Genomic DNA, 72,089 nt, shown 5'->3' with positions numbered 1-72,089 from the left:
TATATGAGATTTGAGATTGAGAATTTGAGATCTTGTTATACATTGATGCAAGACGTAATCAATATCTATGTATATGAATAGATATATATATATATATATATATATATATATATATATATATATATATATATATAATTAAAATTAATAAATAATACTAACAAACTTGATTTACACATATAATCAAACTTTACAAATAACATATTAAAATTTATAATCATAACACACATATACAAATGTACACTTGCTATTATAGTTGTAAAAATCGAACCGGACCGGTCGGTTCGACTAAAAAATCGGTAAACCAGACTCTAATTCGATTCGATTTACTTCTTAGACCGTTTAAGAAAGAAAACCGATATGAACTGGTAGGAATCGAATCAAACCGGAAAGAACCGGTGCAAACTGGTCTGCGTGAAAAAACTTTTAAAATGTGTCTGCCAGGTCTCGAACCAAGAACCTTGGAGCAAAAATAACCCCCACTTGCCACTGAACCATTTGTTACAAATTACTATATTTAACAAATACTAGTTATATAGTATACAAAATATCTAATTTAATTTAATTTTTATTTTTTTTATTTTTCAAATTAATTATATTTTAATTATATACCATTATTAATATAAATATAAATTTCACTAAAATTCTATCACTAGCTTTTAGTTTTCAAGATTATTGCTGAATTTGTCTTAAATCTCTAAAAAATTTAGGATTTATTTGATTTGTGTTTTTATTTTTAATATTTTTTGTATTTTGAATTTCGTAAAAAAAAAAGTAAAAATAATAAAATTTTATTTTCTACTTTTACCTGCTATTTTTATTTTTTCTTTGCAAAATCTAAAAAATAAAAATACTAAAAATAAAAATAAAAAATAAAAACCCAAATCAAATGTATCATTAGCAGTAGAAAATAAAAGGCCAATAGTATTACCTGTATGAGGGCACTCCACCCCTCTCTTTTCCTCTGAAAATTCAAATTGGAGAACCCTAGTGCCAAACCTCCTTTGAACGCAGTCGTAGCAGCCCACCATTCCTCTTCAGTCATCGTCGAACTCTTCTCCTCCAGGGACAAACCGTGGGTGCAACATCGCGCGTGGAAGCTTTGTTCGGCGGTTCAGCCCTATTCAATTTGTTCCTCCTGTTGTTGCTGTCGTCGAAAGCTCTCCTCTCCTCTCATTTGAGCTCTCTCTCTTTCTCTCTCTCTCTCTTTCGCCGGCAGTACCCATTGTAACATCTCGCATTTTTTAAAAATCTAAATATAAATAGATTGGGATTTTATTTTATTAAATTTAAACTTTATAATTTTAGAAATTATTTTATTAGAAATAATTAAATAGATTCGGAGATAACTTCATTTTTAAATCAAATAAGATTCTTAAGTAATTTTATCATAATGGAACATTTTCATAATTTTAGTGATTGAAAAATAAGTAAGAATTGTATAATTTAATTTAAGTGATTTCTATTATGAATAAGCTATGACTTATTATTAATTTGAACTCCTTATTTTGTAAACTAATCTATTAAGAATAATCAAATTAGTTTTATTAATATTTGGAGTTAAGATAATTAATATTCTTGTGCAAATTTTTATAATTGGTTATTTGAAATTAAAACTCAGCAATAAAAGTATTATATAATTTAATTTAAGAAATTTGTATTATGATTAAATTACGATTAATTTTATTAAATTGAACTCTTAGAGATTAATTTATTAGAAATGATTAAATTAATTTTTATAAATACTTTGAGTTTAAGTTAGTTAACGTGTATGTACAATTTTTATTATAATTAGTTATTTTATACAAATTGAAATTAAAATCTTGGTAATAGAGAGATTATGAAAGATTATGACATATAATTTGAATAATTGATTTTCTCACATTTAAACTGTATTTTATAAAATGTAATTAGTATATTTACTTTATGATTTAAATTAAAGATAATCATTTGAGTTCATTGATATATTAATAAATAAAATTTTACGTATTTAAAAATAATCTTTACAGTATTATATTTAATTTTTGAATTGTTATTTTATTTCAAATACCTTTATAAAATTATTATATTATTAATACATATTTTATCCTAACCTAAAAGTTCCAAATAAAACCCTAATTCCATTAATCCCTAAATCAAAACAAGCAAAACATACACACAGAAGGGGAAGAAAAGAAACGGGGGAAACAGAGAGGGGGAAACGGGAATAAGAGGAAGGAGAAGAGAGGGACGGGATGGAAGGGAAGGCGCCGGGAAGACCGTCGTCGCCGTCGCCGTCAGGTGAAGGTGGAGGAGTGCTGAGAGAGAGTCGGACGTGAGGAAGGAGAAGAGAGATTGAGAGAGGGAGACGGAGAGCTCGAGAGCAAGGAAGGGGAGGAAGGTTGCTCCCGTCATCACCGCCGATTCCGCCTAGACCGCCGCCGTCGCCATTGAGGGAGTCACTGCCTCGGAATCCTAACCGTCGCTGCTGTCAGAAGAACGAACCTGGAAGGAAAAGGACGAGGTCTGTTCTCGCACTGTCCTACTCCGCCGCCGCCGCTGCCGTCGATTGGGGTCACACCATTGCTGTTGCGCCTTGTTTTCTTTGATTGAGCCACTGTTGAGAGTCTGCCGTCAGAGAAGCATCGTCGGCATTGCTGCTGTGAACTATTTCAGCTACTGCGCTGGTATTGCTCGGTCACCACCGCCTCCTTCGTCCTTGTCTCTGAATTCTGTACCATTCACGACCTATTTTGATTATTGTTATTCTTGCTTGCCGCTTCTGCCTCTGTCGATCGAACAGAATGTGAGAAGGGAGAGGAGTTGTGTTCTTTTGCTGTCGTCGTCGTTGCCGAAACCAGGACAAATTTACCGGTAACCCTGTTGTTTCCATTCTTGAATTTGCGCTACTTCCATTTTGTTCCTTAGTCTTTTTCTGTTCTGGTAAAGAAAACCCATGTCTCCGTTTAACACTCCTGCTCTGCCTTCTTTGTTTGCTGATAGAACTATCATAGGAGATAGTGTTGATGATAATAAAGAACTGTTAGAGTTGCTGCTGCTGCTGCTAGTTTGGTTCGAGTCTGTTGCTGCTACAAACTAAAACAAAAGAGGGGTTTGCTGCGCTTAATTATCGAATTTCGGCTAATCGAGGTAGGGGGTTAATTTAAGAATGCCGACAAAGTTTATTGGATAACTGCAAATAGGTATAATAGTTGTGAGTGATTGATTGATTATATGAATGTTGAATTGTGGCTGAGATTGTGATTGGAATGATTGAGATTTTGGTTGGAACTTTGATTGAATTCGTTGATTTTGTGAAATTGATCATGCTTGGTTTATGAATTGTTTGATGAGAGATTGTTGTGAATTCTGTATTTTGATGGATTAAATTGAAATTTTTGTTAATTGTTATTAAACTGGTTATATGATTATTGTAATGTACTTAGTTGGTGATTGATTGGAGTTGGGTTTAGAGGATATTTGGAGGAATGAATCTTGAAATGTTGAATTGATTGCTGAGAATCTGAGTTTTGAAATTAAATGGAAACTTTGGAAGTAAATCAGATATTCAACAGTAATCAAAATGATAAGAGAGTAAAAGCTAAGTAAACTAGGATGAAATTCGTTGTTGGAATTTAATTTTGAGAAGTTTGAATTAGCTGGAGAATTAGTTGTGATTTTCAAAGTTAAACTGAAAAATCTGATTTCCTGCATTATCTTTACATGAAATCGGTAACTTTGAAAAGCTATAACTAATTCTATGATGATCGGAATTGCGTGAGACCAAGTCTAGACTAAGCTTGGAAATATAAGGAGCTGGATTGGGGAATTTAAGACCTTTTTGTTAAGTATATGATTTATGGTGAATTTTTGAGTTATGGTTGTGGAATCTGATTTTTACTGCAGAATTTTTAGAACAGCAGTAACTTGTTGGCTTTGCTGTGTGTGTTTCGAATTGAATTTTGAAATGGAACCAATTTTAAATGAAACTTTAGTCCTATTATTTTAATGCCGTAAAATTTCAGAACGGTTGGACTTGTAGTTTTGAAGATATGAATTTTTGAAAGATGATGCATTATGCAGTAAAAGTCAGATTCTGTTTTCTTAAATCAGTAACTTTGAGAGTTTATAACTTTGGATTCTGGATAGTTATTGAGATGGAACTAATTGAAGGTGAAATTTAAGTATGTTTAGCATATTTAATTTAAATTTCAGGGCTGTCAATGTTTTAATGGGTAAGTTATGGGATTTGGAAGAGGATATGTTCATTAACTTTTAAAACAGAATTCTGCAGAAAATTACTCAACTTCTAAGTTATATAACTCCTTCATTAAAAACGATATTGATCTGGAGCCAATTGGAAAAGAAACTTGGATGAGTGAAGTTGAATCACATTAATTTTCAAGGTCATTGGATTTAACTTGGATTTTATATTGAATTTTGAATATCACATGCTGCTGCTGTTTTCTGATTTTAAGATGCTACAGAGCAGTTACGGTTTTGCTTCTATTCCCAAAGCTAGAGTAAGCAAAAAATTATGATTTTTCGTTTAATAGAAAGCTTAATTCGAGACGATCATATGGATATAAAGTTTGTGCAATTTTGAATTCATTTGATATTTTAAAAACAAAATTGAAATTAGGCTGCCAATGTTGTTTTGGTAACTACCCTGGGTATAGGGTTTAAAAATTGATTTTTACACTATTATCAAGTATTTTGAGAATATATTGTTGTGGTACTTGCTGATAAAAGGTTGGTGAAATGTTGAGAAAGAGGGAATCCGTATGGGTGGCTAAGTTCTATATTTTTAGAGGAGGTTATGTTCGAATTTTTATAAAAGTATAAGGTTGTAATTAAAACGAATATTTAAGACTTGTTTAAAGACGATAACTTTGCTGATTCTTTTGAGAAAAGATTATTTGGTTTATGAAGTTGTTGGCAAGGGCATGGAAAGATGGTTAATATCCTCTACTGATTTAGTTGGTTGAACTTGCACAAATTGCTACTGTAGAGTGATGTTATTGAACCTGTTTTCTGATGCAATCTCTTTTAATGGGAATCAATTGTTTGATTTTTGGTCAGTGTTAAATAGTCAATTATTGTACTCTTTTTTTTCAACGTCTCTTATCAATTATTCAGCTATTTACTGGCTCATGCTATTTTCGACTCACCCTGTTCTCTTTTGTTGAGAGAAGCTGAAAATGAATCCTATTTGTGTTTCTTGGTAAAGTTTTTACTTTAATTTCTCATCTTGCTTTCTTCTATTTGATTCTGTTGTTTATCTTGATTAATTTCTTTTGCGTGCAAACAAGAATCACATGATGTTGTGTAGTGTAGTGCAGTGCCTTTGATTTTGACTGTTGTTGGATTCTTTATAATTATGAAAGTTCTTTTCTTTTTTTTTTTGTTGAATTTCTTGCTACTTCTTTGGTGATCATCTTCTATGAATCCATTTATGGAATTTCATCATGTGTTAGTTTGGCTTATAGTTCTATGACCTCGTGTATGGACACAAAATTTTCCATTTTTCTATTGATTCGTGTTGCTTTTCTGTAATCTGCAGAACTGATGAGGTAATCAACACTCAATTGATGGTTTCTCGGTAAATTCTCCAAAAATGGATCAAGCATTTTTCTCCATATTTCAGCTGGAAACAAAGAGGTTGTTATGGCTTATTGGCATTACATTTGCAGTATGTAAATTAAATTATTAGCGTTATTATAGAATTGTAATTTTTTTAATTATAATTATAGCATGTAAATAATTTATGTAAATCAATAAAAAAATCAATTCTTTTTATACTTTCTTATTTTCTCCCTTCAAAAGTGTGGCTGTCTCCTATTGGCACGCTTTCGAAGCGTAGCTAACACTAACTCAATCGGCACGTTTATAAAAAAGCGTGGTGAAAAAATATCGCTGCACTTTTTGCATATTTGGAATGCTTTAAAAGCGTAGCAAAAGCCAGATTTTCTTGTAGTGTGAGATACTTATCGATTTGTTACTAGTTTAAAAGGAATTTGCGATGACATTTTGCGATAGTATTACAACTAATTGACTACAGATTATTTCCTAGCAAATTTGCGATTATTTCATAACTCTACTTTCTCACTTCGAATAGCTTTGGTTTAGCGACAAAATTTCTACAAATTTGATTAATGATTTTTTAAAGATTAGCTATAGATTTGCTACAAAATGTGACAGATTTGCGATCATATTAGCAGACAACTTGCGACGAGTTAGTTTCAGAAAAATTCCTCTCGAATTAGCGTCAACTAATCATTCCATTTTGTCTTCGAAGTTAGCTTGCATTTAGCGATGAGTCTACTGCAGTAAAGTTTTATGCTAATTAGCGACTACTGTTTTGTCTATTTCTTTTATGGAATTAGCTTTTACTTTAGTGATGGATTTGCGACTATCTATTCAGTAGCTAAAAAACTTTTCGATGAATTAGCGATTGTTGTGTTTGCCTCATTGATTTGTGACTTGTAATCAGCGAGGAAAGCATTAGTTGCTAGGTAGTAGCTTATCCGTCACAAATTATATTTTGCGTCGGATTAGGGACGATTTTACGATTCTTTTTGTGGTAGCTAATCGGCCATATTCTTGTAGTGTCATCAAGTTGAAGAATGGTAGAGCTTTAGCAGCCGACGCCCCGAGGAAGCGAGACAATGCGGTGAGCCTTCCTGTCAACCTCTGAACGTTTTTGATGCACCCTGCGCTCTTCATTTGGAGTATTGCTTCATACTTTTCTGGGTTAGCCTCCACCTCTCTTTGGGTCATCATAAACCCCAAGAATTTTCCTGCTTCCATGCCGAAGGTGCACTTGAGCGGATTGAGTCTCATGCCGTGTTGTCAGAGGGAGGCGAATACATTTTCTAGATCGCTTATGAGGTCCTCTGGTCGAGTGGTCTTCACGAGGACATCGTCTACGTATACTTCCACTGTTTTGCCTATAAGGTTGCAGAATATCTTGTTCATCAACCTTTGGTATGTGGCCCCTATGTTCTTGGTGCACGAAATTGTGATCACTACTTTTCACAACTCGAATAATCCCTAGTAATGGCTCCAAAGACTTGGTGCTCAATACCATGGTATAAACACAACTTCGCACAACTAACCAGCAAGTGCACTGGGTCGTCCAAGTAATAAACCTTACGCGAGTAAGGGTCGATCCCACGGAGATTGTTGGTATGAAGCAAGCTATGGTCACCTTGTAAATCTTAGTCAGGCAGACTCAGATGGTTATAGATGAAATATGAATAAAAGATAAAGATAGGGATACTTATGCAATTCATTGGTAAGAACTTCAGATAAGCGAATGGAGATGCTTTGTCCCTTCCGTCTTTCTGCCTTCCTACTGTCTTCATCCAATCCTTCTTACTCCTTTCCATGGCAAGCTTATGCAAGGGTTTCACCGTTGTCAGTGGCTACCTCCCATCCTCTCAGTGAAAATGTTCAACGCACCCTGTCACGGCACGGCTATCCAGCTGTCGGTTCTCGATCATGTCGGAATAGAATCCAGTGATTCTTTTGCGTCTGTCACTAACGCCCCACAATCGCGAGTTTGAAGCACGTCACAGTCATTCAATCATTGAATCCTACTCAGAATACCACAGACAAGGTTAGACCTTCCGGATTCTCTTGAATGCCGCCATCAGTTCTGGCCTATACCACGAAGACTCTGATCTCACGGAATGGCTGGCTCGTTTGTCAGGCGATCAACCATGCATCGTGTATCAGGAATCCAAGAGATATTCACCCAATCTAAGGTAGAACGGAGGTGGTTTTCAGTCACACGTTCATAGGTGAGAATGATGATGAGTGTCACGGATCATCACATTCATCAAGTTGAAGAACAAGTGATATCTTGGAACAAGAACAAGCGGAATTGAATAGAAGAACAATAGTAATTGCATTAATACTCGAGGTACAGCAGAGCTCCACACCTTAATCTATGGTGTGTAGAAACTCTACCGTTGAAAATACATAAGAACAAGAGTGATCATTGGTTTCGGCCCCAGAGAGGGAACCAGAAGAACCAAGATGAAAATACAATAGTAGAAGGTCCTATTTATAGGGAACTAGTAGCTTAAGAATTACAAAGATGAGTAAATGACATAAAAATCCACTTCCGGGCCCACTTGGTGTGTGCTTGGGCTGAGCATTGAAGCATTTTCGTGTAGAGACTCTTCTTGGAGTTAAACGCCAGCTTTTGTGCCAGTTTGGGCTTTAACTCCCACTTTGGTGCCAGTTCCAGCGTTTAACGCTGGGAATTCTGAAGGTGACTTTGAACGCTGGTTTGGGCCATCAAATCTTGGGCAAAGTATGGACTATCATATATTGCTGGAAAGCCCAGGATGTCTACTTTTCAACGCCGTTGAGAGCACGCCAATTGGGCTTCTGTAGCTCCAGAAAATCCACTTCGAGTGCAGGGAGGTCAGAATCCAACAGCATCTGCAGTCCTTTTCAGTCTCTGAATCAGATTTTTGCTCAGGTCCCTCAATTTCAGCCAGAAAATACCTGAAATCACAGAAAAACACACAAACTCATAGTAAAGTCCATAAAAGTGAATTTTAACTAAAAACTAATAAAAATATACTAAAAACAAACTAAAACATACTAAAAACATACTAAAAACAATGCCAAAAAGCGTACAAATTATCCGCTCATCACAACACCAAACTTAAATTGTTGCTTGTCCTCAAGCAACTGAAAATCAAATAAGATAAAAAGAAGAGAATATGCAATGAATTACAAAAACATCTATGAAGATCAGTATTAATTAGATGAGCGGGGCTTTTAGCTTTTTGCCTGTGAACAGTTTTGGCATCTCACTTTATCCTTTGAAATTCAGAATGATTGGCTTCTTTAGGAACTCAGAATCCGGATAGTGTTATTGATTCTCCTAGTTAAGTATGATGATTCTTGAACACAACTACTTTATGAGTCTTGGCCGTGGCCCAAAGCACTCTGTCTTCCAATATTACCACCGGATACATACATGCCACAGACACATAATTGGGTGAACCTTTTCAGATTGTGACTCAGCTTTGCTAGAGTCCCCAATTAGAGGTGTCCAGGGTTCTTAAGCACACTTTTTTTGTCTTGGATCACAACTTTATTTCTTTCTTTTTCTTTCTTTTTCTCCCTTTTTTTTCGTTTTTTTCTCTTTTTTTTTGTTTTTTGTTTGTATTCACTGCTTTTTCTTGCTTCAAGAATCATTTTTATGATTTTTCAGATCATCAGTAACATGTCTCCTTTTTCATCATTCTTTCAAGAGCCAACAACTTTAACATTCATGAACCACAAATTCAAAAGACATATGCACTGTTCAAGCATACATTCAGAAAACAAAAGTATTGCCACCACATCAAAATAATTAATCTGTTTATAAAATTCAAAATTCATGCAATTCTTCTCTTTTTCAATTAAGAACATTGTTTATTTAAGAAAGGTGATGGATTCATAGGACATTCATAACTTTAAGGCATAGACACTAAGACACTAATGATCATAAGACACAAACATGGATAAACATAAGCATGAAAATTCGAAAAACAAGAAAATAAAGAACAAGGAGATTAAAGAACGGGTCCACCTTAGTGATGGCGGCTTGTTCTTCCTCTTGAAGATCTTATGGAGTGCTTGAGCTCCTCAATGTCTCTTCTTTGTCTTTGTTGTTCCTCTCTCATGATTCTTTGATCTTCTCTAATTTCATGGAGGAGGATGGAATGTTCTTGGTGCTCCACCCTTAGTTGTCCCATGTTGGAACTCAATTCTCCTAGGGAGGTGTTAATTTGCTCCCAATAGTCTTGTGGAGGAAAGTGCATCCCTTGAGGCATCTCAGGGATCTCATGATGAGAGGGGTCTCTTGTTTGTTCCATTCTTTTCTTAGTAATGGGCTTGTCCTCATCAATGAGGATGTCTCCTTCTATGTCAACTCCAACTGAATAACAGAGGTGACAAATGAGATGAGGAAAGGCTAACCTTGCTAAGGTAGAGGACTTGTCCGCCACCTTATAGAGTTCTTGGGCTATAACCTCATGAACTTCCACTTCTTCTCCAATCATGATGCTATGGATCATGATGGCCCGGTCTAGAGTAACTTCAGACCGGTTGCTAGTGGGAATGATTGAGCATTGGATAAACTCCAACCATCCCCTAGCCACGGGCTTGAGGTCATGCCTTCTTAATTGAACCGGCTTTCCTCTTGAATCTCTCTTCCATTGGGCGCCCTCTTCACAAATGTCAGTGAGGACTTGGTCCAACCTTTGATCAAAGTTGACCCTTCTTGTGTAAGGATGTTCATCTCCTTGCATCATGGGCAATTGAATGCCAACCTTACATTTTCTGGACTAAAATCTAAGTATTTCCCCCGAACCATTGTAAGCCAATTCTTTGGGTTCGGGTTCACACTTTGATCATGGTTCTTGGTGATCCATGCATTGGCATAGAACTCTTGAACCATTAAGATTTCGACTTGTTGAATGGGGTTGGTAAGAACTTCCCAACCTCTTCTTCGAATCTCATGTCGGATCTCTAGATATTCACTCTTTTTGAGTTTGAAAGGGACCTCGGGGATCACCTTCTTCAAGGCCACAACTTCATAGAAGTGGTCTTGATGCACCCTTGAGATGAATCTCTCCATCTCCCATGACTCGGAGGTGGAAGCTTTTGCCTTCCCTTTCCTCTTCCTAGAGGTTTCTCCGGCCTTGGATGCCATAAATGGTTATGGAAAAACAAAAAGCAACGCTTTTACCACACCAAACTTAAAAGGTTTGCTCGTCCTCGAGCAAAAGAAGAAAGAAGAGAGTAGAAGGAGAAGAAATGGAGGAGAGGGAGATGGCTTTGTGGTTCAGCCAAAAGGGGAAGAAGTAGTGTTTAGTGTGTGTGAAAATGAAGGAGTGAGGATGGGTTTATATAGGGGTGGGGGGAGGGGTAGGGTTCGGCCATTATGGGTGGGTTTGGGAGGGAAAGTGGTTTGAATTTTGAATGGTGAGGTAGGTGGGGTTTTATGAAGGATGGATGTGAGTGGTGAAGAGAAAGATGGGATTTGATAGGTGAAGGTCTTTTGGGGAAGAGGTATTGAGGTGATTGGTGAATGGGTGAAGAAGAAAGAGGGTGGTGGGGTTGGTGGGGATCCTGTGCGGTCCACAGATCCTGAGGTGTCAAGGAAAAGTCATCCCTGCACCAAATGGCATGCAAAAATGCGTTTTGAGCCAATTCTGGCGTTAAACGCCGGGCTGGTGCCCATTTCTGGCGTTTAACGCCAAGTGCTTGCCCATATCTGGCGTTTAACGCCAGTCTGGTGCCCCTTTCTGGCGTTAAACGCCCAGAATGGTGCCAGACTGGGCGTTAAACGCCCATCTGCTAGCCTTACTGGCGTTTAAACGCCAGTAGGTTCTTCCTCCAGGGTGTGCTGTTTTTCTTCCTGTTTTTCATTCTATTTTTGCTTTTTCAATTGATTTTGTGACTTCTCATGATCATCAACCTACAGAAAACATAAAATAACAAAGAAAAATAGATAAAATATAACATTGGGTTGCCTCCCAACAAGCGCTTCTTTAATGTCAGTAGCTTGACAGTGGGCTCTCATGGAGCCTCACAAATACTCAGAGCAATGTTGGAACCTCCCAACACCAAACTTAGAGTTTGAATGTGGGGGTTCAACACCAAACTTAGAGTTTGGTTGTGGCTTCCCAACACCAAACTTAGAGTTTGACTGTGGGGGCTCTGTTTGACTCTGTTTTGAGAGAAGCTTTTCATGCTTCCTCTCCATGGTGACAGAGGGATATCCTTGAGCCTTAAACACAAAGGATTCTTCATTCACTTGAATGATCAATTCTCCTCTGTCCACATCAATCACAGCCTTTGCTGTGGCTAAGAAGGGTCTGCCAAGGATGATGGATTCATCCATGCACTTCCCAGTCTCTAGGACTATGAAATCAGCAGGGATGTAATGGTCTTCAATCTTCACCAAAACATCCTCTACAAGTCCATAAGCTTGTTTTCTTGAGTTGTCTGCCATCTCTAGTGAGATTCTTGCAGCTTGTACCTCAAAGATCCCTAGCTTCTCTATTACAGAGAGAGGCATGAGGTTTACACTTGACCCTAAGTCACACAGAGCCTTCTTGAAGGTCATGGTGCCTATGGTACAAGGTATTGAAAACTTCCCAGGATCCTGTCTCTTTTGAGGTAATTTCTGCCTAGACAAGTCATCCAGTTCTTTGGTGAGCAGAGGGGGTTCATCCTCCCAAGTCTCATTTCCAAATAATTTGTCATTTAGCTTCATGATTGCTCCAAGGTATTTAGCAACTTGCTCTTCAGTGACATACTCATCCTCTTCAGAGGAAGAATACTCATCAGAGCTCATGAATGGCAGAAGTAAGTCCCATGGAATCTCTATGGTCTCATTTTGAGCCTCAGATTCCCATGGTTCCTCATTGGGGAACTCAATGGAGGCCAGTGCACGCCCATTGAGGTCTTCCTCAGTGGCGTTCACGGCCTCTTCATCCTCTTCAAATTCGGCCATGTTGATGGCTTTGCACTCTCCTTTTGGATTTTCTTCTGTATTGCTTGGAAGAGTACTAGGAGGGAGTTCAGTAATTTTCTTGCTCAGCTGACCCACTTGTGCCTCCAAATTTCTAATGGAGGACCTTGTTTCAGTCATGAAACTTTGAGTGGTTTTGATTAGATCAGATACCATGGTTGCTAAGTCAGAGGTGTTCTGCTTAGAACTCTCTGTCTGTTGTTGAGAAGATGATGGAAAAGGCTTGCCATTGCTAAACCTGTTTCTTCCACCATTATTATTGTTGAAACCTTGTTGAGGTCTCTGTTGATCCTTCCATGAATGATTTGGATGATTTCTCCATGAAGGATTGTAGGTGTTTCCATAGGGTTCTCCCATGTAATTCACCTCTTCCATTGAAGGGTTCTCAGGATCATAAGCTTCTTCTTCAGATGAAGCTCCCTTAGTACTGCTTGGTGCATTTTGCATTCCAGACAGACTTTGAGAAATCATATTGACTTGTTGAGTCAATATTTTGTTCTGAGCCAATATGGCATTCAGAGTGTCAATCTCAAGAACTCCTTTCTTCTGATTAGTCCCATTATTCACAGGATTCCTTTCAGAAGTGTACATGAATTGGTTATTTGCAACCATTTCAATCAGCTCTTGAGCTTCTGTAGGCGTCTTCTTCAGATGAAGAGATCCTCCAGCAGAGCTATCCAAAGACATCTTGGATAGTTCAGAGAGACCATCATAGAAAATACCTATGATGCTCCATTCAGAAAGCATGTCAGAGGGACACTTTCTGATTAATTGTTTGTATCTTTCCCAAGCTTCATAGAGGGATTCTCCTTCCTTCTGTCTGAAGGTTTGGACTTCCACTCTAAGCTTACTCAATTTTTGAGGTGGAAAGAACTTTGCCAAGAAGGCATTGACTAGCTTTTTCCAAGAGTTCAGGCTTTCTTTAGGTTGTGAGTCCAACCATATTCTAGCTCTGTCTCTTACAGCAAAAGGGAATAGCATAAGTCTGTAGACCTCAGGGTCAACCCCATTAGTCTTGACAGTGTCACAGATTTGCAAGAACTCAGCTAAAAACTGATGAGGATCTTCCAATGGAAGTCCATGGAACTTACAATTCTGTTGCATTAGAGAAACTAATTGAGGCTTAAGCTCAAAGTTGTTTGCTCCAATGGCAGGGATATAGATGCTTCTCCCATAGAAGTCGGGAGTAGGTACAGTAAAGTCACCCAGCACCTTCCTTGCATTGTTGGCATTGTTGTTGTTTTCGGCTGCCATGGTTTCTTCTTCTTTGAAGATTTCTGTTAGGTCCTCTACAGAGAGTTGTGCCTTAGCTTCTCTTAGCTTTCGCTTCAAGGTCCTTTCAGGTTCAGGATCAGCCTCAACAAGAATGCTTTTGTCTTTGTTCCTGCTCATATGAAAGAGAAGAGAACAAGAAAATATGGAATCCTCTATGTCACAGTATAGAGATTCCTTGAGGTGTCAGAGGAACAGAAAAATAGAAGAAAGAGGTAGAAGAATTCGAACTTAGTGAGATAGAGTTCGAATTGTGCATTGAGGAGGAGTGTTACTCCATAAATAGAAGGATATGAGAAGAGGGGAAGAAATTTTCGAAAATTAATTAAAAAAAAAACATTTTTTAAAAACATTTTGAAAAATTGATTGATAATTTTCGAAAACTAAAAGTGGGAAAGAAATCAAGTGATTTTTGAAAAAGATTTTGAAATTAGAAATCAAAAAGGTATGATTAAAAACTATTTTGAAAAAGATATGATTAAAAAGATATGATTGAAAAGTCATGGTTTTAAAAAGATGTGATTGAAAAGATATGATTTGAAAAATAATTTAAAAAGATTTGATTTTAAAAAATAATGACTTGACTAACAAGAAAAGATATGATTCAGACATTAAACCTTTCTCAACAGAAAAGGCAACATACTTGAATTGTTCAATCAAATCATTAATTGTTAGCAAGTATCTTTGAAAAAGGAAAGAAATTGATTTTGAAAAAGATTTGATTGAAAAGATATGATTTGATTTTGAAAAATTTTGAAAACTTGAAAAAAAATTGATTTGAAAACAAAATCCTCCCTCTTGTGCCATCCTGGCGTTAAACGCCCAGAATGGTGCACATTCTGGCGTTTAACGCCCAATGCACTACCTTTTTGGGCGTTAAACGCCCAACCAGGCACCCTGGCTAGCGTTTAAACGCCAGTCTGTCCTTCTTCACTGGGCGTTTTGAACGCCCAGCTTTTTCTGTGTAATTCCTCTGCTGCATGTTCTGAATCTTCAGTTCCCTGTACTATTGACTTGAAAATAGAACCAAGATCAAATAAACAATGCATGCAAGACACCAAACTTAAGATAAGACACTAGACTCAAACAAGAAACATAAAATATTTTTGGTTTTTTTATGATTTTGTAATTTTTTTTTTGGATTTTTCGAAAATTAGTGGAAGAAGAAAATAAAGGTATCAAAATTTTTAATGAGAATTCCAGGAGTCATGCAATGTTAGTCTAAAGCTTTAGTCTAAAGAAATTAGACATGGCTAGCCAAGCTTCAGCAGGACATTACATTCAAGAGCTAAATTGATGAAGATCAATCAGCTTTGGTGATGACAAGAGCATCACCTTGAAACACTAGAATTCATTCTTAAGAACTCTGAAAAATACCTAATCTAAGCAACAAGATGAACCGTCAGTTGTCCATACACGAAACAATCCCCGGCAACGGCGCCAAAAACTTGGTGCACGAAATTGTGATCACTACTTTTCACAACTCAAATAATCCCTAGTAATGGCCCCAAAGACTTGGTGCTCAATACCATGGTATAAACACAACTTCGCACAACTAAACAGCAAGTGCACTGGGTCGTCCAAGTAATAAACCTTACGCGAGTAAGGGTCGATCCCACGGAGATTGTTGGTATGAAGCAAGCTATGATCACCTTGTAAATCTTAATCAGGCAGACTCAGATGGTTATAGATGAAATATGAATAAAAGATAAAGATAGAGATACTTATGCAATTCATTGGTAAGAACTTCAGATAAGCGAATGGAGATGCTTTGTCCCTTCCGTCTTTCTGCCTTCCTACTGTCTTCATCCAATCCTTCTTACTCCTTTCCATGGCAAGCTTATGCAAGGGTTTCACCGTTGTCAGTGGCTACCTCCCATCCTCTCAGTGGAAATGTTCAACGCACCCTGTCACGGCACGGCTATCCAGCTGTCGGTTCTCGATCATGTCGGAATAGAATCCAGTGATTCTTTTGCGTCTGTCACTAACGCCCCACAATCGCGAGTTTGAAGCACGTCACAGTCATTCAATCATTAAATCCTACTCAGAATACCACAGACAAGGTTAGACCTTCCAGATTCTCTTGAATGCCGCCATCAGTTCTGGCCTATACCACGAAGACTCTGATCTCACGGAATGGCTGGCTCGTTTGTCAGGCGAGCGCTCGGTTGTCAGGCGATCAACCATGCATCGTGTATCAGGAATCCAAGAGATATTCACCCAATCTAAGGTAGAACGGAGGTGGTTGTCAGTCACACGTTCATAGGTGAGAATGATGATGAGTGTCACGGATCATCACATTCATCAAGTTGAAGAACAAGTGATATCTTGGAACAAGAACAAGCGGAATTGAATAGAAGAACAATAGTAATTGCATTAATACTCGAGATACAGCAGAGCTCCACACCTTAATCTATGGTGTGTAGAAACTCCACCGTTGAAAATACATAAGAACAAGAGTGATCATTGGTTTCGGCCCCAGAGAGGGAACCAGAAGAACCAAGATGAAAATACAATAGTAGAAGGTCCTATTTATAGGGAACTAGTAGCTTAAGAATTACAAAGATGAGTAAATGACATAAAAATCCACTTCCGGGCCCACTTGGTGTGTGCTTGGGCTGAGCATTGAAGCATTTTCGTGTAGAGACTCTTCTTGGAGTTAAACGCCAGCTTTTGTGCCAGTTTGGGCGTTTAACTCCCACTTTGGTGCCAGTTCCAGCGTTTAACGCTGGGAATTCTGAAGGTGACTTTGAACGCCGGTTTGGGCCATCAAATCTTGGGCAAAGTATGGACTATCATATATTGCTGGAAAGCCCAGGATGTCTACTTTTCAACGCCGTTGAGAACGCGCCAATTGGGCTTCTGTAGCTCCAGAAAATCCACTTCGAGTGCAGGGAGGTCAGAATCCAACAGCATCTGCAGTCCTTTTCAGTCTCTGAATCAGATTTTTGCTCAGGTCCCTCAATTTCAGCCAGAAAATACCTGAAATCACAGAAAAACACACAAACTCATAGTAAAGTCCAGAAAAGTGAATTTTAACTAAAAACTAATAAAAATATACTAAAAACTAACTAAAACATACTAAAAACATACTAAAAACAATGCCAAAAAGCGTACAAATTATCCGCTCATCAGTTCTTCAACCCGAACGGCATTACCTTGTAGCAATATGTTCCCCCTGGCATTATGAACGCCGTTTTTTCTTTGTCTGGCCAATGCATCGGTATCTGATTGTAGCCAAAATAAGCATCCATAAAGCTCATATACCAATATCCCGCCACCGCGTCGACGAGCGCATCTATGTTGGGGAGGGGGTAGGAGTCCTTGGGACATGCTTTGTTAAGATCGGAATAATCCACACACATCCTCCATTTTTCATTGTGCTTTCTTACTAGAACTACGTTCGACAGCCAAGTCGAGTAGTCGAGTTCCCTTATAAATCCTGCTTTAAAAAGGCTGGCCGTCTGCCTGGCTACCTCCTCTGCCCTTTCTTGTGATATCTTCCTTCTCCTCTGAGCTACCGGCTTGGCTTCCCCCCTGACGGCCAGGTGGTGCGACATGAGCTGAGGGTCTATTCCACGCATGTCGACTGGTGTCCAGGCAAACAGGTCGGCGTTAGCCTTGATCACTTCTATTAGAGGTTCTTTCAGGTTGTGTGGGAGGTTTCTGTTCACAAAGGTGAACTTCTCCTTGGAGTCGCCAACCCAAAACTTTTCTAAGTTTCCTTCCGGCTTCGGTCTAGGCTTGTCATCGACCCTAGCGTCCAGGTCGGCGAGGAATACTCCCGAAGCCTCTTTGGATTTCTTCCTTAAGGAGAGACTGACATTGTCACATGCGACTGCCGTTTCCAAGTCTCCCTTGATGGATCCCACGGATCCGTCATCAACGATGAACTTCATTATCAACATCTTTGTACTGATTACTACCCCGAGATCATTGATAGTCTTTCTTCCTAGAATGACGTTGTAGGCCGTGGAGTCTCGCAGAACCACGAACTCCGCCATTACCGACCTTTTCCCCTGTCCCAGGCCTATGGATACTGATAGGGAGATTATCCCATCAGGCTTGATAAAGTGGTCGCCCAACCCTACTACACCATGCTGGTGAGTCCTTAAATCGGCATCCCGAAGACCTAAAGCATCGAACACATTGCAGAACATTATATTTGAGTCGGCTCTGGTGTCTACGAGAATTCGCTTAATCAAGCCAGTTCTCACCCTGGCCGTGATGACCATCGGAGGATTTTCCATAACCTCATCAAACCATTGGTCCTCTGGACCGAATGATATAGACAGAATCCTCTTGGAGTTTGGTGTAGGGTTAGATGACGAGACCGCCAGGACTTTGGTGTTCTTCTTGTGCGCTGACTTCGAATTTGGAGCCGCGTCTCTCCCAATCACCACGTTTACTATGGTAAGGCCGTGCTCGTGGTCCTCGGGCTCTTTGCATTGTTTCGCCGTGCGGCTCTTGTCCTCTCCATCTCGGTCGCGATCTCGTCTTCTCGGCTCCCTGATGAGGTGGGAGAATTTGACTAGCTTTGCGTCCCGAATCCCTTGTTTCAGTGCATCTTTTAGGTCAAAATAGTCCTGTGTTTTGTGTATATAGCCCTTGTGATAATCACAATAGAGGTTCTTGTTTCCTTCGGTTCTGTCCTTTAGGGGTCGGGGCTTCGATAGGATTCCCTTCTCGACTATTTGCTGGTAAACTTCCACAATGGGGACCGTGAGGAGGGTATAGTTGGTAAACTTTCCGATCCGGGGAAACGACTTGAATGTCTTGGCGTGCACTCCATCTTTGGCGTGCTCCTTCAGCCTTTCCCCGCTACCGTGCTGTCGAGGTTGGTTGTAGGCGGGTTGCCGTTTGTTGGCTGCCACCACCTGACTGACTTTTTCATCGTTGATATATTCCCTAGCAATGTTCTGGATTTCCTGCATCGTCCACACCGACTTGGTGGTGAGAAGCTTCCTGAAATCCTCATTCAGAAGTCCATTCGTCAAGCACAAACTGGCCACCGAGTCAGTTAGGCCGTCAATTTCTAAGCACTCATCGTTGAACATATCCAAATATTTCCTAGTCGATTCGCTGGATCTTTGAGTCACCCCGAGCAGGTTGATCGGGTGTTTCGCCTTTGCAATGCGGGTAGTGAACTAGGCCAAGAAAGTGCGACTGATATCTGAAAATTTGACTATAGAACCTTGCGGGAGGTTGTTGAACCACCGAATTGCAGGTCCTGCCAAGGTGACCGCGAAGGCGCGGCACCTCACCTCGTTGCCTACCCCTTCTAAGTTCATCCTGGCCTCGAAGGCCATTAGATACTCTTGTGAGTCTTGGGTCCCATTGTACCTCATGTCCGTTGGCTTATCAAAGTACTTTGGTAGCTGGACCTCGAGGATTGAATGATGGAAAGGGGTTGCACCCATGATCACAGGGCGTGGCGTTCTCTTCGGCCTTTCTTCGTTGTCCTCCCAATGACGCTCAGTGGTTGGTCTCTGATGAGCGGATAATTTATACGCTTTTTGCATTATTTTTAGGTAGTTTTTAGTAGGATCTAGCTACTTTTAGGGGTGTTTTATTAGTTTTTATGAAAAATTCACATTTCTAGACTTTACTATGAGTTTGTGTGTTTTTCTGTGATTTCAGGTATTTTCTGGATGAAATTGAGGGACCTGAGCAAAAATTTGATAGAAGGATGACAAAGGACTGCTGATGCTGTTGGATTCTGACCTCCCTGCACTCGAAATAGATTTTCTAGAGCTACAGAACTCCAAATGGCATGCTCTCAACTGCGTTGGAAAGTAGACATTCAGGGCTTCCCAGCAATATATGATAGTCCATACTTTATTCGAGTTTAGATGATACAAACTGGCATTCAACGCCAGTTTCACGCTGCATTATGGAGTAAAACGCCAGAAACATGTCACAAACCAGAGTTAAATGCCAAACAGACGTTACAACTTGGCGTTTAAACCCAAGAGAAGCCTCTGCACGTGTAAAGCTCAAGCTCAGCCCAAGCACACACCAAAGTGGGCCCCGGAAGTGGATTTCTGCACTTAGACTTATTTCTGTAAACTCTAGTAGCCAGTCTAGTATAAATAGAACCTTTTACTATTGTATTAGGGATCTTTTTCCCTATTTTCGAATTCACATGCTATTTGGGGGGGGGGGGGGGGCTGGCCATTCAGCCATGCCTGGACCTTAATCACTTATGTATTTTCAACAGTGGAGTTTCTACACACCATAGATTAAGGTGTGGAGCTCTGCTGTACCTCGAGAATTAATGCAATTACTATTGTTCTTCTATTCAATTCAAGCTTATTCTTATTCTAAGATATTCGCTGCACTTCAACCTGATGGATGTGATGATCCATGACACTCATCATCATCCGTCCTTATGAACGCGTGTCTGACAACCACTCCCGTTCTACCTTAGATCGAGCGCGTATCTCTTGGATTCCTTAATCAGAATCTTCGTGGTATAAGCTAGAATTATTGGCGGCCATTCTTGAGAATCCGGAAAGTCTAAACCTTGTCTGTGGTATTCCGAGTAGGATTCAAGGATTGAATGACTGTGACGAGCTTCAAGCTCACGAGTGTTGGGCATAGTGACAGATGCAAAAGAATCAATGGATTCTATTTCGACATGATCGAGAACCAACAGATGATTAGCCGTGCTGTGACAGAGCATTTGGACCATTTTCACTGAGAGGATGGGAAGTAGCCATTGACAACGGTGACGCCCTACATACAGCTTGCTATAGAAAGGAGTAAGAATAATTGGATGAAAGCAGTAGGAAAGTAGAGATTCAGAAGGAACACATCATCTCCATACACTTATCTGAAATTCCTATCAATAATTTACATACGTATCTCTATCTCTATTTTATGCTTTATTTATCTTTATTTTCGAAAACCATTATAACCATTTGAATCCGCCTAACTGAGATTTACAAGATGACCATAGCTTGCTTCATACCAACAATCTCCGTGGGATCGACCCTTACTCACGTAAGGTATTACTTGGACGACCCAATGCACTTGCTAGTTAGTTGTGCGAAGTTGTAACAAAGTGTGATTCACGTTTGAGAGCTCCAAGTCTATTGGCGCCATTATTGATGATCACAATTTACGCGCACCAAGTTTTTGGCGCCGTTGCCGGGGATTGTTTGAGTTTGGACAACTAACGGTTCATCTTGTTGCTCAGATTAGGTAATTTTCTTCTTATTTTCTTTTCAAAAAGTTTTCAAAAATTTTTCAAAAAAAATTTTCTTTGTTTTCGTTTTTCAAAAAAATAATTTTCAAAAAAAATTACAAAAATTTTATAAAATCATAAAAATCAAAAATATTTTGTGTTTCTTGTTTGAGTCTAGTGTCAATTTCTAAGTTTAGTGTCTTGCATATTTTTCTTTTCTTGAAAACTTTTCAAAAATAAGTCTTGATGTTCATCTTGATCTTCAAAGTGTTCTTGGTGTTATCTTGACATTCATAGTGTTCTTGCATGCATCATTGATTTTGATACAAAATTTTCATGTTTTGGGTCATATTTGTATTTTCTCTCTCATCATTAAAAAAAATTCAAAAAAATCAAAAAATATCTTTTCCTTATTTCTCTCATAAAATTCGAAATCTTTGGGTTGACTTAGTCAAAAAATTTTAAAATAAGTTGTTTCTTGTTAGTCAAGTCAAGATTTCAATTTTAAAAATCTTATCTTTTCAAAATCTTTTTCAAAATAAAATCTTTTCTTTTTCTTTTTGTTATTTTCGAAATTTTTTTTATGATTTTCAAATTCTTTTTCTTATCTTTATTTAAAAATTTCGAAAACTTTACTAACAATTAATGTGATCGATTAAAAAATTTGAAGTTTGTTACTTTCTTGTTAAGAAAGGTTCAATCTTTAAATTCTAGAATCATATCTTTTAGTTTCTTGTTAGTCAAGTAATCAATTTTAATTTTAAAAATCAAATCTTTTTCAAAATATCTTTTCAATATCTTTTTTATCATATCTTTTTCAAATCATATCTTTTTCAAAATCAATTTCAAAATCTTTTCTAACTTCTTATCTTTTCAAAATTGATTTTCAAATCTTTTTCAACTAACTAATTGACTTTTTGTTTGTTTCTTATCTTTTTCAAAACCATCTAACTACTTTTCTCTTTCTAATTTTCGAAAATTACCTCTCTCTTTTTTTAAAATTCTTTTTAATTAACTAATTGTTTCAAATTTTTAATCTTAATTTTAATTTTATTTCTTCTCTTAATTTTCGAAAATCACTAACCATTTTTCAAAAATAATTTCCGAAATTCTCTCCCTCTCATCTTCTTCTATTTATTTATTCATTTACTAATACTTCTTTTCATCTCAAAAATTCGAACCCTCTTCTCTCTTCTGTGTTCGAATTTTTCTTCTCTTTCTTCTATTCTCCTCTTTTTCTACTCACATAAAGGAATCTCTATATTGTGACATAGAGGATTCCTCTTCTCTCTTTGTTTTCTTCTCTTTCATATGAGCAGGAACAAGGAAAAAGGCATTCTTATTGAAGCTGATCCTGAACCTGAAAGGACCTTGAAGAGGAAGCTAAGAGCAGCTAAAGCATAGTACTCTGAATAGGACCTAACGGAAATTTTCGAACAGGAAAAGAATATGGCAGCCGAACCCAACAACAACAATGCAAGAAAGATGCTTGGTGACTTTACTGCACCAAATTCCAACTTACATGGAAGAAGCATCTCAATCTCTGCCATTGGAGCAAACAACTTTGAGCTAAAGCCTCAGTTAGTTTCTCTGATGCAACAGAACTGCAAGTTTCATGGACTTCCATCAGAAGATCCTTTTCAGTTCTTAACTGAATTCTTGCAGATATGTGATACTGTTAAGACCAATGGGGTTGATCCCAAGGTCTACAGGCTTATGCTTTTCCCTTTTTACTATAAGAGACAGAGTTAGAGTATGGTTGGACTCTCAACCTAAAGATAGCCTGAACTCTTGGGATAAGCTGGTCACGGCCTTCTTGGCTAAGTTCTTTCCTCCTCAAAAGCTGAGTAAGATTAGAGTGGATGTTCAAACCTTCAGACAGAAAGAAGGTGAATCCCTCTATGAAACTTGGAAAAGATACATGCAACTGACCAAAAAGTGTCCTTCTGACATGCTTTTAGAATGGACCATCCTGGATATATTCTATGATGGTCTGTCTGAATTGTCTAAGATGTTATTGAACCACTCTGCAGGTGGATCCATTCACCTAAAGAAAATGCCTGCAGAAGCTCAGGAACTCATTGAGATGGTTGTAAATAACCAATTCATGTACACCTCTGAGAGGAATCCTGTGAATAATGGGATGCCTCAGAAGAGGGAAGTTCTTGAAATTGATGCTCTGAATGCCATATTGGCTCAGAACAAAATGTTGACTCAGCAAGTCAACATGATTTCTCAGAGTCTGAATGGATGGCAAAATGCATCCAACAGTACTAAAGAGGCATCTCCTGAAGAAGAAGCTTATGATCCTGAGAACCCTGCAATGGCAGAAGTGAATTACATGGGTGAACCCTATGGGAACACCTATAATTTTTCATGGAGAAATCATCCAAATTTCTCATGGAAGGATCAACAAAAGCCTCAACAAGGCTTTAATAATGGTGGAAGAAACAGGCTTAGCAATAGCAAGCCTTTTCCATCATCCTCTCAGCAACAGACGGAGAATTTTGAGCAGAGCCCCTCTAGCTTAGCAAACATAGTCTCTGATCTATCTAAGGCCACTTTAAGTTTCATGAGTGAAACAAGGTCCTCCATTAGAAATTTGGAGGCACAAGTGGGCCAGCTGAGTAAGAAAATCACTGAAACCCCTCCTAGTACTCTCCCAAGCAATACATAAGAGAATCCAAAAAGAGAGTGCAAGGCCATTAACATAATCACAATGGCCGAATCCAAAGAGGAGGAGAAGGACGTGAATCCCAGTGAGGAAGACCTCCTGGGATGTCCTCTGAACAAAAAGGAGTTCCAAACTGAGGAACCTAAGGAATCTGAGGCTCACCTAGAGACCATAGAGATTCCATTGAACCTCCTTTTACCATTCATGAGCTCTGAGAACTATTCTTCCTCTGAAGAGGATGAAGATGTAACTGAAGAGCAAGTTGCTCAATATCTAGAAGCCATCATGAAGCTGAATGCCAAGTTGTTTGGTAATGAGATTTGGGAAGGTGAATCTCCCTTGCTCATTAGTGAACTAGATACATGGGTTCAGCAAATTCTACCTCAAAAGAAACAAGATCCTGGTAAATTCTTAATATCTTGTACCATAGGCACCATGACCTTTGAGAAGGCTCTATGTGACCTGGGGTCAGGTATAAATCTTATGCCACTTTCTGTAATAGAGAAACTGGGGATCTTTGAGGTACAAGCTGCAAGAATCTCATTAGAGATGGTAGACAAGTCAATATAACAAGCTTATGGATTGGTAGAGGACGTGTTGGTAAAGGTTAAAGGCCTTTACATCCCTGCTGATTTCATAATCTTAGACACTGGGAAGGATGAAAATGAATCCATCACTCTTGGAAGACCCTTCCTTGCCACAGCAGGAGCTGTGATTGATGTTGACAGAGGAGAGTTAGTCCTTCAATTGAATGGGGACTACCTTGTGTTTAAAGCTCAAGGTTATCCTTCTGTAAACATGGAAAAGAGGTACGATAAACTTCTCTCAATACAGAGTCAAATAAAGCCCACATAATCAAACTCTAAGTTTGATGTTGGGAGGCCACAAGCAAACTCTAAGTTTGGTGTTGAACCCCCACATTCAAACTCTAAGTTTAGTGTTGGGAGGTCCCAACAATGCTCTGATGATCTGTGAAACTCCATGAGAGCTCACTGTCAAGCTATTGACATTAAAGAAGCGCTTATTGGGAGGCAACCCAATTTTTATTTATCTATATTTCTATTGTTCTTTTATCTTTTATTAGGTTTATGATCATATGGAGTCACAAAACAATTGCAAAAATTAAAAATAGAATAAAAAATAACAGAAGAAAAAGCACACCCTGGAGGGAGAGCTTACTGGCGTTTAAATGCCAATAAGGAGCATCTGACTGGCGTTCAACACCAGAACAGAGCATGAAGCTGGTGTTGAACGCCAGAAACAAGCAGCAGTCTGGCGTTTAAACGCCAGGATTACACCCTGAGAAGAGCTGGCGTTAAACGCCAGAAATAAGTATGGAAGTGGCGTTCAACGCCAGAAACATGCTGCAGATTGGCGTTGAACGCCCAAAACAAGCATGGAAGTGGCGTTTAACGCCAGAAATATGCTACAGTCTAGCGTTAAACGCCAGGATTGCATACAGAGGACGTTTTACACGCCTAAAGCATGCAGGGATGAGAAATCCTTGATACCTCAGGATATGTGGACCCCACAGGATTACCTCAGGATCTGTGGACCCCACAGGATCCCCACTTACCTTCTCCCTCTCTCTCACACCTTTTCATAACACTCTTTCCCAAACATCATTCACCAATCACCTCAATCACTCTTCCCCATCACCTCTTCACCATTCACATCCATCATCTCTTCCCCATAAACCCCACCTACCTTCAAATTCAAAATCTCTTTCCCACCCAAATGCACCCTAAATAACCAAACCCTAACCCCTCCCCCTCCACTATATAAACCCCTCCACACTTCTTCATTTTCACACAACACAACCCTCTCTTCTCCCCCTTGGCTGAAACCTACACCTCTCTCCCTCTCCTCCATATCTTCTTCTTCTTCTTCTTTTCTTTCTTCTTTTGCTCGAGGACGAGCAACATTCTAAGTTTGGTGTGGTAAAAGCATAGCTTTTTTGTTTTTCCATAACCATTTATGGCACCTAAGGCCGGAGAAACCTCTAGAAAGAGGAAAGGGAAGACAAAAGCTTCCACCTCTGAGTCACGGGAGATGGAGAGAATCATCTCAAGGGTCCATAGCTCAGTAGTAGAGTATTTGACTGCACATCAAGAGAGCCCACTCATGGACCTCAACAAGAGCATGAGGAATTCCCTCATCAAGAAATCCCTGAGATACCTCAGGGGATACATTTTCCTCCACACAATTATTGGGAGTAACTAAGGATAGGAGCACCAAAATCACTAGGGATCAAGCAACAAAGGCAAGGAAGAGACATAGAGGAGCTCAAGAACACCATTGGTCCTTCAAGAAAAAGGCGCTACCCTCACTAAGGTGGACTCATTCCTTAACTTTCTTGTTCTTATCTCTCTGTTTTTCGGTTTTTAAGCTTCATGTTTGTCTATATTTGTGTCTTTATTACATGATTATTAGTATTTAGTAACTATGTCTTAAGGCTATGAATAATTCCATGAATCCTGCACCTTTCTTAAATGAAAAATGTTTCTAATACAAAAGAACAAGAAGTACATGAGTTTCGAATTCATCCTTGAAATTAGTTTAATTATATTGATGTGGTGACAATACTTTTGTTTTCTGAATGAATGCTTGAACAGTGCATATTTTTTATCTTGTTGTTTATGAATGTTAAAATTGTTGACTCTTGAAAGAATGATGAAAAAGAAAAATGTTATTGATGATCTGAAAAATTATAAAATTGATTCTTGAAGCAAGAAAAAGCAGTGAAGAACAAAAGCTTGCGAAAAAAAAGGTGGCGAAAAAAATATAAAAGAAAAAGAAAAAGCAAGCAGAAAAAGCCAATAGCCCTTAAAACCAAAAGGCAAGGGTAAAAAGGATCCAAGGCTTTGAGCATCAATGGATAGGAGGGCCCAAGGAAATAAATCCATGCCTAAGCGGCTAAATCAAGCTGTCCCTAACCATGTGCTTGTGGCATGCAGGTCCAAGTGAAAAGCTTGAGACTGAGTGGTTAAAGTCGTGATCCAAAGCAAAAAGAGTATGCTTAAGAGCTCTGGACACATCTAACTGGAGACTTTAGCAAAGCTGAGTCACAATCTGAAAAGGTTCACCCAGTCATATGTCTGTGGCATTTATGTATCCGGTGGTAATACTGGAAAATAAAGTGCTTAGGGCCATGGCCAAGACTCATAAAAGTAGCTGTGTTCAAGAATCAACATAATTAACTAGGAGAATCAATAACACTATCTGAACTCTGAGTTCCTATAGATGCCAATCATTCTAAACTTCAAAGGATAAAGTGAGATGCCAAAACTGTTCAGAAGCAAAAAGCTGCAAGTCCCGCTCATCTAATTAGAACTAATATTCATTGATATTTTCAGATTTATAGTATATTCTCTTCTTTTTATTCTATTTGATTTTCAGTTACTTGGGGACAAGCAACAATTTAAGTTTGGTGTTGTGATGAGCGGATAATTTATATGCTTTTTCGCATTGTTTTTAGGTAGTTTTTAGTAGGATCTAGCTACTTTTAGGGGTATTTTTATTAGTTTTTATACAAAATTCATATTTCTGGACTTTATTAGGAGTTTGTGTGTTTTTCTGTGATTTCAGGTATTTTCTGGCTGAAATTGAGGGACCTGAGCAAAAATCTGATAGAAGGCTGACAAAGGACTGCTGATGCTGTTGGATTCTGACCTCCCTGCACTTGAAATAGATTTTCTGGAGCTACAGAACTCCAAATGGCACGCTCTTAAATTCGTTGGAAAGTAAACATCCAGGGCTTTCCAGCAATATATAATAGTCCATACTTTATTCAATTTTAGATGACGCAAACTGGCATTCAACGCCAGTTTCATGCTGCATTCTGGAGTAAAACGCCAGAAACATGTCACAAACCAGAGTTAAACGCCAAACAGACATTACAACTTGGCGTTTAATCCCAAGAGAAGCCTCTGCACGTGTAAAGCTCAAGCTCAGCCCAAGCACACACCAAAATGGGCCCCGGAAGTGGATTTCTGCACTTAGACTTATTTCTGTAAACCCTAGTAGCTAGTCTAGTATAAATAGAACCTTTTACTATTGTATTGCTATTTGGGGGGGGGGGGGGTTGGCCATTCGGCCATGCCTGGACCTTTATCACTTATGTATTTTCAACAGTGGAGTTTCTACACACCATAGATTAAGGTGTGGAGCTCTGCTGTACCTCGAGAATTAATGCAATTACTATTGTTCTTTTATTCAATTCAAGCTTATTCTTATTCTAAGATATTCGCTGCACTTCAACCTGATGGATGTGATGATCCGTGACACTCATCATCATCCGTCCCTATGAACGCGTGCCTGACAACCACTCTCGTTCTACCTTAGATCGAGCGCGTATCTCTTGGATTCCTTAATCAGAATCTTCGTGGTATAAGCTAGAATTATTGGCGGCCATTCTTGAGAATCCGAAAAGTCTAAACCTTGTCTGTGGTATTCCGAGTAGGATTCAAGGATTGAATGACTGTGACAAGCTTCAAACTCGCGAGTGTTGGGCGTAGTGACAGACGCAAAAGAATCAATGGATTCTATTCCGACATGATCGAGAACCGACAGATGATTAGCCGTGCTGTGACAGAGCATTTGAACCATTTTCACTGAGAGGATGGGAAGTAGCCATTGACAATGGTGACGCCCTACATACAGCTTGTTATAGAAAGGAGTAAGAAAGATTGGATGAAAGCAGTAGGAAAGTAGAGATTCAGAAGGAACACATCATCTCCATACACTTATCTGAAATTCCTATCAATAATTTACATATGTATCTCTATCTCTATTTTATGCTTTATTTATCTTTATTTTCGATAACTATTATAACAATTTGAATCCACCTAACTGAGATTTACAAGATGACCACAGCTTGCTTCATACCATCAATCTCCGTGGGATCGACCCTTACTCACGTAAGGTATTACTTGGACGACCCAGTGCACTTGCTGGTTAGTTGTATGAAGTTGTGACAAAGTGTGATTCACGTTTGAGAGCTCTAAGTCTATTGGCGCCATTGTTGATGATCACAATTTACGCGCACCAGTCTCCTATCAGGTCGGGCGTATATTACGGGGTCACACCGCCTTTTTGGCGCTTCCCGGTTCTCCCCTTGGCCAGTATCCGATCCAGATCGCAGGCTTGGTGTACACCTAGAATGATTTCTCTGGGGAGTTCTCCCCCTTCTGTCGGGAGATCCTGAATAGGTTGGTTCGGGAGTATATTGACAACGTTCTTTATCTGTCAGCTGGCGTTCCAGGTTCTGCACCCTATGACGCAGTTCCTGCATTACTCTGGCATTATCGCTGCTTGTTCCCCTAAAGGGGCATCTCTCTTGGGGATCATGAGGATGGCTTGGGTCGTCGTAGAGGGGACCTCGTGCGCTCCCGGGAGGAAGCCACGGAGGCTGCCTCCCTGGGTTCGGTTCCACCGCTAGGTTCTACAGGACCTAGTATGAAGTCCATTTAGGCGTTCCCTACAGACGGCGCCAATGTACGGTATGTCGGGTACCGGACTGTTCGTGGAGGTCTCGGGATGGGGAGGTGGGTTCCGGCCTATCTTCAGCGGGTGGTGTGAACGAAGGTGCAGCCGAGCTACCGAGCACTTCAAGTAGAGAGGGGGGTGTCACCTGTAAAGACACTCTGACGCTCTAGTCAGTAAGTGTGCAGGCGATGAAGGTGTAAGGTGTTTAGGGTGACGTACCTTGAGGGAGGGGTAGGACCAAGGTTCTGAAAACTGGTTCGAATCGGCCGGTCGAACCGGTCGATCGAACCGAATCATGACCCGGCCGGTTTTTGAGCTTAGCAGCAAAATGCTGCCGTTTGGAGCTCTGAAACAGTTGAACCCTAAATGGCTAAATCAATGTGATGAACGGCAACGCTAAGTGTAGTCTTCTGTCTTCTCTCTTCTGATTTTCTAAAATCTTTCTCTCAAATCTGAATCCCTAATGCGGTAATGCCTTCGCCCTTCGCATTTCACAGTTCAGCTTCACCAATCACCATTCTCATCGTTCATCAAGGTTCAGACTTCAGAGAGAAGTAGAGAACGCCATCACCCATCACGATCTCACCGGCGCACACGGCCACACGACAGTGAGCTCCGTCGCACAGTGAGTTCCATCGCGCAGTGAGCTCCGTCACCACTCGAGTCGGCGTCACTGTCTGTCTCCCACTCTCCCACTCTCCGTCACCACTCGACTCGGCGTTGAAACCTGAAGGTGCCTTCGAGCTCTGAGAGAAAGCCTTCGAGTTCCAGGTAATTGAAATTTTAGTTATGAACTTATTAGTTATTATTGTTCATTGTGTAGCTGTGATGAACTCTGAATACTCTGATACTGTGATACTTTGATGAACTCTGAATACTGTGAATACTGTGATACTGTGATTAACTCTGAGTCTCTGATGCTGTGATAAAATTTGATATTGTGAACTCTGTTCATTGAGTAGCTCTTTGACTTTGATTTTGTGACAGGATGAACTCTGAATTTTGAAACTGTGAACTCTGATTTTGTGAACTCATTTTGTGAATTGAATTTTGATTTTCAGACATGATTTTGTGAAATCTGGTTTTGTTAACTCTGATTTTGTGACATGATTTTGTGAAGTCTGATCTTGTAAACTCTGGTTTTGGGACATGGTTTTGTGAACTCTGATTTTGTGACACTGTGAACTGCTAAACTTTGAATTTTGGATGTTGTTTGTTGTGAACTTGAGAGTTGAGATTATTGGGTTGGATTGCTGGTAATATTTAGGTATGGATGAAAGTATCAACCAAGAACTACCTAGGAATAATAATGTTGAAAATAATTCTGCTTCGAATGAACGTTCTCTTCCTCCTGCGAGTAACGAAAGTCAGTCACAAACTTCTAGTGTTCGGGGGAAAACTAATCCTGCTTGGAGATACGTTGCTTTACAAAATATAAATGAAAAACCGCATTACCAATGCTTATTTTGTCTGAGTACTTTTGGGGGCGGGGGAATTAATAGAATGAAAAAGCATTTGGCGAAGATAGGTGGAGACATTAAGAAGTGTTCTAAGGTCCCGTATGATGTAGAAAAACAAATGGAAGGTTTATTGAAAGAGATTCAGAAAAGTAAAACTAGTAAAAGGAAAGTAAGTTTCAACGAAGAGGGTACCGATGAGTGTGAGGATGCAATTGATGAAGCAATAGCGCAAGAAGAATAACAAACTCTGAGTCAGTTACCAACTAAGGAGGTTGTTGGAGGCGATCCAAAAAAGAAAGCAAAAACCATTATTCCTCCTATGTTTGCACCAAGAACAACTCCGGGAAGTCAACCAAGTCTGAAAAGCATGTTTCAAAACAAAGAGGCACTTCATGAAGTTGATAAGCGAGTGGCTAGATGGCTTTTGGATTGTAGGATTCCTTTCAATGCGGTTATGTCACCTTTTTTCAAGATATGTTGGATGGTGTAGCTGGCTTTGGGCCTGGTTATAAAGGTCCTTCTTATGACTCTCTGAGGGTTAACTTATTAGCCGATCTCAAAAAGGAATGTCAAATGGTTGTTGATAGCTATAGGTTTGCTTGGAAAGAAACTGGATGTACTCTCATGGCTGATGGTTGGACAGATCAAAGGCAAAGAACGTTAATTAATTTTTTGGTTTATTGTTCGAAAGGGTTGTGCTTTGTGAAATCTGTAGATGCCTCAAGTATGGTTAAAAATGCTTCTAGCTTGTGTGACTTGTTTTTAGAGGTGATTGAATGGATTGGACCTGATAATATTGTTCATGTAGTGACCGATAATGCTACGAATTATGTTGATAATGTGTTATATTTTCTTAGATGAGATTGATGCTGATTTAGATCAAGGTGGTGGTGGTGGTAGTACTAGTACATTTTATGCTGCACCACTTGCTTTTTCTGGTCCAAGTAGTGGAAATGAAGGTGATAAAATCAATGACGCAAATCTGCAACAAATTATGGAGGATTTTGATGATTGATGACAAACTTGGATCATTTTGATGCTGCTATATTATGCTTGATTGGTTGTTTGTTTGTTGACTTTTGAACTTTGAATTTGTATTTGAATGAGATTATAACATTTGGTTTATGTAGTATTTTTAATTTGAATGATATTTTAAAGTTTAGATTAGAGTATAATTATATTTTCATGTGCTTATTTATATTTTATTTATTTTATTATAAAACGATTTTTACGGTTCAACTACGGTCGAACCAGTTGAACCTATGAACCAGTGAACCAGTACTTAGAGCGGTTCGATGACCGATTCGGTTTTCAGAACCTTGGGTAGGACCCTCCCCTCATATACCTTGTCAGTAGGGCGGGCCCCACAGAGGAATGCCTCCTTTCAGGAAGGTTCCTTCTTCACAGCTGTCGTGCAGCTGGCGCTGAGAGTGCGTGGCCGGATCGTCAACCGGACGGGCCAGGCGCGTCAACCCGTCCGAGCGGGTCGCGACATATTCGGATCGGGTGATCGATGTGCCTAGCTGGGCTGGGCCGTAACAAAAATTTTTAAAAAATTTAAATGTACTTTTTACTCTTCCAACAAATTTGCCAAACACACTCCAAATAATTTTTAAACAAGTCCAACTAAATTCCTCTTAATATCGGGCACACTTTTTTTCTTCGTACACGATCTTTATCTACGTTAATTGTCTTTTCTTACTTTGTTTGCATTTTTTCTCTCTCTCTTTTCCTCCTTTTGGGCATTCTTCTCTTCCTCCATCCTTTTTTTCAGCATATCATCATCATCATGCATCTTCTTTTTTATTTTGTTTTTCTTATTTCTCGATCTCTTTCTCTCTCAAAAGAACAATATCAAAAGAAAAAAACAATGATACAACAATATTTAAGTCTTTATTATAGATAAAATATATATTAACATTTCAGGAATTTAATAAAATAAAATATAGATATATAAATTAAGAAAAAAATATTTATTGTGTCATAGACAATGTGTCATAAAAAAATTTTCTGTATTATTTTTGAAAAATTATATTTTTTAAAAATTTATGTGTTGTTTTGTCTTATATACCAAAATTTACTTTTTGCATTGCATTTTGTATCACGGTTAAAATTTTTTTGTCAATTAAGATTAAAAAATTATGTTATTTTTATTTTTAATAACTTTTAATTTATTAAAAAATTTTATATGTTACGGTTAAAAAATTTTCTTTGTCACAATTAAAAAATTTCGGTGCTATTTTTATTTCTGATAATTTTTAATTGCTTTGTTAAAAATTTTTCTGTTTCATCATAATTAAAAAAATTTTTATGTTACAATTAAAAAAATTTTTATGTCACAAAATTTTGATATTATTTTTTAATAAATTTTACACAATTTAAAACACTGCAATAACATCAAGAGAAAAAAAAAACAACAATAGAAGAATGACGAAAAAAAAACACACAAAAAAAAAACAAAAAAATATGTGTGATTCACATCCACATACATTATGTGAGTAATTTTTGCTGGATATGGATAAAGTTGGTTAGATTTAGTAAAAAAAATGTTATGATATACAGTAGTAGCAGAACTCTAAAATAATTTAAAACTATATATATATATATATATATAAATTTTTATATTTTTGTAATTTCATGTTATGTTTTTTAACTAATGAATTATAAATTTTTATTCTTTAACTTAGATTATGTATGTCAATTATCTTGTGTTATATTTATTGTTTTGGATTTTTTTAAAAGAAAAATCTATTAACATGTTTCTCCTCAAAAATTAACAAATTAAAAAAGAACCTGTAGTGAATAATGTATTTGTAGAAAATTATTACCTGAGCAGACTTAAATTAGATAAGCAAGATTGAAAGAAACAAATAAGAGAAATGTGAGATGAATCTTTTATTGTGCAAAACTAAAAAAGGTGAATCCTAGGTGCAAAGATAATTTACAAGGCTTATATACTTCCCTCACAAACAATCTCAGCCACAAGATTAAATAACATTCCTAATTATCTTTAACTCTTCTGGGAATGATAACCTTCAATAAAAATTAATTTTTTATCATATTTATAGCAATTAATTATTTTAGTTTTAAATAATTTTAATAAAATATTTGTCTTTTATTTTATTTTTTTTTATTTAAATTAACTTTTATTCCATTATTTTCATTTCTCGGTTGTAGGCACAAAAAGGCAAAAATAAAACTAAAATAACTAATAATATATATGATAATGTATTCCTTACTTACTCTTCATACTATTTCTACCAATTCACTCGATTATAGCTTATTATCTATGAAGAATTTTATTATTCTTTCAATCAGTCTATCCTTATAATATTTTTTCGTTGAAATTAAGAAGAATAACAACCAAATAAGGGATGGAGATTTATAATTAATGTGCTGATCATTTGAATATAAAAGACCCACACAAATAAATAAATAAATAAATAAATGGAGGAGAAAAGGGAGGAATCAAAGAAAACACACAACATATTTAAATGTTGATTCAAAATTTCTCAATGCAATGAAAGCATCACTATAACAACTTAGAGCTAAATTCTTATCAATTACAATCATATACTTCTTTCTCTTAATTTCAATTATGTTTTTCATTTTATTTTATTTTATTATGCCTAAATTTATTGGCTAAAACATTAATATAGTCCATTATGTGAATTGATAGATTATAAATTAATGTTATTCAATGATTTATGTCTTTATAAGTTATCTTAATGCTTTTAGATATTTGATTAGTATTTAAATGATATGTTGATTTACAATGCGCTTGAAAAAGAAATTGTAAATAAAATTACTGATTATAGACACAATAAATTGAACAAAAATTAAAGATAGATAAACGCAATTTATGTGGTTAATATAAAAGTTTCACAAAAATATAATCCTTTACTCACATAAGTTGTAGCTAAGAGATTAGTATATTTATATGACTTTAATTAAGAGAGTCTTGAAAAAAACTAAAAACTACATTAAAAAATTTGACCAATTTGAATTTACAAATTACAACAATTAAATTGAACAATTTTGCCAAAATCCGTGTTATACACATCTTCTTATATTAAAGTCTTATGGCGCTCCTCTTTGCCTCCAACTCTATTCTAGTGCCAATATTAACAGAGGTAGGCGACCATTCTGTTTTGTTGCGGCTTGGCTAACTCATCTGGAGTTTAAAAGCATGGTTTGGGATTGCTAGAAGATTGAGAATTCTTGAAATATTTCTGTGAAAAACTTTTAGCAAGCTCTTAAGGACTAAAATATGTCCGTTTTTTTGGGATATTTTTAAAAGAAAGAAAAATTCTGCATAGACTTCAAGGTATTGCGAATTGTCTTTCTAATGGTAGCAACGATTTTCTCGAAGACTTATAATTTCATTTATGAAAAGACTATGAGAAAGTTTTTACTCAATAATGGGACATAGTCGGTATTGATCTCTGCAACCTGGTGCAGAATATTTTTCAAAACTCCAGCAGTGTTGTGATAAATCCCATTTTGAGGGTTTATCTTGTGTTAATTTCAGGGGTTTTATCAATGATTCCACACGCTTTCTATATGAAAATACAAGACTTTGTGTTCCTTTCCTAATTTTGCCTCATGGATGAAAACATGCTTATTTTACACTAAATTAGATACATTTCTAATCTTCTCTTGGTGCCATTCGATGCCGTGACCTGTGTGTTAAGTGGTTTCAGAATATAGGGCAGGGATGGACCGGAAGAGAGAAGGAGAACGGGCGCAAAGTAAGGGAGCATGAGAATTGAGCTTTGAAAATCTCAGCATGGGCGCGTGCGCGCACTTGACTCGTCCGCGTGGATTGAGCAGCTAGAAGTCGAAGCCAAGAGCCAAGCCACGAGCCGGCTTGCGTAGCGGCTAGGCCATGATCTTCAGTGGCGCGCACGCGTACATTACGCCTCCGCGCACATTACAAGCCTCAGTGATTTTTTTTTAGAGCCACGTGACTTGGGCGTGGAGGCAGTTGGGGATCCCATCTTTGGGAAGTGCCTTGGCGGGAAAAGCTTAAGAAGACCAAAGAAACAAGGGTTAAGGGACTTTTAGCTCATTTTTAGATTCTAGATATTTTTGGGGAGATAGTTAGTTACACTCTTGGAGAAGGAGAGAGAGATTTCAAGCTCTCATTAGGGTTCATCTTCATCCAATTTCTGAATTTTCAATCACTCTTTGGTGAGATCCATTGCAATTCTCAATTCACTTTGTTCATGTCATAGATCTTCTTCTCCAATCTCAATTAGTGCTTGTAATTGCTCAATTCTCATAGATCTTAGATTTAATTTTGTAGTTTTGGATTTTGTCAATTCCTTTAGAATCTCATTTCCATTGTTGTTCTTTGTTGATTGTTGTTAGTTCCTTGTGTTGAAATACTTTTAATTCTACTTTCTTCTCATTTTTACTATGACTTTCACTCTTGCTCATCAAATGTTTGATAAAATGCCAACACTAGTTATGGAGTAGAAGTTTCTTACTTGGCATAGTGTTTGGGCCATTAGAAGGAGTTGAATAGTTGTGTCAATTGTTGATTTGGAATTAGAGATTGCTAATTGACTTGGAGTGCACTAAAGCTAGATTTCCATAAGGTAAAGCTAGGACTTGTGACTCAAGTTAATTACTCTCATTTGACTTTCCTCTATGCCTAGGGGTTAAGTAAATGAAGCAAGGTCTAATTGTTGTCATCATTGAAGAAACTATAAGGATAGAATTTCTAATGCCAACCCTAAGCCAAGTCTTTTAAGGATTGATTGTTTGTCTTCTATTTTGCTAAAACCTTCAAAGAATCATAACAAGGCTTCCTAATCAATAAGATGCATGCTCTAGCAATTCCAAGGGAGGACGACTCGGGAGACTAGTACTCTCGGTTATAGATTGTAGGATTGTTTGATGCGGAGTTTAAGTGTCGATTAGACTATACTCGCGATCGTATTCATCATTGAATTCTAAGTCGACATGCTAAATTTCGTTTATCATGTTGATAATCTTAATAAAATCTTTATCACCCTTATTTCTAAATTGGAGCCTGTTACTAGCCTCAAGCAGATGAGGCTAATAAACATGTGTAATGTGTCATATAAGATTGTCACTAAGATCCTTATTAGTCGGATGAGGAAAATTATGGAGAAACTAGTTTGATCCACCTAATGTAGTTTTGTATCAGGAAGACATAATTTAGATAATATCATCATTGCTTAAGAAGTCATCCATTCTATGAGGAATAAACAAGGGAAGAAAGACTGAAAGGCTATCAAGATTGACCTCGAGAAAACCTATGACAAGCTGAAATGGTTCTTTGTGAAGGACATATTGATTGATATTTTTTCTGTCCATACTATTGAACTAATTCTAGCATGTATCTCCACTACTAGAATGAGAGTCCTTTTGAATGGAGAGGAACTACAAGAGTTCAAACTAACGAGAGGTATTCGTCAGAGCAACCCTATTTTTCTATATTTTTGTTTTGTACATTGAGCGCCTTTCCCAGTTGATCAATTGTGTTGTTAACCATGTCTTCTAGAAGCTGATTTGCAACAAAAGAAGAGGACCTGCTCTATCCCATCTCTGCTTTACAGATGACTTAATTTTTTTTTGTTGAAGCAAGTTTGAAACAGGCAGATATTATCAATTGATGCCTTAATGCCTTATGTGATAGCTCCGGCCAGAGAGTTAGCAAAGAAAAAACTCGAGTTTTCGTCTCCAAGAATGTAGAAAACATGGTCAGAGAGGAGATAAGTAATGCTTTTTTTCTAGAACTGACAATTTGGGAAAGTATCATGGAGTTCCTTTCCATCACACTAAGGTCTTGCACACAGCACACCACCTTTGGTGAGATCATTAACAAGCTCAATACCAGACTCAATTCGTGGAAGGCTTCCTCCTTATCATTAGCAGGGTGATATACCCTGGTGAATTTTGTCCTATATGGTACTTCCTCTTATACTATGCAAACTGCCTTACTCCCTACTATTACTTGTAACTCCATTAATCATAAATGCAAGAATTTTCTCTAGAAAGAAATAGAAGAAATGAAAAACATCCATCTCTTCTTATCTGGAAAAAAAGTGGACAATCCTAAAAAGAATGGTGGCTTGGAGACTTAACATGTTAGCACGCTGAACCAAGCTTTCATGATGAAGGTTGGATGAGGGCTTATAGAAAGAAAGGATGCCTTATGGGTAAGAGTTTTGAGATCGAAATATAGTACGGGTGATGATATCATGCCTAGAGTGGAACAAAAACAAGCAATTCTAACTTATGGAATGGTGTCTGTGCAAGCTGGGAGCATGTTAAAAATAACACTATTTAGCGAATAGGAGATGGTTCGAGAAAAAAGTTTTGGGAGCACAACTGGGTGCCAAATCTGGGACGGCTAGCCACTCATGCCAATCAGGTAGGTTACAATAACATTGATTATGCTAGCTTTCTAATATACTTTTGGTGCGGGGAATTGTGATCATCAATGACGCCATCAACATGGTTCGCTCAATTGCAATCTCAACTCTTTATCACAACTTCACACAACTAACCAGCAAGTACACTAGGTCGTCCAAGTAATAAACCTTACGCGAGTAAGGGTCGATCCCACGGAGATTATTGGTATGAAGCAAGCTATGGTCATCTTGTAAATCTTAGTCAGGCAGATTCAAATGGTTATGGATGATTTATGAATAAAGCATAAAATAAAGATAGAGATACTTATGTAATTCATTGGTGAGAATTTCAGATAAGCGTATGGAGATGCTCTGTCCCTTCTGTCTCTCTGCTTTCCTACTGTCTTCATCCAATCCTTCTTACTCCTTTCCATGGCAAGCTGTATGTTGGGCATCACTGTTGTCAATGGCTATAGTCCCGTCCTCTCAGTGAAAATGTTCAACGCGCTCTGTCACAGCACGGCTAATCATCTGTCGGTTCTCAATCAGGTTGGAATAGAATCCAGTGATTCTTTTGCGTCTGTCACTAACGCCTAGCCTTCAGGAGTTTGAAACTCGTCACAGTCATTCAATCCTTGAATCCTACTCAGAATGCCACAGACAAGGTTTAGACCTTCCGGATTCTCTTGAATGCCGCCATCAATTCTAGATTATACCACGAAGATTCTGATTAAGGAATCCAAGAGATATCCACTCAATCTAAGGTAGAACGGAGGTGGTTGTCAGGCACACGTTCATAGGTGAGAATGATGATGAGTGTCACGGATCATCACATTCATCAAGTTGAAGAACAAGTGATATCTTAGAACAAGAACAAGCTGAATTGAATAGAAGAACAATAGTAATTGCATTAATACTCGAGGTACAGCAGAGCTCCACACCTTAATCTATGGTGTGTAGAAACTCCACCGTTGAAAATATATAAGAACAAGGTCTAGGCTAGGCATGGCCATGAGGCCAGCTCCCAAAACGTGATCTAAGATAGCATAAAACTCTCCAAGATAGCTACCCAGATAAGAATACAATAGTAAAAGGTCCTATATGTAGAGAACTAGTAGCTTAGGGTTTACAAAGATGAGTAAATGACATAAAAATCCAATTCCGGGCCCACTTGGTGTGTGCTTGGGCTGAGCATTGAAGCTTTCATGTGTAGAGACTTTTCTTGGAGTTAAACGCCAGCTTTTGTGCCAGCTTGGGCGTTTAACTCCCATTCTTGTGCCAGTTCCGGCGTTAAACGCCAGAATTCTTGAGCTGACTTGGAACGCCTGTTTGGGCCATCAAATCTCGGGCAAAGTATGGACTATTATACATTGCTGGAAATCCCAGGATGTCTACTTTCCAACACAATTGAGAGTGCGCCAATTGGAATTCTGTAGCTCCGGAAAATCCACTTCGAGTGCAGGGAGGTCAGAATCCAACAGCATCTGTAGTCCTTTTCAGCCTCTGAATCAGATTTTTGCTCAGGTCCCTCAATTTCAGCCAGAAAATACCTGAAATCACAGAAAAACACACAAACTCATAATAAAGTCCAGAAAAGTGAATTTTAACTAAAAACTAATAAGAATATAATAAAAACTAACTAAAAACATACTAAAAACAATGCCAAAAAGCGTATAAATTATCCGCTCATCACAACACCAAACTTAAATTGTTGCTTGTTCCCAAGCAATTGAAAATCAAATAAGATAAAATGAAGAGAATATGCAATGAATCCCAAAAACATCTATGAAGATCAGTATTAATTAGATGAGCGGGGCTTTTAGCTTTTTGCCTCTGAACAGTTTTGGCATCTCACTCTATCCTTTGAAATTCAGAATGATTGGCTTCTATAGGAACTCAGAATCCTGATAATGTTATTGATTCTCCTAGTTAAGTATGATGATTCTTGAACACAGCTACTTTATGAGTCTTGGCCGTGGCCCAAAGCACTCTGCCTTCCAGTATTACCACCGGATACATACATGCCACAGACACATAACTGGGTGAACCTTTTTAGATTGTGACTCAGCTTTGCTAGAGTCCCCAATTAGAGGTGTCCAGGGTTCTTAAGCACACTCTTTTTGCCTTGGATCACGACTTTATTATTTTTTTCTTTTCTTTTTTCTTTTTCCCTTTTTTTCGTTTTTTCTTTTTTTTTTGTTTTTTTTTTGTATTCACTGCTTTTTCTTGCTTCAAGAATCATTTTTATGATTTTTCAGATTCTCAGTAACATGTCTCCTTTTTTCATCATTCTTTCAAGAGCCAACATTCATGAACAACAAATTCAAAAGACATATGCACTGTTTAAGCATACATTCAGAGGTCAAAGTATTGCCACCACATCAAAATAATTAATCTGTTATAAAATTCAAAATTCATGCAATTCTTCTCTTTTTCAATTAAGAACATTTTTCATTTAAGAAAGGTGATGGATTCATAGGACATTCATAACTTTAAGGCATAGACACTAAGACACTAATGATCATAAGACACAAACATAGATATACATAAGCATGAAAATTCGAAAAACAGAAAAATAAAAAACAAGGAGATTAAAGAACAGGTCCACCTTAGTGATGGCGGCTTGTTCTTCCTCTTGAAGATCTTATGGAGTGTTTGAGCTCCTCAATGTCTCTTCCTTGCCTTTGTTGCTCCTCTCTCATGATTCTTTGATCTTCTCTAATTTCATGGAGGAGAATGGAATGTTCTTGGTGCTCCACCCTTAGTTGTCCCATGTTGGAACTCAATTCTCCTAGGGAGGTGTTGATTTGCTCCCAATAGTTTTGTGGAGGAAAGTGCATCCCTTGAGGCATCTCAGGGATTTCATGATGAGTGGGATCTCTTGTTTGCTTCATCTTTTTCTTAGTGATGGTCTTGTCCTCATCAATGAGGATGTCTCCCTCTATGTTAATTCCAACTGAATAACAGAGGTGACAAATGAGATGAGGAAAGGCTAACCTTGCCAAGGTAGAGGACTTGTCCGCCACCTTATAAAGTTTTTGGGCTATAACCTCATGAACTTCTACTTCCTCTCCAATCATGATGCTATAAATCATGATAGCCCGGTCTATAGTAACTTCAGACCGGTTGCTAGTGGGAATGATTGAGCGTTGGATAAACTCCAACCATCCCCTAGCCACGGGCTTGAGGTCATGCCTTCTTAGTTGAACCGGCTTTCCTCTTGAATCTCTCTTTCATTGAGCGCCCTCTTCACAAATGTCTATGAGGACTTGGTCCAACCTTTGATCAAAGTTGACCCTTCTAGTGTAAGGGTGTTCATTTCCTTGCATCATGGGCAAGTTGAATGCCAACCTTACATTTTTCGGACTAAAATCTAAGCATTTCCCCCGAACCATTGTAAGCCAATTCTTTGGGTCCGGGTTCACACTTTGATCATGGTTCTTGGTGATCCATGCATTGGCATAGAACTCTTGAACCATTAAGATTCTGACTTGTTGAATGGGGTTGGTAAGAACTTCCCAACCTCTTCTTTGGATCTCATGTCGGATCTCCGAATATTCACTCTTTTTGAGTTTGAAAGGGACCTCGGGGATCACCTTCTTCATGGCCACAACTTCATAGAAGTGGTCTTGATGCACCCTTGAGATGAATCTCTCCATCTCCCATGACTCGGAGGTGGAAGCTTTTGCCTTCCCTTTCCTCTTTCTAGAGGTTTCTCCGGCCTTAGATGCCATAAATGGTTATGAAAAAACAAAAAGCAATGCTTTTACTACACCAAACTTAGAAGGTTTGCTCGTCCTCGAGCAAAATAAGAAAGAAGAGAGTAGAAGAAGAAAAAATAGAGGAGATTGAGGGGGCTTTGTGTTTCGACTAAGGGGGAAGAAGTAGTGTTTAGGTTGTGTGGAAATGAAGGGGTGAAGATGGGTTTATATAGGGGTGGAGAGAGGGGGTAGGGTTCGGTCATGTATGGGTGGGTTTGGGAGGGAAAGTGGTTTGAATTTGAATGGTAAGGTAAGTGGGGTTTTATGAAGGATGGATGCGAGTGGTGAAGAGAATGGTAGGATTTGATAGGTGAGAGGTTTTTGGGGAAGAGGTGTTGAGGTGATTGGTGAATGGGTAAAGAAGAGAGAGAGTGGTGGGGATCCTGTGGGGTCCACAGATCTTGAGGTGTCAAGGATAATTCATCCCTGCACCAAGTGGCGAGCAAAATTGCTCTTTCTGCCAATCCTGGCGTTAAACGCCGGGCTGGTGCCCATTTCTGGTGTTTAACGCCAGCTTGATGCCCATTTCTGGCGTTAAACACCAGTATGGTGCCCCTTTCTGGCGTTAAACGCCCAGAATGGTGCCAGACTGGGCGTTAAACGCCCATTTGCTGCCCTTACTGGCGTTTAAATGCCAGCAAGGTTTTCCTTCAGGGTGTGCTATTTTTCTTTCTGTTTTTCATTCTGTTTTTGCTTTTTCAATTAATTTTGTGACTTCCCATGATCATCAACCTATAGAAAACATAAAATAACAAAGGAAATTAGATAAATATAACATTGGGTTGCCTCCCAACAAGCGCTTCTTTAATGTCAGTAGCTTGACGAGGGCTCTCATGGAGCCTCACAGATACTCAGAGCAATGTTGGAACCTCCCAACACCAAACTTAGAGTTTGAATGTGGGGGTTCAACACCAAACTTAGAAGTTGGTTGTGGCCTCCCAACACCAAACTTAGAGTTTGACTGTGGGGGCTCTGTTTGACTCTGTTTTGAGGGAAGCTCTTCATGCTTCCTCTCCATGGTAACAGAGGGATATCCTTGAGCCTTAAACACAAAGGATTCTTCATTCACTTGAATGATCAATTCTCCTCTGTCAACATCAATCACAGCCTTTGCTGTGGCTAGGAAGGGTCTGCCAAGGATGATGGATTCATCCATGCACTTCCCAGTCTCTAGGACTATGAAATCAGCAGGGATGTAATGGTCTTCAACCTTTACCAGAACATCCTCTACAAGTCCATAAGCTTGTTTTCTTGAATTGTCTGCCATCTCTAGTGAGATTCTTGCAGCTTGCACCTCAAAGATCCCTAACTTCTCCATTACAGAGAGAGGCATGAGGTTTATACTTGACCCTAAGTCACACAGAGCCTTCTTAAAGGTCATGGTGCCTATGGTACAAGGTATTGAAAACTCCCCAGGATCCTGTCTCTTTTGAGGTAATCTCTGCCTAGTCAAGTCATTCAGTTCTTTGGTGAGCAAAAGAGGTTCATCCTCCCAAGTCTCATTACCAAATAACTTGTCATTTAGCTTCATGATTGCTCCAAGTTATTTAGCAACTTGCTCTTCAGTGACATCTTCATCCTCTTCAGAGGAAGAATACTTATCAGAGCTCATGAATGGCAGAAGTAAATCCAATGGAATCTCTATGGTCTCATTATGAGCCTCAGATTCCCATGGTTCCTCATTAGGGAACTCATTGGAGGCCAGTGGACGTCCATTGAGGTATTCCTCAGTGGCGATCACTGCCTCTTCCTCCTCTCCAAGTTTGGCCATGTGGGTCATGTTAATGGCCTTGCATTCTCCTTTTGGATTCTCTTCTGTATTACTTGGAAGAGTACTAGGAGGGAGTTCAGTAACTTTCTTACTCAGCTGACCCACTTGTGCCTCCAAGTTCCTAATGAAAGACCTTGTTTCAGTCATGAAACTTTGAGTGGTTTTGATTAGATCAGAGACCATGGTTGCTAAGTCAGAGTGGTTCTACTTAAAATTCTCTGTCTGTTGCTGAGAAGATGATGGAAAAAGCTTGCCATTGCCAAACCTGTTTCTTCCACCATTATTGTTGTTGAAACCTTGTTGAGGTCTCTGTTGATCCTTCCATGAGAGATTTGGATGATTTCTCCATGAAGGATTATAGGTGTTTCCATAGGGTTCTCCCATGTAATTCACATCTTCCATTGAAGGGTTCTCAGGATCATAAGCTTCTTCTTCAGATGAAGCGTCCTTAGTACTGCCTGGTGCAGCTTGCATTCCAGACAGACTTTGAGAAATCATATTGACTTGCTGAGTCAATATTTTGTTCTGAGCCAGTATGGCATTCAGAGTATTAATCTCAAGAACTCCTTTCTTTTGATTCGTCCCATGGTTCACAAGATTCCTTTCAGAAGTGTACATGAATTGGTTATTTGCAACCATTTCAATGAGTTCTTGAGCTTCTGCAGGCGTCTTTTTCAGATGAAGAGATCCTCTAGTAGAGCTGTCCAATGACATCTTGGACAGTTCAGACAGACCATCATAGAAGATACCTATAATACTCCATTCAGAAAGCATGTCAGAGGAACACTTTCTGATCAATTGTTTGTATCTTTCCCAAGCTTCATAGAGGGATTCACCTTCCTTTTGTCTGAAGGTTTGAACTTCCACTCTAAGCTTACTCAATTTTTGAGGTGGAAAGAACTTTGCCAAGAAGGCATTGACCAGCTTTTTCCAAGAGTCCAGGCTTTCTTTAGGTTGTGAGTCCAACCATATTCTAGCTCTGTCTCTTACAGCAAAAGGGAATAGCATCAGTCTATAGACCTCAGGGTCTACCCCATTAGTCTTGATTGTGTCACAGATTTGCAAGAATTCAGCTAAGAACTGATGAGGATCTTCCATTGGAAGTCCATGGAACTTGCAATTCTGTTGCATTAGAGAAACTAATTGAGGCTTAAGCTCAAAGTTGTTTGCTCCAATGGCAGGGATAGAGATGCTTCTCCTATAAAAATCAGGAGTAGGTGCAGTGAAGTCACCCAGCACCTTCCTTGCATTGTTGGCATTGTTGTTGTTTTCGGCTGCCATGTGTTCTTCTTCCTTGAAGATTTCTGTTAGGTCCTCTCCAGAGAGTTGTGCTTTAGCTTCTCTTAGCTTTCGCTTCAAGGTCCTTTCAGGTTCAGGGTCAGCCTCAACAAGAATGCTTTTGTCTTTGTTCCTGCTCATATGAAAGAGAAGAGAACAAGAAAATATGGAATCCTCTATGTCACAGTATAGAGATTCCTTGAGGTGTCAGAGGAAAAGAAAAATAGAAGGAAGAGGTAGAAGAATTCAAACTTATCAAGAAAGATAGAGTTCGAATTGTGCATTGAGGAGTAGTGTTAGTCCATAAATAGAAGGATGTGAGAAGAGGGGAAGAAATTTTCGAAATAAATCAAAAAGATTTTAAAAACATTTTAAAAACATTTTAAAAAAAATTAATTGATTTTCGAAAACTAAGAGTGGAAAAGAAATTAAGTGATTTTTGAAAAAGATTTTGAAATTAGAAATTAAAAAGATATGATTGAAAACTATTTTGAAAAAGATGTGATTAAAAAGATATGATTTAAAAGTTATGGTTTTAAAAAGATATGATTGAAAAGAGATGATTGAAAAACAATTTAAAAAGATTTGATTTTAAAAATTAATAACCTGCCTAACAAGAAAGATATGATTCAGACATTAAACCTTTCTCAACAGAAAAGGCAACATACTCTGAGATGTTGAATCAAATCATTAATTGTTAGCAAGTATTTTTGAAAATGGAAAGAAATTGATTTTGAAAACATATGATTGAAAAGATATGATTTGAAAAAGATTTGATTTTGAAAAGATTTTGAAAACTTGAAAAAAATTTGAATTGAAAACAAAATCTTCCCTCTTGTGCCATCCTGGCGTTAAACGCCTAGAATGGTATCCATTCTGGCATTTAACGCCCAAAATGCTACCCTTTTGGGCGTTAAACGCCCAACCAGGTACCCTGACTGGCGTTTAAACACCAGTTTTCCTTCTTCACTAGGCGTTTTGAACGCCCAGCTTTTTCTGTGTAATTCCTCTGCTATATGTTCTGAATCTTCAATTTTCTGTATTATTGACTTGAAAAGACACAAATAAAATTTTTTTTTTGAATTTTTAATGATGAGGAATAATCAAAATGCAACTAAGATCAAATAAACAATGCATGCAAGACACCAAACTTAGAAGTTTGTATACTATTGACACTAACAAAATGAGAATGCATATGAGAAACAACAAAACACACAAGACAAGAGAATTTAAAGATCAAAACAAGGAAATCATCAAGAACAACTTGAAGATCAATGAAGACACATGAATAAATGCAAGAAGAATAGAAACATGCAATTGACACCAAACTTAAAATGAGACACTAGACTCAACAAGAAACATACAATATTTTTGGTTTTTTATGATTTTGTAATTTTTTTGGATTTTTTTTTTGAAAATTGAATGAAAATAAGGATATCAAAATTCTTAATGAGAATTCCAGGAATCATGCAATGTTAGTCTAAAGCTTTAGTCTAAAGAAATTAGACATGGCTAGCCAAGCTTCAGCAGGACATTGCATTCAAGAGCTAAATTGAAGAGAATCAATCAGCTTTGGTGATGATAAGAACATCACCTTGAAACACTAGAATTCATTTTTAAGAACTCTGAAGAAAAAGACCTAATCTAAGCAACAAGATGAACCGTCAGTTGTCCAAACTCAAACAATCCCCGGCAACGGCGCCAAAAACTTGGTGCGCGGAATTGTGATCATCAATGGCGCCATCAACATGGTTCGCTCAATTGCAATCTCAACTCTTTATCACAACTTCGCACAACTAACCAGCAAGTGCACTGGGTCGTCCAAGTAATGAACCTTACGCGAGTAAGGGTCGATCCCACGGAGATTGTTGGTATGAAGCAAGCTATGGTCATCTTGTAAATCTCAGTCAGGCAGATTCAAATGGTTATGGATGATTTATGAATAAAGCATAAAATAAAGATAGAGATACTTATGTAATTCATTGGTGAGAATTTCAGAGAAGCGTATGGAGATGCTCTGTCCCTTCTGTCTCTCTGCTTTCCTACTGTCTTCATCCAATCCTTCTTACTCCTTTCCATGGTAAGCTGTATGTTAGGCATCACCGTTGTCAATGGCTACAGTCCCGTCCTCTCAGTGAAAATGTTCAACGCGCTCTGTTACAGCACGGCTAATCATCTGTCGGTTCTCAATCAGGTTGGAATAGAATCCAGTGATTCTTTTGCGTCTGTCACTAACGCCCAGCCTTCAGGAGTTTGAAGCTCGTCACAGTCATTCAATCCTTGAATCCTACTCAAAATACCACAGACAAGGTTTAGACCTTCCGGATTCTCTTGAATGCCGCCATCAATTCTAGCTTATACCACGAAGATCCTGATTAAGGAATCCAAGAGATATCCACTCAATCTAAGGTAGAACAGAGGTGGTTGTCAGGCACACGTTCATAGGTGAGAATGATGATGAGTGTCACGGATCATCACATTCATCAAGTTGAGGAACAAGTGATATCTTAGAACAAGAACAAGCTGAATTGAATAGAAGAACAATAGTAATTGCATTAATACTCGAGGTACAGCAGAGCTCCACACCTTAATCTATGGTGTGTAGAAACTCCACCATTGAAAATACATAAGAACAAGGTCTAGGCATGGCCATGAGGCCAGCCCCCAAAACGTGATCTAAGATAGCATAAAACTCTCCAAGATAGCTACCCAGATAAGAATACAATAGTAAAAGGTCCTATATGTAGAGAACTAGTAGCTTAGGGTTTACAAAGATGAGTAAATGACATAAAAATTCACTTCCGGGCCCACTTGGTGTGTGGTTGGACTGAGCATTGAAGCTTTCATGTGTAGAGATTTTTCTTGGAGTTAAACGCCAGCTTTTGTGCCAGTTTGGGCGTTTAACTCCCATTCTTGTGCCAGTTCCGGCGTTAAACGCCAGAATTCTTGAGCTGACTTGGAACGCCTATTTGGGCCATCAAATCTCGGGCAAAGTATAGACTATTATACATTGATGGAAATCTCAGGATGTCTACTTTCCAACACAATTGAGAGCTCGCCAATTGGGATTCTATAGCTCCGGAAAATCCACTTTGAGTGCAGGGAGGTCAGAATCCAACAGCATCTGCAGTCCTTTTCAGCCTCTGAATCAGATTTTTGCTCAGGTCCCTCAATTTTAGCCAGAAAATACCTGAAATCACAGAAAAACACACAAACTCATAGTAAAGTCCAGAAAAGTGAATTTTAACTAAAAACTAATAAGAATATAATAAAAACTAACTAAAACATACTAAAAGCATACTAAAAACAATGCCAAAAAGCGTATAAATTATCCGCTCATCAACTTTCTTATTATTTCAGGTGATTAGGATATTGAGGAGATGAATGAATGGTTACCAGACAATATTGTCATCAAGATAGCGGCTGCCTTGGCACCGCCGTCACCTTGGAAGGTGGTGCACGAAATTGTGATCACTACAACTTCGCACAACTAACCAGCAAGTGCACTGGGTCGTCCAAGTAATACCTTACGCGAGTAAGGGTCGATCCCACGGAGATTGTTGGTATGAAGCAAGCTATGGTCACCTTGTAAATCTCAGTCAGGCAGACTCAAATGGGTGTAGATGATATATGAATAAAACATAAAGATAAAGATAGAGATACTTATGTATATCATTGGTGAGAGCTTCAGATAAGCGTATGAAGATGCCTTCCCTTCCGTCTCTCTGCTTTCCTACTGTCTTCATCCAATCCTTCTTACTCCTTTCCATGGCAAGCTCGTGTAGGGTTTCACTGTTGTCAGCAGCTACCTCCCATCCTCTCATTGGAAACGATTGCATATGCTCTGGTCACAGCATAGCGGAATCCATATGTCGGTTCTCAATCAGATCGGAATAGAATCCATTGATTCTTTTGGCGTCTGTCACTAACGCCCCACCCTCAGGAGTTTGAAGCACGTCACAGTCATTCAATCATTGAATCCTACTCAGAATACCACAGACAAGGTTTAGACCTTCCGGATTCTCTTGAATGCTGCCATCAGGTCCTGCCTATACCACGAGGATTCCGATTAAAGAATCCAAGAGATATTCACTAAGCCTCGAAGCTTGTAGAACAGAGTGGTTGTCAGTCACCCTTGTTCATGGGTGAGAATGATGATGAGTGTCACGGATCATCACATTCATCAAGTTGAAGAACAAGTGATATCTTGGATAAAGAACAAGCGGAATTGAATGGAAGAACAATAGTAATTGCATTAATACTCGAGGTACAGCAGAGCTCCACACCTTAATCTATGGTGTGTAGAAACTCCACCGTTGAAAATACATAAGAACGAGGTCTAGGCATGGCCGTGAGGCCAGCCCTCAAATGATCTAAGAACTAGATGTCCCAAGATGATAAATACAATAGTAAAAGGTCCTACTTATAGAAAACTAGTAACCTAGGGTGTACAGAGGTGAGTAAATGACATAAAAATCCACTTCCGGGCCCACTTGGTGTGTGCTTGGGCTGAGCAATGAAGCATTTTTCGTGTAGAGACTCTTCTTGGCGTTTAACTCCAGCTTTTATGCCAGTTTGGGCGTTTAACTCCCATTTAGGTGCCAGTTCCGGCGTTTAACGCTGGGAATTCTGAGGGTGACTTTGAACGCCGGTTTGGGCCATCAAATCTTGGGCAAAGTATGGACTATCATATATTGCTGGAAAGCCCATGATGTCTACTTTCCAACGCCGTTGAGAGCGCGCCAATTGGGCTTCTGTAGCTCCAGAAAATCCACTTCGAATGCAGGGAGGTCAGAATCCAACAGCATCTGCAGTCCTTTTCAGTCTCTGAATCAGATTTTTGCTCAGGTCCCTCAATTTCAGCCAGAAAATACCTGAAATCACAGAAAAACACACAAACTCATAGTAAAGTCCAGAAAAGTAAATTTTAACTAAAAACTAATAAAAATATACTAAGAACTCAACTAAAACTACCAAAAACATACTAAAAACAATGCCAAAAAGCATACAAATTATCCGCTCATCACAACACCAAACTTAAATTGTTGCTTGTCCTCAAGCAACTGAAAATCAAATAAGATAAAAAGAAGAGAATATACTATAGACTCCAAATTATCAATGAAACTAAGCTCCAAATTAGATGAGCGGGACTAGTAGCTTTTTGCCTCCGAACAGTTTTGGCATCTCACTTTATCCTTTGAAATTCAGAATGATTGGCTTCTTTAGGAACTCCGAATCCGGATGGTGTTATTGATTCTCCTAGTTAAGTATGATGATTCTTGAACACAGCTACTTATTGAGTCTTGGTCGTGGCCCAAAGCACTCTGTCTTCCAGTATTACCACCGGATACATACATGCCACAGACACATAATTGGGTGAACCTTTTCAGATTGTGACTCAGCTTTGCTAAAGTCCCCAATTAGAGGTGTCCAGGGTTCTTAAGCACACTCTTATTGCCTTGGATCACAACTTTATTTCTTTCTTTTTCTTTCTTTTTCTCTTTTTTTTTTGTATTCACTGCTTTTTCTTGCTTCAAGAATCATTTTTATGATTTTTCAGATCCTCAGTAACATGTCTTCTTTTTCATCATTCTTTCAAGAGCCAACAATTTTAACATTCATGAACCACAAATTCAAAAGACATATGCACTGTTTAAGCATACATTCAGAAAACAACAAGTATTGTCACCACATCAAACTAATTAAGCTAGTTTTAAAGATGAATTTGAAATCCTGTACTTCTTGTTCTTTTGTGATAAAAGCAGTTTTCATTTAAGAAAGGTGATGGATTCATATTCATAGCTTTAAGGCATAGACACTAAGACACTAATGATCATAAGACACAAACATGGATAAACATAAAGCATAATTTTCGAAAAACAGAAGAATAAAGAACAAGGAGATTAAAGAACGGGTCCACCTTAGTGATGGCGGCTCTTTCTTTCTCTTGAAGATCCTATGGAGTGCTTGAGCTCCTCAATGTCTCTTCCTTGTCTTTGTTGCTCCTCTCTCATGATTCTTTGATCTTCTCTGATTTCATGGAGGAGGATGGCATGTTCTTGGTGCTCCACCCTTAGTTGTCCCATGTTGGAACTTAATTCTCCTAGGGAGGTGTTCAGTTGCTCCCAATAGTCTTGTGGAGGAAAGTGCATCCCTTGAGATATCTCAGGGATCTCATGATGAGAGGGGTCTCTTGTTTGCTCCATCTTCTTCTTAGTGATGGGCTTGAGGTCATGCCTTCTCAGTTGAACCGGCTTTGGATGCCATAAATGGTTATGGAAAAACAAAAAGCAATGCTTTTACCACACCAAACTTAAAAGGTTTGCTCGTCCTCGAGCAAAAGAAGAAAGAAGAGAGTAGAAGAAGAAGAAATGGAGGAGAGGGAGATGGCTTTGTGGTTCGGCCAAAAGAGGGGAAGAAGTGGTGTTTTATGAAGGATGGATGTGAGTGGTGAAGAAGAAGAGAGAGTGGTGGGGTTGTTTGGGGATCCTGTGGGGTCCACAGATCCTTAGGTGTCAAGGAAAAGTCATCCCTGCACCAAATGGCATCAAAATCCACGTTTTGAGCCATTTCTGGCGTTAAACGCCGGGCTGGTGCCCATTCCTGGCGTTTAACGCCAGGTTCTAGCCCTTTTCTGGCGTTTAACGCCAGTCTGGTGCCCCTTTCTGGCGTTAAACGCCCAGAATGGTGCCAGACTGGGCGTTAAACGCCCAACTGCTAGGCTTACTGGCGTTTAAACGCCAGCAGCTTCTTTCTCCAGGGTGTGCTGTTTTTCTTCCTGTTTTTCATTCTGTTTTTGCTTTTTCTTTTGATTTTGTGACTTCTCATGATCATCAACCTACAAAATAACAAAAAATAACAAAGGAGAATATATAAAATATAACATTGGGTTGCCTCCCAACAAGCGCTTCTTTAATGTCAGTAGCTTGACAGAGGGCTCTCATGGAGCCTCACAGATACTCAGAGCAATGTTGGAACCTCCCAACACCAAACTTAGAGTTTGAATGTGGGGGTTCAACACCAAACTTAGAGTTTGGTTGTGGCCTCCCAACACCAAACTTAGAGTTTGACTGTGGGGGCTCTGCTTGTCTCTGATTTGAGAGAAGCTCTTCATGCTTCCTCTCCATGGTGATAGAGGGATATCCTTGAGCCTTAAACACATGGGATTTTTCATTCACTTGAATGAACAGTTCACCTCTATCAACATCAATCACAGCCTTTGCTGTGGCTAGGAAGAGTCTGCCAAGGATGATGTTTTCATCCATGCACTTCCCAGTCTCTAGGACTATGAAATCAGTAGGGATGTAATGGTCCTCAATCTTCACCAAGACATCCTCCACAAGTCCATAAGCTTGTTTTCTTGAGTTGTCTGCCATCTCTAATGAGATTCTTGCAGCTTGTACCTCAAAGATCCCTAGCTTCTCCATCACTGAGAGAGGCATGAGGTTTACACTTGACCCTAAGTCACACAGAGCCTTCTTGAAGGTTATGGTGCCTATGGTACAAGGTATTGAAAACTTCCCAGGATCTTGTCTCTTTTGAGGTAATTTCTGCCTAAACAAGTCATCCAGTTCTTTGGTGAGCAAAGGGGGTTCATCCTCCCAAGTCTCATTTCCAAATAACTTGTCATTTAGCTTCATGATTGCTCCAAGGTATTTAGCAACTTGCTCTTCAGTGACATACTCATCCTTTTCAGAGGAAGAATACTCATCAGAGCTCATGAAGGGCAGAAGTAAGTCCAATGGAATCTCTATGGTCTCATTTTGAGCCTCAGATTCCCATGGTTCCTCATTGGGGAACTCTATGGAGGCTAGTGCACGCCCATTGAGGCCTTCCTCAGTGGCGTCCACTTCCTCTCTTTCCTCTCCAAATTCGGCCATGTTTATGGCTTTGCACTCCCCTTTTGGATTTTCTTCTGTATTGCTTGGGAGAGTATTTGGAGGGAGTTCAGTAATTTTCTTACTCAGCTGTCCCACTTGTGCCTCCAAATTTCTAATGGAGGACCTTGTTTCATTCATGAAACTTTGAGTGGTTTTGATTAGATCAGAGGCCATGGTTGCTAAGTCAGAGGGGTTCTGCTTAGGATTCTCTGTCTGTTGCTGAGAAGATGATGGAAAAGGTTTACCATTGCTAAACCTGTTTCTTCCACCATTATTGTTTGTATCTTTCCCAAGCTTCATAGAGGGATTCTCCATCCTTCTGTCTGAAGGTTTGGACTTCCACTCTAAGCTTACTCAATTTTTGAGGTGGAAAGAACTTTGCCAAGAAGGCATTGACCAGCTTTTTCCAAGAGTCCAGGCTTTCTTTAGGTTGTGAGTCCAACCATATTCTAGCTCTGTCTCTTACAGCAAAAGGGAATAGCATCAGTCTATAGACCTCAGGGTCTACCCCATTAGTCTTGATTGTGTCACAGATTTGCAAGAATTCAGCTAAGAACTGATGAGGATCTTCCATTGGAAGTCCATGGAACTTGCAATTCTGTTGCATTAGAGAAACTAATTGAGGCTTAAGCTCAAAGTTGTTTGCTCCAATGGCAGGGATAGAGATGCTTCTCCTATAAAAATCAGGAGTAGGTGCAGTGAAGTCACCCAGCACCTTCCTTGCATTGTTGGCATTGTTGTTGTTTTCGGCTGCCATGTGTTCTTCTTCCTTGAAGAATTCGTTCAGGTCCTCTAAAGAGAGTTGTGCTTTGGCTTCTCTTAGCTTTCTCTTCAAGGTCCTTTCAGGTTCAGGGTCAGCTTCAACAAGAATGCCTTGGTCTTTGTTCCTGCTCATATGAAAGAGAAGAGAACAAGAAAATATGGAATCCTCTATGTCACAGTATAGAGATTCCTTAAGGTGTCAGAGGAATAAAAATGGAAGACAGAGGTAGAAAATTTGAACTTATCAAAGAAGATGGAGTTCGAATTTTGCATTAAGGGATAGTGTTAGTCCATAAATAGAAGGATGTGAGAAGAAGGGAAGTAATTTTCGAAAATTAAGTAAAAGATTTTGAAAACATTTTTGAAAAACACTAATTGATTTTTGAAAATAAAAGTGGAAAAAAATCAAGTGATTTTTGAAAAAGATTTTGAAATTAGAAATAAAAAAGATTTGATTGAAAACTATTTTGAAAAAGATGTGGTTAAGAAGATATGATTGGTTTTAAAAAGATGTGTTTGAAAAGATATGATTTGAAAACAATTTTAAAAAGATATGGTTTAAAAACAATTTTAAAAAGATATGATTTGAAAATAATTTTAAAAAGATATGATTTGAAAATAATTTTAAAAGATATGATTTTTAAAAATTAATGACTTGCCTATCAAGAAAAGATATGATTCAAACATAAAACCTTCCTCAACAGAAGAGGCAAAAAATGTTCAATCAAATCATTAATTGTTAGTAAGTATCTTTGAAAAAGGAAAGAAATTGATTTTGAAAACATTTGATTGAAAAGATATGATTTGAAAAAGATTTGATTTTGAAAAACTTTGAAAACTTGAAAAAAAATTGATTTTGAAAACAAAATCTTCCCCCTTTGCCATCCTGGCGTTAAACGCCCAGAATGGTGCACATTCTGGCGTTTAACGCCCAAAATGCTACCCTTTTGGGCGTTAAACGCCCAACCAGGTACCCTGGCTGGCGTTTAAACGCCAGTCTGCCTTCTTTACTGGGCATTTTTGAATGCTCAGCCTTTTTTGTGTGATTCCTCTGCAGTATGTTCTGAATCTTCAATTCTCTGTATAATTGACTTGAAAAGACACAAATTAAAAATATTTTTGGATTTTTAATAATAAGGAATAATCAAAATGCAACTAAAATCAAATAACAATGCATGCAAGACACCAAACTTAGCAGTTTGTATACTACTGACACTATATGAGAAACAACAAAACACTCAAGTCAATAGAATTCAAAGATCAAAACAGGGAAATCATCAAGAACAACTTGAAGATTAATGAGGACACATGCATGAATGCAATAAGAACAGAAACATGCAATTGACACTAAAATTAAGATAAGACTCTAGACTCAAACAAGAAATATTTTTGGATTTTATGATTTTATAATTTTTTTGTGCTTTTTCGAAAATTAAAGAAAATAAAATAAAAGTATCAAAATTCTTAATGAGAATTCCAGGAATCATGCAATGTTAGTCTAAAGCTTTAGTCTAAAGGAATTAGACATAGCTAGCCAAGCTTCAGCAGGACATTGCATTCAAGAGCTAAATTGATGAGGATCAATCAGCTTAGGTGATGATAAGAACATCACTTTGAAACACTAGAATTCATTCTTAAGAACTCTGAAGAAAAATACCTAATCTAAGCAACAAGATGAACCGTCAGTTGTCCATACACAAGAACAATCCCCGGCAACGGCGCCAAAAACTTGGTGCACGAAATTGTGATCACTACAACTTCGCACAACTAACCAGCAAGTGCACTGGGTCGTCCAAGTAATACCTTACGCGAGTAAGGGTCGATCCCACGGAGATTGTTGGTATGAAGCAAGCTATGGTCACCTTGTAAATCTCAGTCAGGCAGACTCAAATGGGTGTAGATGATATATGAATAAAACATAAAGATAAAGATAGAGATACTTATGTATATCATTGGTGAGAGCTTCAGATAAGCGTATGAAGATGCCTTCCCTTCCGTCTCTCTGCTTTCCTACTGTCTTCATCCAATCCTTCTTACTCCTTTCCATGGCAAGCTCGTGTAGGGTTTCACTGTTGTCAGCAGCTACCTCCCATCCTCTCATTGGAAACGATTGCATATGCTCTGGTCACAGCATAGCGGAATCCATATGTCGGTTCTCAATCAGATCGGAATAGAATCCATTGATTCTTTTGGCGTCTGTCACTAACGCCCCACCCTCAGGAGTTTGAAGCACGCCACAGTCATTCAATCATTGAATCCTACTCAGAATACCACAGACAAGGTTTAGACCTTCCGGATTCTCTTGAATGCTGCCATCAGGTCCTGCCTATACCACGAGGATTCCGATTAAAGAATCCAAGAGATATTCACTAAGCCTCGAAGCTTGTAGAACAGAGTGGTTGTCAGTCACCCTTGTTCATGGGTGAGAATGATGATGAGTGTCACGGATCATCACATTCATCAAGTTGAAGAACAAGTGATATCTTGGATAAAGAACAAGCGGAATTGAATGGAAGAACAATAGTAATTGCATTAATACTCGAGGTACAGCAGAGCTCCACACCTTAATCTATGGTGTGTAGAAACTCCACCGTTGAAAATACATAAGAACGAGGTCTAGGCATGGCCGTGAGGCCAGCCCTCAAATGATCTAAGAACTAGATGTCCCAAGATGATAAATACAATAGTAAAAGGTCCTACTTATAGAAAACTAGTAACCTAGGGTGTACAGAGGTGAGTAAATGACATAAAAATCCACTTCCGGGCCCACTTGGTGTGTGCTTGGGCTGAGCAATGAAGCATTTTTCGTGTAGAGACTCTTCTTGGCGTTTAACTCCAGCTTTTATGCCAGTTTGGGCGTTTAACTCCCATTTAGGTGCCAGTTCCGGCGTTTAACGCTGGGAATTCTGAGGGTGACTTTGAACGCCGGTTTGGGCCATCAAATCTTGGGCAAAGTATGGACTATCATATATTGCTGGAAAGCCCATGATGTCTACTTTCCAACGCCGTTGAGAGCGCGCCAATTGGGCTTCTGTAGCTCCAGAAAATCCACTTCGAATGCAGGGAGGTCAGAATCCAACAGCATCTGCAGTCCTTTTCAGTCTCTGAATCAGATTTTTGCTCAGGTCCCTCAATTTCAGCCAGAAAATACCTGAAATCACAGAAAAACACACAAACTCATAGTAAAGTCCAGAAAAGTGAATTTTAACTAAAAACTAATAAAAATATACTAAGAACTCAACTAAAACTACCAAAAACATACTAAAAACAATGCCAAAAAGCATACAAATTATCCGCTCATCAGAAGGATATAGATGAAGTTGCATGGGCTCTCACCTCAAATGATTCTTTCAAGCTCAAGTCAGCATATACAACTCTTCAAGATATCTAAGTCGCCTCTAACAACATCTTTAACCTTGTTTGGAAATGGAAAAGGCAGGAACGCTCTTGTCTTTTCTTTGGTAGTTACATACGATGCAATCCTAACAAACTTGGAAAGAAAGAGGCGCCACTTGACGATGGATGATTTCTGTCCCATATACAGAAATAGTACAGAAATTATCCTTCATGTCTTACGTGATTGCTTTTTTGCTAAGAATGTTTGGCAGCATCTTTTACCGCGTGACCAAATTCCTTCCTTCCTTGACTCTGATCTTCAGAATTGTCTTTTCAATAACCTTTTAAAGAGGACTAATTGGTCCAACCTTTTAAGAACTACTGCTGTCCACTTTTGGTTTTGCTGCAACAAACTAGTTTTTGACAAAAAATTAATCTCTTCATCTTCATAAATTATCCAAATCAAAGCTAAGCATGAGGAGTATCTAAGAGTCATGAATCTCCACTGGAGGTAAAATAAAACTGCTACAGACTCCAACACCTTTATTCGATGGCTCCCCCCTCAAAAGGGTGAGATTAAACTAAATGAAGACGGGTTATTCTTTGTTAATAAGAATAGTACAGCTTGTAAATGAGTCTTTAGAGATTTGGGTAGATATATCATTAGATACTCTTGTAATCTTGGCAGTTGCTCTATTATGCATGTGGAGTTGTGGGGAGTTGCAAGAGGTCTCCAGATTGCTACGTCCAACAGATTCCAATGCATTGTTGTTGAAGCAGATTTTACCTCTACCCTCAATTTCGTGAAGAATTGATATGCTACAACTTATCTCTGTGCTTCAATTCTAGCGGATATCAACATCCATGCGGCTTGTCTCTTTCTTTCTGGTTGGTCTCATACTATTGGGGAGGCAAATTATGTTACAGACATTCTTGCCAAAAAAGGATAAAATCTTCTCTTTGGTATTCACTTTTTTGAAGCACCCCCTCCTAATATTAGATTGACTCTTAATATGGATTGTATTGGTCTTTTTCATTCTAGGAGTTCCTAGTTTTTTCCTTTTTTTTTCTTTGTGTGTTGGGGTCTCTCATCCCTTACTTCATATAAAAAAAATTTTTGAATAGCATTAAATCCAACATATTCATGAGTCCATAATATGGTGAAATTAAATGTCCTAGTAATAAATCAATTTGGGTTCGTTAAATGTCAGCTTACTCGTCCGCTTAAACAAGTGTCAGGAGTTCAAATTCCGCTTTGTACATGCAGCAACTCATTGACTAGCGACATACCTTTAAATAGAGCAATTGATCTTTGATCTGTCAGATTGAAAAATACCGTGGACAAAAAAAATGTCCTAATAATTATATTTTATTGCATACAAGAAAGTTTTTTATTAATTACTCTTTTACTATTTATATTTTTATCGCATTCTATAACACACAATCAAATTAGCAATATAATTAAAATTTATCAATCTAATCTAAATAATAGTTAAAAAAACAAATTCAGTACTTGACAATTTCTCATGAGAATGATACTTTACTCATTATTTTATTATTTAAAATGGATTATGTGCTTGCTAATTAGTGTTATATTCAAAGCACATAAGAAAACTTCTAACTATTTCTTCTAACAAATAACATAATATAATTTAGAGCTAATTAACTGAATTAGTTATGACATAAACTAACTAATGACTATAGCTACTGTATTTTGTGAGAAATGAGCTAGGTCACACTCTTCCTCTAGTTTAGATTGTATAAATTCATCAATCTAAACTTAATAATGTTAGAAAAAAACGATTCTTAGTGGCAGAGATTTTGTGAGAAAGTCTATAAACTAATTCTTTAGCTTACTGACATGAGATTAATCAAACCCAAAAGAAACTTTTTTACAGTGCGATAGTTCACTTGTATATGCTTAGTGCATTTATGGAAAATTAAATGGTTGGTTATATGAATAGATGAGTGATTGTCGCAAAAAATGGTGATGAATTTCTATAATAAAAAACTTGTGAAAGATATAAAAAAAATTATCTATTTTTTATTTTTATGTTTTTGTTTAAACTACGATTATGATTGAGGGAAAGGTTGTTAAAGTGATTTAATTTTTTTATTTAAGGAATATTTTCTTTTTTTGTAATTGCTTTTATTTTTTTATAATTTATTTTTCCCTTAAAAATAATTAATGTCAAGTGTATAGGTGATTTTTAACTAGATGTTCGACTAAGTTAGATATTAAAACTACACAAAATTTGTTATATGTTAAAATAAATATGATAGGATGAGATTTGTTGGTTAATGGTTAATTAATATTAAGACATATTGCACGATCTTGAACACACTTCAACACTATCGTGCCGGTACTCGAATTTATTCAACCTCTTGAGCTAAGTCTAACTCAGTCTAACCCTTAATATTTAGCAAAAAAACTAAGAACATAAGAGAACACAAGAAAAATGAAATTTTGGTGGAAAAAACACTTTATTACTCAAGTGTTGGTTACAAATGATTCACACATAATTCACACTAACTCTCACCTTTTATTTATAGCCATCTACCTCCTTAATGAATGGTTAAGATTAAATCTAACCAATAGTTTATATTAATTATCTAAAACCTTCATTACAAATATCTATCCTATTATAACTTTCTAAATACTTTTAGATTATTCCATACTACTCTTCATACTCCTTCATACATCCACACTCTTTTAAAATATTCTATGACTTTTCAGAGTCTTTTAAAACATTCTAGAATATTCTACGACCTTCTAGAATATTCTAAAATGTTCTGAAACTATCTAGAGTATTCTCATGTTAAATCTAATCTTCTAAAATTTACTGGACAATATGCTCCTCATATTTAAAATTAGAAAATTCAAAATATGTTGTTTTCCTCCAAGGAAGAAGGCCACAGCCAACCGGCAAGAAGCCCATTTCTACCGCCACGTTGCCTGGGCCACCCTTCAAGTCGCTAGTAGTTTCTAGTTTGATCTGTTTTTCCATCTTTCAGAACAAGAATACCCAGTGACCATAAAGACAAGAATACCCAAAACAAAAATTACTATAAATAATAAATAAATAAATAAATAATAGAGGTTTGGGTAAAACGACAGTCGTTTCAAGAGTTTAAATTGCTAACCAGTAACCACGCCACCAAACCTTCTTCTATTTCCCATTTCCGTTTAAAACCCTAGCAATAGGGGTTTAAGCTAACGCCACGCAGTGGACAGGGCTCGTAGATGATCCATTTCCAAGGCGCATTCTGAAGCCATGGCAGCTGCTAGGTTAACCACTTGCGCCGCGGTGGCAGCCGCGGTGGCTTCCATGTCATCGCTTTCCGATCGCGCCGCCCACGCCGATTCTTCTTTTCGCTTCCCGTTCTTCTCTTCTTCACCTTCCAATTCCCCTTCGCCGTCCGACCCTGCTTCCGATTCTAAGACGGAGAAGCCTCCCCCCAATGAACCTAACAAGTCCGGCTTCGACCCGGAATCGTTAGAAAGAGGAGCCAAAGCCCTCCGTGAAATCAATAGTTCTCCCTACTCTAAACAGGTTATTTACTTTTTTGTTTTTTGTTTTAGTTTCTGAATTCAATCTGCGTTGTAGCTTCATTTTGCATGGGAACGGTAGGAATAGAACAAAAGTTTTTTTGCTTATTTCTTCTTTTCATGTGGTCTTCTTTTAGTAACGCTTTCATGTGTTGTAATTCTGCCTTGGAAATGCATGAAGGAAAAAAGTCAAAATAAAAGTGATAGTCGATAAAGATATGGAGCTTGTCCATATTTTGTTCACAGGTTGATGATTCGGTAAATTTTGATGGCATAGATTGTAGTTTGCTAATATATTTCGGGGTTGTTTTGCAGGTGTTTGACTTAATGCGAAAGCAGGAACAAACTCGCCTTGCTGAGTTAGATGCTGAGAAAGTTTATTTTGAACTTATTCAATCCCAAGGAGATATTGTGAGTGATATCACTGATTTATCATAGCAAAGTTTTGATATCTTTTATTTTTAAGATGAGTTTAATAGTTGGCTCATATTCATTCTTATCATCGTTACTCTTTGATTCAGCTGTAGGAATTTGTTTGTGTTAGTCTCATTGTCATTCTGTTATTTTATTGTTTAGCCACTAATATAATTTTACCTACATCTTTTTAAGCAAATGGGACAATGGATAAAACTAGAATTGAGGAACTAGCATAAATCTCCATAATAGAATTTATTTATTTGTCTAAAAACATTGTTTATGATAAAAGCATATGGCATTGTTTGATTCATGGTCGACTATACCTTTTAATACCCTTGAATGCTTTTGATGTTCAGAGTATAAGGGATCACTATGGTGCATACTGCATACTTGTGTAAGTTTCAATCTTGTCTTGGTGTGTGAGCAAATTTTCATTACAGGAAAGGCAGCAGAAAATGGCTGAAGAACAGCGAAATCTAATGCAAGAGCAAGCTCAGGAACAGGCCCAGGTGCTGCGATATCAAGATGAATTGGCAAGGAAAAGAATGCAGGTGCGGGCTTAATAAATGACAACAATATACTATTTCATATAATGTAAATTTATAATGCATTGAAAACTAATCCGTTTTTTCTTATTAAGTACCTAGTTTTAATTATTCACGCAAGTAGTTTATAAAATTTTATAAATGGACAGTTAATAGAAAATGGAGGGAGTAACATTTAAATATATTTTATACCACATGATAAATGCATAATAGCTTTGGAAATGGTATAGATGATTAGAAGATATGTGCAGACTGCAGAATCATGTCACCTTCCAATTTCTCCCCTCTTTTGCTCAAGGCACAATATAGTTTTTCCCTAATGTGAACATACTGTTCTGGAATTAACATCAACTAAAGAAACATATGACCTTGGTTAGTAATTAGCTTTGACAAGTTCTGAATGTATCACCCTCCCTATCTTGGTGATCAAAACAATACTAATAGGAATGATGCAGAAATTTCTGTAGCGTGTTGCCGTGTTCCCACTATCAGTGAATATTCCCAAAGGCCATAGCTTCTCCATCTGTGAAATTCTGTTAAATTGAAATCTTCTGCGTTAAAGAGTTATTGACACGTTCCCTTTCACAGACAGATCATGAAGCTCAAAGGCGACACAATGTTGAATTGGTTAAGATGCAAGAGGATTCTTCTGTAAGAAAGGAGCAGGTAAGACGTGCTACTGAAGAACGGATTCAATCTCAGCAGCGTCAGACTGAGAGAGAGCGTGCTGAGATAGAAAGAGAAACTATTAGAGTTAAAGCAATGGCAGAGGCTGAAGGTCGAGCGCATGAAGCAAAATTGACTGAGGATCATAAAAGGAGAATGCTTATGGACCGGATGCAGGGTGAAAGAGATAAATGGCTTGCTGCGATCAACACAACCTTTGGTCATATTGAAGGTATGCAACTGTTAAACCTTTTGGGAATTATATCAGATTAAGAAACAAAAAATTGGTGCTATAACCACTGTTGATCTACTTGCAAAGTGCAGGTGGTTTAAGGGCCTTATTGACTGATAGGGACAAATTGGTTATGACTGTTGGGGGAGCTACTGCATTAGCTGCAGGAGTATATACAACTAGGTACTATGTTCTTTTTATTTTTGCACTTGATTTTTGTTCCGACTTCGGTTATTTGTGGCACACTGACACATGCTTATATTTATCAGAATACAGGAATATGTTGAAAATGACATCTGATTATATTTCATTGTGATTTCTTTGTTAACAGAGAAGGTGCTAAAGTTACATGGGGCTATATAAATCGGATTTTGGGGCAGCCATCATTGATCCGGGAATCATCCATGGCAAAGTTTCCAGGCTCAAGAATCATATCTCAAGCCAAAAATAGAGTTTTCAATTATAGTACTATGGCCAGGGCAGAAAAGCCTGTTGAGAGTCAAAATGGTGGTCTTGGAAATGTAATCCTCCATCCATCATTGCAGAAAAGAATAGAGCATCTTGCTCGGGCAACATCAAATACCAAGGCTCATCAGGCACCATTCCGCAACATGCTTTTCTACGGGCCTCCTGGGACTGGTAAAACCATGGTTGCAAGGGAAATAGCTAGGAAATCGGTACGCGGTTTAGTTATTTTTGTGTCAACCATATATGTATTATTTTATCTGTTTACTTCTTTCTTGTGAGAATCTGACATGATTTATGAATTAGCATTCTGTGTTCAGATGTGTATGAATGGACAACTCAGTTGATAATTGCAAATTCGGTTTTATAGTTGCACTGTTTGTGAATTTGTCTTCTCTTGGTAGCGTTTTCCATAACTTTGTATTTTATTTATTTATTTTTTTCGTGGATATTACATTCCAAGCACAAGGTGGTCAAAAGAGATCTATGTGTGAACTTTCTCATTATAGACATAATATATGATAGGACTCAATTTAGCCAACTCCCACCTAGTAGGATAAGGTTTTGTTGCCGTTATTGTTGGACATACATGTCAAGGTTCTTTGTAAGTACTTTATTTGCATATATCTTTTAGTATGTGTCTTGTAACTACTGTTGACAACTTCAATTTTTCTGTGAAGGGTTTGGATTATGCTATGATGACTGGAGGAGATGTTGCACCTTTGGGCCCACAGGCTGTTACCAAAATTCATGAGATATTTGATTGGGCCAAGAAATCAAGAAAAGGTTTATTGCTTTTCATTGACGAGGCCGATGCTTTCCTGTGCGAGTAAGTTTTGGAGAGGTTAAAATGCAGTTTGATGATTATAGCTGTATTGCAATGTAACAGGGTAGTTTAACTTGTTTGGTTGCATGTAGTTAATCTAATACGTGATAAATTTAAATAACTAAATATTAAATTATGGCAGTCCGAGTTGAATATTTTTTGTGCATTTATACAATTGATGTTGTGAGTTGGATGATAATTATACTGCAGTAATTATTTAACGACTATTATTTTGATTGAATGCAGGCGTAACAGCACCCACATGAGTGAAGCTCAACGAAGTGCACTAAACGCATTGCTTTTCAGAACTGGTGATCAGTCTAGAGACATTGTACTTGTCCTTGCCACCAACAGACCCGGTGATCTTGATAGTGCAGTCACTGATCGCATCGACGAAGTGATTGAATTCCCCCTCCCTGGAGAGGAGGAACGTCTAAAATTATTGAAGCTCTATTTGAACAAATATATATGTACTGACAATAATGGCTCCAAGAAAGGCGTGTTGCTAAAGCAGACCCAGAAGATTACGGTAAAAGATTTATCCGAGGATGTGCTAAGAGAGGCTGCCAAGAAAACAGAGGGATTTTCTGGGCGCGAGATAGCCAAACTTGTGGCCGGTGTCCAAGCTGCTGTTTATGGGCGCCCAGACTGCACCTTGGATTCTCAGTTGTTCAAAGAAATCGTAGATTATAAAGTGGTGGAACATCATCAGCGATTAAAACTGGCAGCTGAAGGTGGCATTCCTGACCAAACGCAGTGACTTTCTTCATTGATCTGAATCCCATTGCGACTATCCCTAGAAGTTCTGTCTTGTGATTTCTACCAGTATATTTTTGACCGACGGGGAATGTTCATTCATTAAAATATTTGTTACCTAGATGCATTTTGTAAGCCAAGTTTAGTGGATGTCTCAGAAATGTACGTGTTCTCTTCATGCTATGGAGTAAGAAACCAGGCCTCGGGAGTGTAGCATGATACCAGGCCTTTGATAGCGAACGAGCTCGTTGCCTTCTAGATTATTTGAACCAAATATAGTCAAAATTGTAGTTTGTAACTCGCATAGTTTTGCGATGAATTGATTTATGTTGAGGTCTAATAAATAAGATTCTAAAAAATTAAATTGCGAAATATTTATATCTTTTTCTTTAACATGAAAAACTAAATTTTCATAGTATGTATGTAGAACAAAACCAAGCATGGGAAGCGAAATACGCACGGTGTCACCGTAGCTGACAGCATAATCATATAACTTTTTCTTATCTTGTTTGATGTACTTAGGGCATATTTATTTGTTCTTTCGTATAAAGTATTTATATAAATCAAACATGATATACATAAAAAAGTAAATATAGATTTCGAATAAAACTAAATTTTTTTTCTTATTTGTCAAATTATAAAAAGTATAACCATACGTAAAATTTTACCGTATAAAAAATATATATATATAAATTAAAAAATTATATTTGAGCGTAGTTAAGTTGGAGAAAAGCGGTGTCGTAGGAGGAGGCAACCCGTTAAAAAGAATAGAAAGTTAGAAACCAATGAGATTGGCCGCCTTGCGGACCATGCGGGCTCCCAACACGTGGCAAAAGCTGGCGCCGTTCACCCTCTATCTTCGGCCACATGTCCCTTGACTTCCTGCATTCCGCGAACCGCCTCTACCATTTCGAACATCTTAAAGACCTCAAAGGGAAAAAAATCTACATTCATCGAGTCAAAGAGGGAAAGAATAGAAGAAGAAAATGATAAGCATGAAGGTATTGTATGTGGTGGTTGCATGTGTGGTCATGTGTGTAGGAATGTGCAGGGGTTGGAGTGATGTTGATATTGTTGTTGTTGAAGACGCTAGAGCCACAGCAGAGGATGCCAAGCGTTTTGCTCAAGATGCATTCTACGATGCCAAGGAAAAGACCGGTTCTCTCGCTGATTGGGCTCAACACAAGTTCTCTGAGTAATCCTTCTTCCCCTTCTTTTAATTCATCCTAATCATCCATCTCATTTTAGTTAATTAATTAATAGCTAGTACAACTTCTGTGTTTTAATTTTTTTCATTTGATCTTACATATTCCATGCATTTAATCAGGTCACCTCAAATGATTTGTATGGTGTGAAGTTAGTTATTATTCATTTCCAGCATGTTTGACAAATTCGCATTGAGTAACATTCTAACATGATTCTTTTTTATTAAATCACAAAGTGAAACTTTTTGCTTTTTCATTTGGCCTCATTCCATCATTTGAAGTAGATGGCCAATCCTCAATAGTGCAATTCAAATTGAGACGACTGGCTTGGGCGGGTTTATGCTGCATAGTGCTTAGATCAAGCCAAACTTTACATTTTATCATTTCATTATTTTCACTAGTCTTCAATTATTGTATCAGAAATTGGTCAGAAAATGATCTTGGACAAGTGGCTAATGACATGAAGTATAAAGCTGAAGATGCTGCCTCGAGGGCCACAGAGTCATTCAAATCTGCAGCATCCGGTATTTGCTCGATCTTTGCACTTTCTTTTTATGATTCTATTGTGAATTCAACTTTCATGCAATCATCATATTGTGCTACATAGTATATAGTATATATGGTTAAGTCTCTCACACTTAATCCTGGAATGGCCTTTGTCTTGTTTATATAGGAGCTTCAGAGTATGCATCTCAAAGGGTAGCAGATGCTAGGGAAGCAGTTTCAGGAGCCATGGGGTATGGAAGGGAAAACGCTGGCCAGGCTTATGACGGAGATGGCGAGATCATCAGAATGCCAACAGATAGAGAAACTGATGCAAATATCATGATGCAAGAAGCCATGGGTAATGCCAGAGAAAGAATGGCAGATACCTATGAGAATGCTAAGCAGACGATGTACTCCGCGTCGGACAAGGCTTCAACCATGGCACAAAATGCTAAAGATAACATGGCCGAGTCCATGAGTTATGGAAGAGATAGAGCAGCCAATGCATATGAGGAGGGTAAGCAGAAAATGAACATGGCTTCGGATATGATGTCAGAAAAATTGTATGATGCCAAGGACTCAATGGGTGGGGCAGTGGAATATGCCAAGGACAAAGCAAACAATGCTTATGATGGAACCAGAGAGAGAATGAAGATGGCTTCACAGAGAACCTATGATGTAAAGAATAAAGTAAAAGGAGCAATGGAGTATGGAAGAGATAACGTAGGCGATGCCTATGATGGAGCCAAGGAGCAAATGAACATGGTTGGAGATAGGGCCTATGATGCTAGAGACAAGATGGGTGGGGCAATGGAATATGGAAGACAAAAAATGGCAGAAACTTTTGACCAAGCTAAGCAAGAAGTTGGTCAGGCATACCAGTCAGCAAAGGACACCATGTCCAGGGAGGCCAAGGATCGTTACGAAGCTGCCAAGGAGAAAGTTTCAGATGCCACAGCGAATCTTGGAGCTTCCATGAGGAACACCCAATATCTATGAGGGTATGTTAAGTTCCCTACATAAAAATATAAGAATGTGTCTTTCGGTTAGTCTTTTGTCTTTTTCTGCTAAGCTATCGAGTACTATTTTCTTCTTGTAATGTGTTTGTTTTGTCAAGAGATGCAAAAGCACTTATTAAACTCTTTCCTTATGAAAATGGGAACACAAGTCATGTGTTCTTGTCCCTAATGGTAGGAGATGTATTAGTGTAAATTCACACGGGTTTTGCACTTTGCAGCCCACTATAGGCTATGTATCTAGACTGAGATAATATTGTGCAGTTAGTGTATCCTGACTTTGATTATGTTGCTGGGCCCCTTTATTAACATGCGTGATGCGTGATTTGTCATATTTGTTATAATGAGAGCATAATCATCATATGAACGATGCATGGTGTTATTAGAGGCAATCCCATCTCCTGTAAGGCTGTAACTATGGTTGTATTAATTATATTGATTAGTGGTTTTCCATAATTTATTGGTGGTCCACAATCCACACCCCTCCATGAGTCGGCTATATATGTGATGTACGGACCTGCTTTCATAATATATCTTATACAATTGTTCGATTCTTGATAGTTTCATGGTCAGATGTTTACTCCCTTAATTAATGGAGTTTGTGGCTCAATAGCTAGACGCTCATCAATATCTTACCCATCCAAAGAATAGTGGCCAAGTAACTACTAGGTTAGAGTAAGATGGGAAACTTTGCACGAAGCATGGGCATGATCCCTAGCTTATATTATTATTATTATTATGGACCAGAATACCAGATCATCATGTTGCAAACCTGTTACTGGTATTCCATTAGATATCTCTAGATCACTTAAACTGATCTGGCTATTAGGTGAAGGTGTTTGACATCTAGAATTTTATTTTATTTTATATTTTTTTAAATATTAAAGAAGACTAGTGACTATTAATGCTAAGGAGTCAATATTTTTAGTGGAAAAAGTAGTGTTTTCCTAATACTAATTCAAATACAAAGTAAAAATAACACACTGACAAATATTGGTCACTTATACGACCTCTATATGACTTGGTTTGAGTGCACTGAAATGTATGTGTACTCGTATATTTTTCTTTTATTTCAGAACAAGGAGAAACGAGATTATTGGATGTTGGTTAAATATCTATGGAATGCATGACTAAGTTTATTGGTTTTCATGATTATTAGAGTTTCAGTTATCCTGGCATTTTCTTACAAAACCCTCATGAATGTAGCCCTCAGTGCAAGCCTTCTTAATTAGCTAAACAATTAATAACCTCAATTTATACATCAGCCTTATTTTTTCTCTTTCCCATGAGTCTTCGTCATGATAATTTTTTCATATTGCTTTAATTTTAATTGCTGGGTGCACTACATTCTGCTACAGTCTACACAGTATAGTTATTTCTTTAGTAATTAACATTCGCGGCTTGTGTTGGCCATGCTCAAGTTTTACTTTGACTTTTATTTATCAAGAATCTTTTATCTAACACATTAAAACATATGAATTTTTTTTATTAACATATGTTGTTTTCGATCTAAATTACAACAATAATATTTAGCCTTATGTTTATCGGTTCTCTATTTTCAGATATATTGAAAAAATTGAAGCAAGTAATGAACTTGCAAGATAAAAAATAAAAACCAAGTCCGTCCTTGTATTTTGAAACTTGAACATAGATCAAGTTTGATATCATTTTATGCAAAGTACAAGCATATATCCTCTTGAATTTGCAAGATTTTTATTTTAGAAAATAAAGTGAGATTTTTTATTATTGAATATTTTTTCTCTCATATTTTTTTTTCTCTCCTATAAAATTACTGATGATAGATCATACTTTACCTTCTAAAATAAAATTTAAAATTTAAAAAATCCAAATCCTATTTTTTTTTTCATACAATGTTTCTCTAGGATTAGGAGCAAGAATGCTTCCGACAAATTCAAAGGATTCAGTTGACTGGAACTAGGGCATCCATTAGAGACGAACCGTGGTCCATATACATTATTGTGACTCCGATCTACGTACGATGCAGATTTTCCTCAAATCTACATGAAAGCTAAGACAATTACCTCTTTTTGATCCTTCATATTTCTGTTTTAAACAAAATTCCAAAGAAACTTCTTTTCTTTTTTGTGGTGGTTAGTGGTTACAAAACCATAAGCTACTTTAATTTACATATGCAGATATATACAGCGTAGTACAGATTCAGCTATTCTCAAATTAAAGGGTGAACATTATTGGACATCCTTGATGTTCCTTTGTGATGATTTAATTATATGCACCTGGCATAGGGTCCTAGCTTATTCGGATAGAGACAATAGTGAATGCAACACTACTACATATTGATATCTATTTAGTGATGGAAAAGTGAATTTGAGAAAATAGCGGGTACTGTCTCCTAATTCATTCATTCCTCATCATGTGTATGAGTCGGTGTCCCCCATATGAAACGACAAATTTGCGGTATCACTGTGGGGATCCTATCTTTCTCTCATCAATTTTTCATTTATCGCGAAACCCACGGTTACATGATTGAAATTCAAAAAGCTAGGATTATTATGCATGAAATATCGTTACGCCTAGCCTAAGCAGCTTATAACAAACAACGTAATGATATATACGCTTTGTTTTAGTTCACCATCTCTCTCTTTTTTTTTTTCTTTTTTCTTTTTATTTCTCCCTCGCTTTGCCGGAGGAAAAAAGTGACCTTCCAAAAGGGAAGAGGTGAGTGAGAAACTGAGAATTTAATTTAACTAATTATTATTGCATCCATGATCCATGCATATTTTGTTGGCTGCATATGAATGATGATGATGATGGAAGTAATTGATTGAATAGGAGCATACAGAATTGATATATAAAAATGGAAAGTCATATGTGGCTGCTTTGAAAGTTTGAATTCCATGTATCTAGGGTGGGTAGCTAGCTAAGCTAACTTGCTCTGTTTAATTTGAATATGCACATCTTCTAAATGATCTATATAGTTATTCACTAATAAAAATGAAAATCATTTTTCAATTCTAATTCTTTCTTTGGTTCTTATTTGTTATGCAAAGAACAAGAAAAGATGAAGAGAGGACAAGAAAACAAAACAAGTAATTCCTCTAATAAACAATGATTGTTTTGCTTACGTGTGCTGCTGCTGTTGTTTCTTGATAGCTTGCTTGTTGTTGTGCATCCAAACCTTGAAAACTTGCCTCTTCACACCAACTTGAGAACAAAACTGCTGCACTTCTTGCTCATCGTGTTTCTGAATCTTCCACCCGAGCTTCTCAGCGAACTCCATCATTCTATCTTTCTGCTGCTGTGTGAACTTTGTCCTGAACCTCTTCTTTGACGCTGATGCTTGCTGCACTGAGAATTGTCCTCCTAATGCGTTTGACTGATGATGGAACATGTTCAGATCTTCGCTAGAGGATTCCGCCGCTCCTCCTCCTCCTCCTCCTCCGAACGCCATCATCACCGGCTGAACCGATGGTGGAGCAGCAGCGGCAATAGCATGAGAGAATCTTTGATGATGAAGGGATGAAGATGGTGGTGGTGTGTGGAACTGAAGAAGATGATGAGTGCTGTGACCGTTGTGCTTGTTGTTGTTGGGGTAATAGTTGTGATGCTGTTGAGGAGCGGAGCCTTCAACCTCTCTACGGTGGAAGTTACGGTGGCACTCACAAGCGGCGCACCGGAGTGATTCCGGGGTGCCTTCTTCTCCGCTTGGCATGAACTCTCCACAACCATCAACCACATGGCTCCCCATGCTGGCTGCGTGGTTTCTCAGACATTCTCTGTACCTTGCTAATGCTGTGGCGGTTGTTGCAGCTGCTTGTGGTGGTGGCGGCGGCGGCTGCGGTGCTGTTGTGGCAACAGGAGACGAGGTTAGATCTGGATCTGAGGTTGGTCTTAGAGATTGTTGGTTGGGTGGCTGAAGATGAGGATAAAGATGATGTTGATGGTGGTGGTTGTGGTTTGGAGGATCATGGTGGTGGAAGACTAATGAGCGAGTTTGAGATGGTTGGTGAGTTGTTTCAGAAGCTCCAACCACAGTTGGAGAAGACAACTTTGAAGAAGTTGAAGAAGAAGAATCCCTGTTATTGTTGTTGTTTGGAACAACAACACTATAACTACCCAAAGTGGTTGTTGTTGTTGTTGCTGTTGCTGTTATTGTTGCCATCTCTAATTCCTTATCCTCTTCCTCTCTTCTTTCCATCAAATATTATTGCTTCCTTTTCCTTAATTTGCAGCTGATGGCATGGATCTAATTTAGCCACCCTTGATCCGCACACTTAAACCATCATCATCTCTTCATGACCTTTTCTTTTTTCAAATTTAACTATGGTTGTGGATGGATCTTGCTGTTTGTTGTTGTACCCTAATTCATCCCATCTAATCTACTCCAAGAGGGAGGAAGCTCAAATCTCAATCAAGGATGATATAATTACTTACAACTATTCTTTTTTTCTTAGCTTATTGTTCTGATATTGACGTTCTGGGAGCTAATATTAATCCCACCAACCAATTCTCACTAATCACAATCCTAATCTTCTAAGCAAGTGATTTAACTGTTTATATAGCAGCCGCACACAATTGCCTAATAATATTTATTTAGAGAACAAAAAAATAACTAGCATAGGAAAAGGACAAAAGAAGCATACATTATACATAGACTAAATGGCATAAGCAGGGTCCCTAGCTAGCTGAGAAGAACCTAATATAATATATAATAATATACTAGTATATAAGACTCACCTCCGCAACTTAAATTATTAATCTTATAGATAGAACTACAAGATTTGATTTGATTTGATGAATAAGAATAAGCTCGGGTATTTGCACCAGCAACAACAGCAACAGCTTGGGAGAGAGAGTGAGAATGAAGTTAATAAACAGATTGATTAGGAAAAGGCATATGTGGTGTTATTATTCTTAATCTTTGATTTGATGAGAAATAAATGGTAGAAGGGGGTATGTATTTGTTTCCTACCAGCCATCCAAGGCCATAAGAATTAAGAAAGAAAGGAACACACCGCACTCAGAATTGAATTTAGTGGGGGGAAGAATAATAGAGAGCTTGTCTTTGCAGAACAACCGACAAGGGCATGTTGGTCCTCTCTCTCTCTCTCTCTCTTTCTCACACCCTGCACTCCACTGCACGCACGCACCCTGACCCATGG

The 72,089-nt window shown here is 38.1% G+C and overlaps 4 protein-coding genes and 1 long non-coding RNA gene across 5 annotated transcripts in view; 3 read left to right on the top strand and 2 right to left on the bottom strand.

The window, feature by feature from the left end:
• The window catches only part of LOC130980426 (uncharacterized), a 3,846-nt gene extending 2,804 nt beyond the window's left edge, over positions 1-1,042 (bottom strand). Inside the window, exon 1 of the mRNA XM_057904110.1 lies at positions 929-1,042. Coding sequence (XP_057760093.1) covers positions 929-1,042 — 114 coding nt within the window. The remainder of the gene's footprint in view (positions 1-928) is intronic.
• A 1,109-nt stretch (positions 1,043-2,151) lies between these two features.
• Positions 2,152-5,964, top strand: LOC130982467 (uncharacterized). The gene is made up of 3 exons (XR_009087170.1): positions 2,152-2,850; positions 2,980-3,126; positions 5,540-5,964. It is a non-coding gene; the product is annotated as an uncharacterized LOC130982467 (long non-coding RNA).
• Positions 5,965-59,938: 53,974 nt separating this feature from the next.
• Positions 59,939-64,607, top strand: LOC130979912 (uncharacterized). Its single transcript, XM_057903458.1, has 8 exons — positions 59,939-60,338; positions 60,650-60,745; positions 61,192-61,302; positions 61,885-62,194; positions 62,287-62,377; positions 62,526-62,871; positions 63,340-63,488; positions 63,732-64,607. The coding sequence occupies exons 1-8, from the start codon at positions 60,060-60,062 to the stop codon at positions 64,243-64,245; spliced, it is 1,896 nt and encodes a 631-aa protein (XP_057759441.1). The 5' UTR covers positions 59,939-60,059; the 3' UTR covers positions 64,246-64,607.
• A 522-nt stretch (positions 64,608-65,129) lies between these two features.
• Positions 65,130-67,235, top strand: LOC130979913 (uncharacterized). Its single transcript, XM_057903459.1, has 3 exons — positions 65,130-65,436; positions 65,867-65,970; positions 66,120-67,235. The coding sequence occupies exons 1-3, from the start codon at positions 65,228-65,230 to the stop codon at positions 66,929-66,931; spliced, it is 1,125 nt and encodes a 374-aa protein (XP_057759442.1). The 5' UTR covers positions 65,130-65,227; the 3' UTR covers positions 66,932-67,235.
• Positions 67,236-68,831: 1,596 nt separating this feature from the next.
• On the bottom strand, positions 68,832-71,874 carry LOC130979914 (zinc-finger homeodomain protein 6-like). Its single transcript, XM_057903460.1, has one exon. It carries the CDS (start codon positions 71,123-71,125, stop codon positions 70,049-70,051), a length of 1,077 nt encoding a protein of 358 aa, XP_057759443.1. The 5' UTR covers positions 71,126-71,874; the 3' UTR covers positions 68,832-70,048.
• Between the last annotated feature and the right edge of the window lie 215 nt (positions 71,875-72,089).

This window comes from Arachis stenosperma, chromosome 5, assembly GCF_014773155.1.
Source record: "Arachis stenosperma cultivar V10309 chromosome 5, arast.V10309.gnm1.PFL2, whole genome shotgun sequence".
NCBI lineage: Eukaryota > Viridiplantae > Streptophyta > Magnoliopsida > Fabales > Fabaceae > Arachis > Arachis stenosperma.
This window is presented reverse-complemented; position numbering and strand designations above follow the sequence as displayed.

What these genes read in the sequence shown, in the direction of transcription:
- LOC130979912 (XM_057903458.1), top strand. Translation starts at nt 60,060, where the DNA reads ATGGCAGCTGCTAGGTTAACCACTTGCGCCGCGGTGGCAGCCGCGGTG. An exon ending in GGGAAATAGCTAGGAAATCG is followed by an intron (nt 62,872 to 63,339) that starts GTACGCGGTTTA and finishes TTTTCTGTGAAG; the next exon opens with GGTTTGGATTATGCTATGAT. An exon ending in GCCGATGCTTTCCTGTGCGA is followed by an intron (nt 63,489 to 63,731) that starts GTAAGTTTTGGA and finishes GATTGAATGCAG; the next exon opens with GCGTAACAGCACCCACATGA.
- LOC130979914 (XM_057903460.1), bottom strand. Translation starts at nt 71,125, where the DNA reads ATGGAAAGAAGAGAGGAAGAGGATAAGGAATTAGAGATGGCAACAATA.
- LOC130979913 (XM_057903459.1), top strand. Translation starts at nt 65,228, where the DNA reads ATGATAAGCATGAAGGTATTGTATGTGGTGGTTGCATGTGTGGTCATG. An exon ending in GCTCAACACAAGTTCTCTGA is followed by an intron (nt 65,437 to 65,866) that starts GTAATCCTTCTT and finishes TTATTGTATCAG; the next exon opens with AAATTGGTCAGAAAATGATC. An exon ending in ATTCAAATCTGCAGCATCCG is followed by an intron (nt 65,971 to 66,119) that starts GTATTTGCTCGA and finishes TTGTTTATATAG; the next exon opens with GAGCTTCAGAGTATGCATCT.